General features: G+C 41.6%; 1 protein-coding gene and 1 long non-coding RNA gene across 4 annotated transcripts; one reads left to right on the top strand and one right to left on the bottom strand.

The window, feature by feature from the left end:
• The first annotated feature begins 32,424 nt into the window (after positions 1-32,424).
• On the top strand, positions 32,425-43,833 carry LOC143488884 (uncharacterized). Of its 3 annotated transcripts, XR_013124566.1 has the most exons (3): positions 32,425-33,614; positions 42,236-42,342; positions 42,628-43,833. It is a non-coding gene; the product is annotated as an uncharacterized LOC143488884 (long non-coding RNA). The 3 variants fall into 3 exon arrangements; XR_013124567.1 differs by lacking the exon at positions 42,236-42,342; XR_013124565.1 differs by lacking the exon at positions 32,425-33,614 and having other exon boundaries at positions 41,880-42,342.
• antxr1c (ANTXR cell adhesion molecule 1c) lies at positions 43,648-64,305 on the bottom strand. Its single transcript, XM_076987840.1, has 18 exons — positions 63,657-64,305; positions 58,850-58,921; positions 58,668-58,739; positions 57,553-57,634; positions 57,436-57,466; positions 57,212-57,285; positions 57,035-57,103; positions 56,682-56,762; positions 56,437-56,497; positions 55,693-55,791; positions 55,443-55,512; positions 52,878-52,956; positions 52,019-52,114; positions 51,648-51,686; positions 50,880-50,978; positions 50,458-50,625; positions 50,193-50,273; positions 43,648-45,374 (listed from the first exon to the last, which is right to left on the bottom strand). Exons 1-18 carry the CDS (start codon positions 63,809-63,811, stop codon positions 45,132-45,134), a joined length of 1,671 nt encoding a protein of 556 aa, XP_076843955.1. The 5' UTR covers positions 63,812-64,305; the 3' UTR covers positions 43,648-45,131.
• Positions 64,306-72,089: the final 7,784 nt, after the last annotated feature.

The raw sequence follows: 72,089 nt of genomic DNA, 5'->3' as shown, positions 1-72,089 counted from the left end.
GCATGACGCATGGTCTGCAGCACTGAGAGTGCCCTCCATCAGCAAGATTATGGCGCGAAACCGCTTCCAGGACATCATGCGGCACCTACGCTTCGACGACAAGGACACACGCAGTGAAAGAGCTGCAAATGACCCGTTTGCTGCAGTCTCTAATGTTTGGGGGTCTTTCGTTGCCAACTGCATCACTTCTTACAACCCAGGAAGGCATATCACCATAGATGCGCAACTTCTTCCAACTAAGACCCATTGCAGTTTTCTTCAGTACATTGCAAATAAACCTGACAAGTTGGGGATAAAGTTCTGGGTGGCATGTGACCTGAAATCTAAGTATGTATGCAACATCATCCCATCTCTTGGCAAAGACTCCAGTCGTCCCACGGGGGAAAGACTATCGGAAAATGTGGTGATGAAGCTGATGGAACCATTTATGGATGAAGGAAGAACTGTTACCACAGACAATTTTTTCACCTCATTGTCACTAGCACAACGATTGCTCGGCCGGAAGACCACCCTCCTTGGCACAGTAAACAAGATTCGTCATGAGCTTCCAGACTCTGCCAAAAAGACTTTGGATCGTGAGGAATTCAGTACACAGGTGTTTTCAACCTCTGGTGCCACACTGACCGTTTATGCGCCCAAACGGAGAAAGACCGTCTGCATACTTAGTAGCATGCACAGTATGGTGGAGACTGGGGACACCCGAAAAAAAAAGCCTAACACTCTCACCGACTACAACAGCCTAAAATGTGGTGTGGATGTCATGGACCAGATGGTGCGAAAGTACACTGTACGTTCAGGAACACGGCGTTGGCCAGTCGCTGTGTTTTATAACATGATTGACATTGCAGCACTGAATGCATATGTGCTTTTTCAGGCATGCACTGGGGTAAAAGAGAGACGGTCAGACTTCTTGGTGAAGCTTGCCAGAGAACTTGCAGAGACTCATATGGCAGCCAAGGAGGTGTGTAAGGAAAACGTTCAGCAGCAACCACCCACACCTGACACAGGGAAAAGGGCATTGTGCCAGGTTAAGTGTTGCTGCAAGAATAACCATGCCACTAAGCGTTGTGTTTCTTGTAATAGGTTCACATGTGGCAGATGCAGAAAGGAGATGTTGTGGCAGTGCCAGGTGTGTTCAGACAATTTATAAGTGTGCTGAGACTATTGGGTTTTCATACCAGTCTGACAACAAGCAATGTAGCACAATACTGCACAATGACTGTATGTACATAGGCTTATTAACATAGTTTATTTTTCTGTATAGTTTACATTTCTATTCATGAATAATTTTGTTATCATATTGTTGCATGCTTATTTTATCTTTTATTACTTGCTTTACTACTATTTCATTGTACAGAGCAACATGTTTGTTTACTGTGCATGTACCAATAAACTTAACTTGAATCTAAATTTTTGGCAATGTTGATGTAGTAGAGTGTCCTTAGAGTTACTTCTTGCAAATGTAGTGGGCTCATTTTAACTTAGCCCAAAAGTATATAAAACAGAATCAGTGGGTTGTGGTTGAAGTTTAGTTTGAAGTTATGTTGTAAATGTTTATTTATCCTTGCTATGGTTGCATGAAAAAAATTTTGTGAATTCTTTTACATGACCTCAATTTATGTATAATAATAATAATGAAATATCATAATGAAAACCCATTCTTATCAAATATCACACAATTCACAGTCCCATATCTGTATAGATATGGTTTAAACAAGATCACTGAGGAAAAACGTATGTAAACCAAGTAATTGAAGTCAGGTCATATAAAAAAAAAGAATGGAAAAGGGATTTGGCTCATGGCTGCTCCCTTTACCAAAGAACTTTGCTAATTTTTGCAATATAGTGTAAAACTGCCAACATCAACAGTGTCGTTAGAGGATCTTAAAAGGCAAAAGTGCTATAGGTTCTAAACAAAAGCACTTGTGAAGATGTTGCGTCCATCAGTCCACAGTCAAATCAGAAGAAGAGTTTGTGATGAAACTAAACACCAGCATTGCTGCTAAATTGCATTGTAGTGGACATTAGGTTGGGAAGGTCAGAGGACTCAAAAATATATCAGTCAGAGGAGAAAAACTGGGGTGTTACAGCCACTATACATCAATTTTATGTGAACAAATTATGCAGTTACTTGCAATATGATCATGGCTTATAAATCGATATTCACTTAAACACCATGTTGATGTTCCTTATCCTGTCTCTTAACGGTTCATATACTGTAGGGGTGACTGGGTATGGTTGTAACACTTTTTGCTTCTCACTGAATTTTTGAGCTAGAGTTCTCAAACTTTTATATAAAGTACACACATTTGTTCACTACAAATGGCACCAATTCAAATATCACAGCCCTCGTGAGTTGATGTCAAATACATGGTGTTCCTTTGTTACAACCTACCCCACTACCGGGGTAGGTTGTAACACATGCTGGGGTAAGTTGTAACAATTAGACAAAAGAAGCAAAAACAGAAGCCACACCATGCAATATGCTTCAAAAAGAGGTTTATTAATAAAATAACAATCCAGAACAATGTCTCTCTCTCTGTGGCTGACCATAACTCATATCCACCTTCAGTTTTACTCAGGAGTGTGCGTGTGTGTGCGTGTGTGTGTGTGTGTGTGTGTGTGTGTGTGTGTGTGTGTGTGTGTGTGTGTGTGTGTGTGTAAATTAGTGTACTAGAACAAACTTATTTGACAATATGTATGCTTAATGAACACTACTACAATGTACCTGTGTAAAGAACATGTAAGTCAAATAATAAACAATGTGTGTGTGTGTGTGTGTGTGTGTGTGTTACATGGCAGATACCATGTGCCTTCGCAACTGATCTGACTGACTCTTTGTGACCTCATCAGATGCTTTTTTAATTTGCAGGCACACCTCTGTCAGTCTTTCTTTAAAATCATTAAAAATCAAGAAAGTTTTCTTAGTTGTATGTAAGATGATGGTTGTAAGACTTTTTAAAGCTGTGTTACAACCCATCCCACCCCTGTCAGCCATTGTTTAACTAGCTGTATTAGCAAGGTGATTTGAAATTAACAGGGGAAAAATGCATCACAATTTGCCTGAGAAACGACAGTTTAATGTAATATAATTCATATGGTTTTATCTGCAATAGTCTAAGTACTAAACAAAATATAGTCTTGATTCAGAAATTTACTTTCTCACCTCAAAATCAGTTTTTTTCTCTATGGAATCTGCATGTGCCTGTTTCCAGCCTTGATATTCACCATGTGGGATCAGGGAAGAATGGGGTAAACACTGGAATGATTATATGACTCCTATCATATCTGTGATCGGTGGAATTGATGGTGTTACAACTCTCTCCATGTTACAACCATACCCAGTCTCCCCTATCTAAAAGTATTGTGGCATTTGTGATTCAAACTATCCGTTATCAGTGCCTGACTTCACTAGTACTAGTGAGTGCGACGGTGCTCATAACGATATTGTCAAGTTGTAAAGTGCTCGAAAGAGTAGAGACAGTTACTGCAGGAAAGGGGAACAAACCGTGGGGTCCACAAGAACTGAATTCGCGGACGATAGCCTGGCGCAGTAAGCATGGACATTCCAGTGTCCGAAGGTGCTGGAGACATGAATTACTGTCGGAACTGAAAGGAAGAGGTCCACAAACATGTATGTCCGTGTTTTGATGAGCTTAAAGAAGGTGAGAAAATTAGCAATATGGTTTAAGATATATTTATAATTTTGTTTTTATTTTGATTTTTTTTTTTTGCTTCGTTCCACACAGCTGTTTTGCTGTGTATAATGTCTCAGCATTGTGGCAAACATTTCATTAGGAACATAAAATCATCATTGCTCAAATGATTCCTGAATAAATGAAGGAAAAAGCAGCTTGTCTATTATTTTGAAAGTAAACTTTTTAAAGTGGTATTTTGTAGACCAGTTTATGCTGAATAGAATGGGCCCAGCCATATTTAAACAGATCTACAGAGTCTCTGAATCATCCAGCCTCAGTATGTGTGAACATGGTGACTGGTTCATAGTATGAAGAAATGTTTTGGAACAAAAGACTTGTTCCTTTTTCTAAAGACTGCCAAAATGTTATAAAACTACACAAGTGGCATCAATTAGTGATACAAATCTTTGGAATTACTATTTATAAACCAATAAAACCATTTTGCTTTTGTAAGCTAAAGTGTTTTTGAGAGAGGTTGAATTTAGCCAGTTTGCTAGCCAGTTACAAAATGATTGCAGGCACAGGACAAGCTAGTTTACTAGTAACTAAAAATATTTTTGACATATTGACTCTAAGATTAACATTAGACAAATGTATCACAGGTAATCAGAAATATCTGAAATCACTTACATTGCACTTTTCTGATTTAGAATTATTGGGTAAGCTTTGATGCTGGAGAATATTTTTTGAAGTTGTATGGAATAGTCAGTGGAACTACCAGCATTTTCACATGACTCCCTCTTCTACCAGAGAGTGCCAAATGGCAGTGCTGGGGTAATTTGCATCGCACTAGGCCATCCTTTGTTATGTACATGCAGCCACTACTAGGTAATGCTAAACGGGGCTGGATGGGTGATAGTGTGAACTATGTTGATCCATTGACTCAGATGGAGAAGAAAAAACCCTTTCAGAACAATCTGACCTTTAGCTATTTTGACCAATCAGGTAACAGGGATGGGTGTGATGGGTGGTAGTGTGAACAATGATGATAACGATTATGTATGTATCCACCTACATGTGGGTGGATAAAAATCCATGTCACCACACATATCTCACTTACTCTGTTGACTGAGAAGCAAAGATGGCAAAGGCTTACAGTACACAGCAGGCTTTGGACAAGATCCTCAACCATGTCAACCCCTGTGACTCAGATGGAGAAGAAATAATTCTTGATCAGAGTAGTGACTCTGAAATCTCTTCTGGTAAGATTTCCTAAATTTCCTATTTTTGTTTGCTGGTTATGGCTGTTGTTTTTGTAAGAGACACACTGCAAAAAGTACCATCTTTATAAGTTAAAATTGCTCAAGAATATTATTCTATTTCAAGTAGCTGGGGTTTTTTTTGTATAAATTTATGTAAAAGTATCTGTACCTATTGGCAGTTGTTTTTTCAAAAGACAAAAACTACTTAAAAATAAGGTAAAAAAAATCTGAGCTATTTTGACTAATCAAAATGCCACTTTTTGCAGTGTGAAAACAATCCTACATTAATACAGAGGAGGCATACATGAGATGTTTTGGAATTATATTTCAAATATTATGTTTGTGTCAATTGTACATTATTTCAACCTTTCACTAATCGAATCTCAAATATATGGTCCTGTAGATGAGGAGACTTCATCACCTCCAGAAAAGAGAGGTCGCATGGAGACACACGAGTGGCTGACAGAGACGGCAAATGACGGCACAGTGTGGCGTGAAGAAACGATCGGAAGACATCACGGAAGGCATCACAGCCCAATTGAATGCAATCCCACGAATGGAGAGCCAACTGCTTTTGCCAGAATAAAAGTGTCGAGTCGCTTACAGAGTTTCCTCTGTTTCATCTCTCTGGAAATGCTTCGGACCATACAGGCGTGGACTGTCCAGCATGCACGCCAGACAAAGCATGAAAACTGGTTCATGACCCTCCCTGAACTAATGGCGTTCATTGCAATCCTCATCCTGCGAGGGATTGTCCGCCTGCCAGCGGTGCATGACGCATGGTCTGCAGCACTGAGAGTGCCCTCCATCAGCAAGATTATGGCGCGAAACCGCTTCCAGGACATCATGCGGCACCTACGCTTCGACGACAAGGACACACGCAGTGAAAGAGCTGCAAATGACCCGTTTGCTGCAGTCTCTAATGTTTGGGGGTCTTTCGTTGCCAACTGCATCACTTCTTACAACCCAGGAAGGCATATCACCATAGATGCGCAACTTTTTCCAACTAAGACCCATTGCAGTTTTCTTCAGTACATTGCAAATAAACCTGACAAGTTGGGGATAAAGTTCTGGGTGGCATGTGACCTGAAATCTAAGTATGTATGCAACATCATCCCATCTCTTGGCAAAGACTCCAGTCGTCCCACGGGGGAAAGACTATCGGAAAATGTGGTGATGAAGCTGATGGAACCATTTATGGATGAAGGAAGAACTGTTACCACAGACAATTTTTTCACCTCATTGTCACTAGCACAACGATTGCTCGGCCGGAAGACCACCCTCCTTGGCACAGTAAACAAGATTCGTCATGAGCTTCCAGACTCTGCCAAAAAGACTTTGGATCGTGAGGAATTCAGTACACAGGTGTTTTCAACCTCTGGTGCCACACTGACCGTTTATGCGCCCAAACGGAGAAAGACCGTCTGCATACTTAGTAGCATGCACAGTATGGTGGAGACTGGGGACACCCGAAAAAAAAAGCCTAACACTCTCACCGACTACAACAGCCTAAAATGTGGTGTGGATGTCATGGACCAGATGGTGCGAAAGTACACTGTACGTTCAGGAACACGGCGTTGGCCAGTCGCTGTGTTTTATAACATGATTGACATTGCAGCACTGAATGCATATGTGCTTTTTCAGGCATGCACTGGGGTAAAAGAGAGACGGTCAGACTTCTTGGTGAAGCTTGCCAGAGAACTTGCAGAGACTCATATGGCAGCCAAGGAGGTGTGTAAGGAAAACGTTCAGCAGCAACCACCCACACCTGACACAGGGAAAAGGGCATTGTGCCAGGTTAAGTGTTGCTGCAAGAATAACCATGCCACTAAGCGTTGTGTTTCTTGTAATAGGTTCACATGTGGCAGATGCAGAAAGGAGATGTTGTGGCAGTGCCAGGTGTGTTCAGACAATTTATAAGTGTGCTGAGACTATTGGGTTTTCATACCAGTCTGACAACAAGCAATGTAGCACAATACTGCACAATGACTGTATGTACATAGGCTTATTAACATAGTTTATTTTTCTGTATAGTTTACATTTCTATTCATGAATAATTTTGTTATCATATTGTTGCATGCTTATTTTATCTTTTATTACTTGCTTTACTACTATTTCATTGTACAGAGCAACATGTTTGTTTACTGTGCATGTACCAATAAACTTAACTTGAATCTAAATTTTTGGCAATGTTGATGTAGTAGAGTGTCCTTAGAGTTACTTCTTGCAAATGTAGTGGGCTCATTTTAACTTAGCCTAAAAGTATATAAAACAGAATCAGTGGGTTGTAGTTGAAGTTTAGTTTGAAGTTATGTTGTAAATGTTTATTTATCCTTGCTATGGTTGCATGAAAAAATGTTTGTGAACTCTTTTACATGACCTCAATTTATGTATAATAATAATGAAATATCATAATGAAAACCCATTCTTATCAAATATCACACAATTCACAGTCCCATATCTGTATTATAGATATGGTTTAAACAAGATCACTGAGGAAAAAAGTATGCAAACCAAGTAATTGAAGTCAGGTCATATAAAAAAAAGAATGGAAAAGGGATTTGGATCATGGCTGCTCCCTTTACCAAAGAACTTTGCTAATTTTTGCAATATAGTGTAAAACTGCCAACATCAAAAGTGTCGTTAGAGGATCTTAAAAGGCAAAAGTGCTATAGGTTCTAAACAAAAGCACTTGTGAAGATGTTGCGTCCATCAGTCCACAGTGAAATCAGAAGAAGAGTTTGTGATGAAACTAAACACCAGCATTGCTGCTAAATTGCATTGTAGTGGACATTAGGTTGGGAAGGTCAGAGGACTCAAAAATATAACAGTCAGAGGAGAAAAACTGGGGTGTTACAGCCACTATACATCAATTTTATGTGAACAAATTATGCAGTTACTTGCCATATGATCATGGCTTATAAATCGATATTCACTTAAACACCATGTTGATGTTCCTTATCCTGTCTCTTAACGGTTCATATACTGTAGGGGTGACTGGGTATGGTTGTAACACTTTTTGCTTCTCACTGAATTTTTGAGCTAGAGTTCTCAAACTTTTATATAAAGTACACACATTTGTTCACTACAAATGGCACCAATTCAAATATCACAGCCCTCGTGAGTTGATGTCAAATACATGGTGTTCCTTTGTTACAACCTACCCCACTACCGGGGTAGGTTGTAACACATGCTGGGGTAAGTTGTAACAATTAGACAAAAGAAGCAAAAACAGAAGCCACACCATGCAATATGCTTCAAAAAGAGGTTTATTAATAAAATAACAATCCAGAACAATGTCTCTCTCTCTGTGGCTGACCATAACTCATATCCACCTTCAGTTTTACTCAGGAGTGTGCGTGTGTGTGCGTGTGTGTGTGTGTGTGTGTGTGTGTGTGTGTGTGTGTGTGTGTGTGTGTGTGTGTAAATTAGTGTACTAGAACAAACTTATTTGACAATATGTATGCTTAATGAACACTACTACAATGTACCTGTGTAAAGAACATGTAAGTCAAATAATAAACAATGTGTGTGTGTGTGTGTGTGTGTGTGTGTGTGTGTGTGTGTGTGTGTGTGTTACATGGCAGATACCATGTGCCTTCGCAACTGATCTGACTGACTCTTTGTGACCTCATCAGATGCTTTTTTAATTTGCAGGCACACCTCTGTCAGTCTTTCTTTAAAATCATTAAAAATCAAGAAAGTTTTCTTAGTTGTATGTAAGATGATGGTTGTAAGACTTTTTAAAGCTGTGTTACAACCCATCCCACCCCTGTCAGCCATTGTTTAACTAGCTGTATTAGCAAGGTGATTTGAAATTAACAGGGGAAAAATGCATCACAATTTGCCTGAGAAACGACAGTTTAATGTAATATAATTCATATGGTTTTATCTGCAATAGTCTAAGTACTAAACAAAATATAGTCTTGATTCAGAAATTTACTTTCTCACCTCAAAATCAGTTTTTTTCTCTATGGAATCTGCATGTGCCTGTTTCCAGCCTTGATATTCACCATGTGGGATCAGGGAAGAATGGGGTAAACACTGGAATGATTATATGACTCCTATCATATCTGTGATCGGTGGAATTGATGGTGTTACAACTCTCTCCATGTTACAACCATACCCAGTCTCCCCTATCTAAAAGTATTGTGGCATTTGTGATTCAAACTATCCGTTATCAGTGCCTGACTTCACTAGTACTAGTGAGTGCGACGGTGCTCATAACGATATTGTCAAGTTGTAAAGTGCTCGAAAGAGTAGAGACAGTTACTGCAGGAAAGGGGAACAAACCGTGGGGTCCACAAGAACTGAATTCGCGGACGATAGCCTGGCGCAGTAAGCATGGACATTCCAGTGTCCGAAGGTGCTGGAGACATGAATTACTGTCGGAACTGAAAGGAAGAGGTCCACAAACATGTATGTCCGTGTTTTGATGAGCTTAAAGAAAGTGAGAAAATTAGCAATATGGTTTAAGATATATTTATAATTTTGTTTTTATTTTGATTTTTTTTTTTTGCTTCGTTCCACACAGCTGTTTTGCTGTGTATAATGTCTCAGCATTGTGGCAAACATTTCATTAGGAACATAAAATCATCATTGCTCAAATGATTCCTGAATAAATGAAGGAAAAAGCAGCTTGTCTATTATTTTGAAAGTAAACTTTTTAAAGTGGTATTTTGTAGACCAGTTTATGCTGAATAGAATGGGCCCAGCCATATTTAAACAGATCTACAGAGTCTCTGAATCATCCAGCCTCAGTATGTGTGAACATGGTGACTGGTTCATAGTATGAAGAAATGTTTTGGAACAAAAGACTTGTTCCTTTTTCTAAAGACTGCCAAAATGTTATAAAACTACACAAGTGGCATCAATTAGTGATACAAATCTTTGGAATTACTATTTATAAACCAATAAAACCATTTTGCTTTTGTAAGCTAAAGTGTTTTTGAGAGAGGTTGAATTTAGCCAGTTTGCTAGCCAGTTACAAAATGATTGCAGGCACAGGACAAGCTAGTTTACTAGTAACTAAAAATATTTTTGACATATTGACTCTAAGATTAACATTAGACAAATGTATCACAGGTAATCAGAAATATCTGAAATCACTTACATTGCACTTTTCTGATTTAGAATTATTGGGTAAGCTTTGATGCTGGAGAATATTTTTTGAAGTTGTATGGAATAGTCAGTGGAACTACCAGCATTTTCACATGACTCCCTCTTCTACCAGAGAGTGCCAAATGGCAGTGCTGGGGTAATTTGCATCGCACTAGGCCATCCTTTGTTATGTACATGCAGCCACTACTAGGTAATGCTAAACGGGGCTGGATGGGTGATAGTGTGAACTATGTTGATCCATTGACTCAGATGGAGAAGAAAAAACCCTTTCAGAACAATCTGACCTTTAGCTATTTTGACCAATCAGGTAACAGGGATGGGTGTGATGGGTGGTAGTGTGAACAATGATGATAACGATTATGTATGTATCCACCTACATGTGGGTGGATAAAAATCCATGTCACCACACATATCTCACTTACTCTGTTGACTGAGAAGCAAAGATGGCAAAGGCTTACAGTACACAGCAGGCTTTGGACAAGATCCTCAACCATGTCAACCCCTGTGACTCAGATGGAGAAGAAATAATTCTTGATCAGAGTAGTGACTCTGAAATCTCTTCTGGTAAGATTTCCTAAATTTCCTATTTTTGTTTGCTGGTTATGGCTGTTGTTTTTGTAAGAGACACACTGCAAAAAGTACCATCTTTATAAGTTAAAATTGCTCAAGAATATTATTCTATTTCAAGTAGCTGGGGTTTTTTTTGTATAAATTTATGTAAAAGTATCTGTACCTATTGGCAGTTGTTTTTTCAAAAGACAAAAACTACTTAAAAATAAGGTAAAAAAAATCTGAGCTATTTTGACTAATCAAAATGCCACTTTTTGCAGTGTGAAAACAATCCTACATTAATACAGAGGAGGCATACATGAGATGTTTTGGAATTATATTTCAAATATTATGTTTGTGTCAATTGTACATTATTTCAACCTTTCACTAATCGAATCTCAAATATATGGTCCTGTAGATGAGGAGACTTCATCACCTCCAGAAAAGAGAGGTCGCATGGAGACACACGAGTGGCTGACAGAGACGGCAAATGACGGCACAGTGTGGCGTGAAGAAACGATCGGAAGACATCACGGAAGGCATCACAGCCCAATTGAATGCAATCCCACGAATGGAGAGCCAACTGCTTTTGCCAGAATAAAAGTGTCGAGTCGCTTACAGAGTTTCCTCTGTTTCATCTCTCTGGAAATGCTTCGGACCATACAGGCGTGGACTGTCCAGCATGCACGCCAGACAAAGCATGAAAACTGGTTCATGACCCTCCCTGAACTAATGGCGTTCATTGCAATCCTCATCCTGCGAGGGATTGTCCGCCTGCCAGCGGTGCATGACGCATGGTCTGCAGCACTGAGAGTGCCCTCCATCAGCAAGATTATGGCGCGAAACCGCTTCCAGGACATCATGCGGCACCTACGCTTCGACGACAAGGACACACGCAGTGAAAGAGCTGCAAATGACCCGTTTGCTGCAGTCTCTAATGTTTGGGGGTCTTTCGTTGCCAACTGCATCACTTCTTACAACCCAGGAAGGCATATCACCATAGATGCGCAACTTTTTCCAACTAAGACCCATTGCAGTTTTCTTCAGTACATTGCAAATAAACCTGACAAGTTGGGGATAAAGTTCTGGGTGGCATGTGACCTGAAATCTAAGTATGTATGCAACATCATCCCATCTCTTGGCAAAGACTCCAGTCGTCCCACGGGGGAAAGACTATCGGAAAATGTGGTGATGAAGCTGATGGAACCATTTATGGATGAAGGAAGAACTGTTACCACAGACAATTTTTTCACCTCATTGTCACTAGCACAACGATTGCTCGGCCGGAAGACCACCCTCCTTGGCACAGTAAACAAGATTCGTCATGAGCTTCCAGACTCTGCCAAAAAGACTTTGGATCGTGAGGAATTCAGTACACAGGTGTTTTCAACCTCTGGTGCCACACTGACCGTTTATGCGCCCAAACGGAGAAAGACCGTCTGCATACTTAGTAGCATGCACAGTATGGTGGAGACTGGGGACACCCGAAAAAAAAAGCCTAACACTCTCACCGACTACAACAGCCTAAAATGTGGTGTGGATGTCATGGACCAGATGGTGCGAAAGTACACTGTACGTTCAGGAACACGGCGTTGGCCAGTCGCTGTGTTTTATAACATGATTGACATTGCAGCACTGAATGCATATGTGCTTTTTCAGGCATGCACTGGGGTAAAAGAGAGACGGTCAGACTTCTTGGTGAAGCTTGCCAGAGAACTTGCAGAGACTCATATGGCAGCCAAGGAGGTGTGTAAGGAAAACGTTCAGCAGCAACCACCCACACCTGACACAGGGAAAAGGGCATTGTGCCAGGTTAAGTGTTGCTGCAAGAATAACCATGCCACTAAGCGTTGTGTTTCTTGTAATAGGTTCACATGTGGCAGATGCAGAAAGGAGATGTTGTGGCAGTGCCAGGTGTGTTCAGACAATTTATAAGTGTGCTGAGACTATTGGGTTTTCATACCAGTCTGACAACAAGCAATGTAGCACAATACTGCACAATGACTGTATGTACATAGGCTTATTAACATAGTTTATTTTTCTGTATAGTTTACATTTCTATTCATGAATAATTTTGTTATCATATTGTTGCATGCTTATTTTATCTTTTATTACTTGCTTTACTACTATTTCATTGTACAGAGCAACATGTTTGTTTACTGTGCATGTACCAATAAACTTAACTTGAATCTAAATTTTTGGCAATGTTGATGTAGTAGAGTGTCCTTAGAGTTACTTCTTGCAAATGTAGTGGGCTCATTTTAACTTAGCCTAAAAGTATATAAAACAGAATCAGTGGGTTGTAGTTGAAGTTTAGTTTGAAGTTATGTTGTAAATGTTTATTTATCCTTGCTATGGTTGCATGAAAAAATGTTTGTGAACTCTTTTACATGACCTCAATTTATGTATAATAATAATGAAATATCATAATGAAAACCCATTCTTATCAAATATCACACAATTCACAGTCCCATATCTGTATTATAGATATGGTTTAAACAAGATCACTGAGGAAAAAAGTATGCAAACCAAGTAATTGAAGTCAGGTCATATAAAAAAAAGAATGGAAAAGGGATTTGGATCATGGCTGCTCCCTTTACCAAAGAACTTTGCTAATTTTTGCAATATAGTGTAAAACTGCCAACATCAAAAGTGTCGTTAGAGGATCTTAAAAGGCAAAAGTGCTATAGGTTCTAAACAAAAGCACTTGTGAAGATGTTGCGGCCATCAGTCCACAGTGAAATCAGAAGAAGAGTTTGTGATGAAACTAAACACCAGCATTGCTGCTAAATTGCATTGTAGTGGACATTAGGTTGGGAAGGTCAGAGGACTCAAAAATATAACAGTCAGAGGAGAAAAACTGGGGTGTTACAGCCACTATACATCAATTTTATGTGAACAAATTATGCAGTTACTTGCCATATGATCATGGCTTATAAATCGATATTCACTTAAACACCATGTTGATGTTCCTTATCCTGTCTCTTAACGATTCATATACTGTAGGGGAGACTGGGTATGGTTGTAACACTTTTTGCTTCTCACTGAATTTTTGAGCTAGAGTTCTCAAACTTTTATATAAAGTACACACATTTGTTCACTACAAATGGCACCAATTCAAATATCACAGCCCTCGTGAGTTGATGTCAAATACATGGTGTTCCTTTGTTACAACCTACCCCACTACCGGGGTAGGTTGTAACACATGCTGGGGTAAGTTGTAACAATTAGACAAAAGAAGCAAAAACAGAAGCCACACCATGCAATATGCTTCAAAAAGAGGTTTATTAATAAAATAACAATCCAGAACAATGTCTCTCTCTCTGTGGCTGACCATAACTCATATCCACCTTCAGTTTTACTCAGGAGTGTGTGTGTGTGTGCGTGTGTGTGTGTGTGTGTGTGTGTGTGTGTGTGTGTTACATGGCAGATACCATGTGCCTTCGCAACTGATCTGACTGACTCTTTGTGACCTCATCAGATGCTTTTTTAAAAACATTTGCAGGCACACCTCTGTCAGTCTTTCTTTAAAATCATTAAAAATCAAGAAAGTTTTCTTAGTTGTATGTAAGATGATGGTTGTAAGACTTTTTAAAGCTGTGTTACAACCCATCCCACCCCTGTCAGCCATTGTTTAACTAGCTGTATTAGCAAGGTGATTTGAAATTAACAGGGGAAAAATGCATCACAATTTGCCTGAGAAACGACAGTTTAATGTAATATAATTCATATGGTTTTATCTGCAATAGTCTAAGTACTAAACAAAATATAGTCTTGATTCAGAAATTTACTTTCTCACCTCAAAATCAGTTTTTTTTCTCTATGGAATCTGCATGTGCCTGTTTTCAGCCTTGATATTCACCATGTGGGATCAGGGAAGAATGGGGTAAACACTGGAATGATTATATGACTCCTATCATATCTGTGATCGGTGGAATTGATGGTGTTACAACTCTCTCCATGTTACAACCATACCCAGTCTCCCCTATCTAAAAGTATTGTGGCATTTGTGATTCAAACTATCCGTTATCAGTGCCTGACTTCACTAGTACTAGTGAGTGCGACGGTGCTCATAACGATATTGTCAAGTTGTAAAGTGCTCGAAAGAGTAGAGACAGTTACTGCAGGAAAGGGGAACAAACCGTGGGGTCCACAAGAACTGAATTCGCGGACGATAGCCTGGCGCAGTAAGCATGGACATTCCTGTGTCCGAAGGTGCTGGAGACATGAATTACTGTCGGGACTGAAAGGAAGAGGTCCACAAACATGTATGTCCGTGTTTTGATGAGCTTAAAGAAAGTGAGAAAATTAGCAATATGGTTTAAGATATATTTATAATTTTGTTTTTATTTTGATTTTTTTTTTTGCTTCGTTCCACACAGCTGTTTTGCTGTGTATAATGTCTCAGCATTGTGGCAAACATTTCATTAGGAACATAAAACGGGTTGTTTGACTAAAATAAGCAAACTATTGCTCAAATGATTCCTGAATAAATGAAGGAAAAAGCAGCTTGTCTATTATTTTGAAAGTAAACTTTTTAAAGTGGTATTTTGTAGACCAGTTTATGCTGAATAGAATGGGCCCAGCCATATTTAAACAGATCTACAGAGTCTCTGAATCATCCAGCCTCAGTATGTGTGAACATGGTGACTGGTTCATAGTATGAAGAAATGTTTTGGAACAAAAGACTTGTTCCTTTTTCTAAAGACTGCCAAAATGTTATAAAACTACACAAGTGGCATCAATTAGTGATACAAATCTTTGGAATTACTATTTATAAACCAATAAAACCATTTTGCTTTTGTAAGCTAAAGTGTTTTTGAGAGAGGTTGAATTTAGCCAGTTTGCTAGCCAGTTACAAAATGATTGCAGGCACAGGACAAGCTAGTTTACTAGTAACTAAAAATATTTTTGACATATTGACTCTAAGATTAACATTAGACAAATGTATCACAGGTAATCAGAAATATCTGAAATCACTTACATTGCACTTTTCTGATTTAGAATTATTGGGTAAGCTTTGATGCTGGAGAATATTTTTTGAAGTTGTATGGAATAGTCAGTGGAACTACCAGCATTTTCACATGACTCCCTCTTCTACCAGAGAGTGCCAAATGGCAGTGCTGGGGTAATTTGCATCGCACTAGGCCATCCTTTGTTATGTACATGCAGCCACTACTAGGTAATGCTAAACGGGGCTGGATGGGTGATAGTGTGAACTATGTTGATCCATTGACTCAGATGGAGAAGAAAAAACCCTTTCAGAACAATCTGACCTTTAGCTATTTTGACCAATCAGGTAACAGGGATGGGTGTGATGGGTGGTAGTGTGAACAATGATGATAACGATTATGTATGTATCCACCTACATGTGGGTGGATAAAAATCCATGTCACCACACATATCTCACTTACTCTGTTGACTGAGAAGCAAAGATGGCAAAGGCTTACAGTACACAGCAGGCTTTGGACAAGATCCTCAACCATGTCAACCCCTGTGACTCAGATGGAGAAGAAATAATTCTTGATCAGAGTAGTGACTCTGAAATCTCTTCTGGTAAGATTTCCTAAATTTCCTATTTTTGTTTGCTGGTTATGGCTGTTGTTTTTGTAAGAGACACACTGCAAAAAGTACCATCTTTATAAGTTAAAATTGCTCAAGAATATTATTCTATTTCAAGTAGCTGGGGTTTTTTTTGTATAAATTTATGTAAAAGTATCTGTACCTATTGGCAGTTGTTTTTTCAAAAGACAAAAACTACTTAAAAATAAGGTAAAAAAAATCTGAGCTATTTTGACTAATCAAAATGCCACTTTTTGCAGTGTGAAAACAATCCTACATTAATACAGAGGAGGCATACATGAGATGTTTTGGAATTATATTTCAAATATTATGTTTGTGTCAATTGTACATTATTTCAACCTTTCACTAATCGAATCTCAAATATATGGTCCTGTAGATGAGGAGACTTCATCACCTCCAGAAAAGAGAGGTCGCATGGAGACACACGAGTGGCTGACAGAGACGGCAAATGACGGCACAGTGTGGCGTGAAGAAACGATCGGAAGACATCACGGAAGGCATCACAGCCCAATTGAATGCAATCCCACGAATGGAGAGCCAACTGCTTTTGCCAGAATAAAAGTGTCGAGTCGCTTACAGAGTTTCCTCTGTTTCATCTCTCTGGAAATGCTTCGGACCATACAGGCGTGGACTGTCCAGCATGCACGCCAGACAAAGCATGAAAACTGGTTCATGACCCTCCCTGAACTAATGGCGTTCATTGCAATCCTCATCCTGCGAGGGATTGTCCGCCTGCCAGCGGTGCATGACGCATGGTCTGCAGCACTGGGAGTGCCCTCCATCAGCAAGATTATGGCGCGAAACCGCTTCCAGGACATCATGCGGCACCTACGCTTCGACGACAAGGACACACGCAGTGAAAGAGCTGCAAATGACCCGTTTGCTGCAGTCTCTAATGTTTGGGGGTCTTTCGTTGCCAACTGCATCACTTCTTACAACCCAGGAAGGCATATCACCATAGATGCGCAACTTTTTCCAACTAAGACCCATTGCAGTTTTCTTCAGTACATTGCAAATAAACCTGACAAGTTAGGGATAAAGTTCTGGGTGGCATGTGACCTGAAATCTAAGTATATATGCAACATCATCCCATCTCTTGGCAAAGACTCCAGTCGTCCCACGGGGGAAAGACTATCGGAAAATGTGGTGATGAAGCTGATGGAACCATTTATGGATGAAGGAAGAACTGTTACCACAGACAATTTTTTCACCTCATTGTCACTAGCACAACGATTGCTCGGCCGGAAGACCACCCTCCTTGGCACAGTAAACAAGATTCGTCATGAGCTTCCAGACTCTGCCAAAAAGACTTTGGATCGTGAGGAATTCAGTACACAGGTGTTTTCAACCTCTGGTGCCACACTGACCGTTTATGCGCCCAAACGGAGAAAGACCGTCTGCATACTTAGTAGCATGCACAGTATGGTGGAGACTGGGGACACCCGAAAAAAAAAAGCCTAACACACTCACCGACTACAACAGCCTAAAATGTGGTGTGGATGTCATGGACCAGATGGTGCGAAAGTACACTGTACGTTCAGGAACACGGCGTTGGCCAGTCGCTGTGTTTTATAACATGATTGACATTGCAGCACTGAATGCATATGTGCTTTTTCAGGCATGCACTGGGGTAAAAGAGAGACGGTCAGACTTCTTGGTGAAGCTTGCAAGAGAACTTGCAGAGACTCATATGGCAGCCAAGGAGGTGTGTAAGGAAAACGTTCCGCAGCAACCACCCACACCTGACACAGGGAAAAGGGCATTGTGCCAGGTTAAGTGTTGCTGCAAGAATAACCATGCCACTAAGCGTTGTGTTTCTTGTAATAGGTTCACATGTGGCAGATGCAGAAAGGAGATGTTGTGGCAGTGCCAGGTGTGTTCAGACAATTTATAAGTGTGCTGAGATTATTGGGTTTTCATACCAGTCTGACAACAAGCAATGTAGCACAATACTGCACAATGACTGTATGTACATAGGCTTATTAACATAGTTTATTTTTCTGTATAGTTTACATTTCTATTCATGAATAATTTTGTTATCATATTGTTGCATGCTTATTTTATCTTTTATTACTTGCTTTACTACTATTTCATTGTACAGAGTGTAACAAACTCGGCTGGGCAGGTAGGACGCAGATGCAGATTAGGAGTATTTAATGAATTGAACTAACACAAAAACACATACAAAGACCTGAGGTGACAAGAATGGCTAAACATGGAAAGACACAAAGAGCATGTACTACAAAAACCATAACTCACAACTAGAACATATCTCTCACAACTTACTACTGACGACATGCAATAACCCACAACCACAGAGACCAAACACAGGACTTAAATGCACTGACTAAACAAGGAACACAACAAGACACACCTGAAAGTGATAACGAGGGGCAGAGAACACGGCAGGGGTGTGAAAACAGAGACAACTAGGAAATGTCAAAATAAAAGACACTCGAAACACAGAGAACAAAACAAAAGACAAGACTGACAGGGGGGAGGCAGGACCACATGACACAGAGCAACATGTTTGTTTACTGTGCATGTACCAATAAACTTAACTTGAATCTAAATTTTTGGCAATGTTGATGTAGTAGAGTGTCCTTAGAGTTACTTCTTGCAAATGTAGTGGGCTCATTTTAACTTAGCCTAAAAGTATATAAAACAGAATCAGTGGGTTGTAGTTGAAGTTTAGTTTGAAGTTATGTTGTAAATGTTTATTTATCCTTGCTATGGTTGCATGAAAAAATGTTTGTGAACTCTTTTACATGACCTCAATTTATGTATAATAATAATGAAATATCATAATGAAAACCCATTCTTATCAAATATCACACAATTCACAGTCCCATATCTGTATTATAGATATGGTTTAAACAAGATCACTGAGGAAAAAAGTATGCAAACCAAGTAATTGAAGTCAGGTCATATAAAAAAAAAGAATGGAAAAGGGATTTGGATCATGGCTGCTCCCTTTACCAAAGAACTTTGCTAATTTTTGCAATATAGTGTAAAACTGCCAACATCAAAAGTGTCGTTAGAGGATCTTAAAAGGCAAAAGTGCTATAGGTTCTAAACAAAAGCACTTGTGAAGATGTTGCGTCCATCAGTCCACAGTGAAATCAGAAGAAGAGTTTGTGATGAAACTAAACACCAGCATTGCTGCTAAATTGCATTGTAGTGGACATTAGGTTGGGAAGGTCAGAGGACTCAAAAATATAACAGTCAGAGGAGAAAAACTGGGGTGTTACAGCCACTATACATCAATTTTATGTGAACAAATTATGCAGTTACTTGCCATATGATCATGGCTTATAAATCGATATTCACTTAAACACCATGTTGATGTTCCTTATCCTGTCTCTTAACGGTTCATATACTGTAGGGGTGACTGGGTATGGTTGTAACACTTTTTGCTTCTCACTGAATTTTTGAGCTAGAGTTCTCAAACTTTTATATAAAGTACACACATTTGTTCACTACAAATGGCACCAATTCAAATATCACAGCCCTCGTGAGTTGATGTCAAATACATGGTGTTCCTTTGTTACAACCTACCCCACTACCGGGGTAGGTTGTAACACATGCTGGGGTAAGTTGTAACAATTAGACAAAATAAGCAAAAACAGAAGCCACACCATGCAATATGCTTCAAAAAGAGGTTTATTAATAAAATAACAATCCAGAACAATGTCTCTCTCTCTGTGGCTGACCATAACTCATATCCACCTTCAGTTTTACTCAGGAGTGTGCGTGTGTGTGCTGTGTGTGTGTGTGTGTGTGTGTGTGTGTGTGTGTGTGTGTGTGTGTGTGTGTGTGTGTGTGTGTGTGTGTGTGTGTAAATTAGTGTACTAGAACAAACTTATTTGACAATATGTATGCTTAATGAACACTACTACAATGTACCTATGTAAAGAACATGTAAGTCAAATAATAAACAATGTGTGTGTGTGTGTGTGTGTGTGTGTGTGTGTGTGTGTGTGTGTGTGTGTGTGTGTGTGTGTTACATGGCAGATACCATGTGCCTTCGCAACTGATCTGACTGACTCTTTGTGACCTCATCAGATGCTTTTTTAATTTGCAGGCACACCTCTGTCAGTCTTTCTTTAAAATCATTAAAAATCAAGAAAGTTTTCTTAGTTGTATGTAAGATGATGGTTGTAAGACTTTTTAAAGCTGTGTTACAACCCATCCCACCCCTGTCAGCCATTGTTTAACTAGCTGTATTAGCAAGGTGATTTGAAATTAACAGGGGAAAAATGCATCACAATTTGCCTGAGAAACGACAGTTTAATGTAATATAATTCATATGGTTTTATCTGCAATAGTCTAAGTACTAAACAAAATATAGTCTTGATTCAGAAATTTACTTTCTCACCTCAAAATCAGTTTTTTTCTCTATGGAATCTGCATGTGCCTGTTTCCAGCCTTGATATTCACCATGTGGGATCAGGGAAGAATGGGGTAAACACTGGAATGATTATATGACTCCTATCATATCTGTGATCGGTGGAATTGATGGTGTTACAACTCTCTCCATGTTACAACCATACCCAGTCTCCCCTATCTAAAAGTATTGTGGCATTTGTGATTCAAACTATCCGTTATCAGTGCCTGACTTCACTAGTACTAGTGAGTGCGACGGTGCTCATAACGATATTGTCAAGTTGTAAAGTGCTCGAAAGAGTAGAGACAGTTACTGCAGGAAAGGGGAACAAACCGTGGGGTCCACAAGAACTGAATTCGCGGACGATAGCCTGGCGCAGTAAGCATGGACATTCCAGTGTCCGAAGGTGCTGGAGACATGAATTACTGTCGGAACTGAAAGGAAGAGGTCCACAAACATGTATGTCCGTGTTTTGATGAGCTTAAAGAAAGTGAGAAAATTAGCAATATGGTTTAAGATATATTTATAATTTTGTTTTTATTTTGATTTTTTTTTTTTTGCTTCGTTCCACACAGCTGTTTTGCTGTGTATAATGTCTCAGCATTGTGGCAAACATTTCATTAGGAACATAAAATCATCATTGCTCAAATGATTCCTGAATAAATGAAGGAAAAAGCAGCTTGTCTATTATTTTGAAAGTAAACTTTTTAAAGTGGTATTTTGTAGACCAGTTTATGCTGAATAGAATGGGCCCAGCCATATTTAAACAGATCTACAGAGTCTCTGAATCATCCAGCCTCAGTATGTGTGAACATGGTGACTGGTTCATAGTATGAAGAAATGTTTTGGAACAAAAGACTTGTTCCTTTTTCTAAAGACTGCCAAAATGTTATAAAACTACACAAGTGGCATCAATTAGTGATACAAATCTTTGGAATTACTATTTATAAACCAATAAAACCATTTTGCTTTTGTAAGCTAAAGTGTTTTTGAGAGAGGTTGAATTTAGCCAGTTTGCTAGCCAGTTACAAAATGATTGCAGGCACAGGACAAGCTAGTTTACTAGTAACTAAAAATATTTTTGACATATTGACTCTAAGATTAACATTAGACAAATGTATCACAGGTAATCAGAAATATCTGAAATCACTTACATTGCACTTTTCTGATTTAGAATTATTGGGTAAGCTTTGATGCTGGAGAATATTTTTTGAAGTTGTATGGAATAGTCAGTGGAACTACCAGCATTTTCACATGACTCCCTCTTCTACCAGAGAGTGCCAAATGGCAGTGCTGGGGTAATTTGCATCGCACTAGGCCATCCTTTGTTATGTACATGCAGCCACTACTAGGTAATGCTAAACGGGGCTGGATGGGTGATAGTGTGAACTATGTTGATCCATTGACTCAGATGGAGAAGAAAAAACCCTTTCAGAACAATCTGACCTTTAGCTATTTTGACCAATCAGGTAACAGGGATGGGTGTGATGGGTGGTAGTGTGAACAATGATGATAACGATTATGTATGTATCCACCTACATGTGGGTGGATAAAAATCCATGTCACCACACATATCTCACTTACTCTGTTGACTGAGAAGCAAAGATGGCAAAGGCTTACAGTACACAGCAGGCTTTGGACAAGATCCTCAACCATGTCAACCCCTGTGACTCAGATGGAGAAGAAATAATTCTTGATCAGAGTAGTGACTCTGAAATCTCTTCTGGTAAGATTTCCTAAATTTCCTATTTTTGTTTGCTGGTTATGGCTGTTGTTTTTGTAAGAGACACACTGCAAAAAGTACCATCTTTATAAGTTAAAATTGCTCAAGAATATTATTCTATTTCAAGTAGCTGGGGTTTTTTTTGTATAAATTTATGTAAAAGTATCTGTACCTATTGGCAGTTGTTTTTTCAAAAGACAAAAACTACTTAAAAATAAGGTAAAAAAAATCTGAGCTATTTTGACTAATCAAAATGCCACTTTTTGCAGTGTGAAAACAATCCTACATTAATACAGAGGAGGCATACATGAGATGTTTTGGAATTATATTTCAAATATTATGTTTGTGTCAATTGTACATTATTTCAACCTTTCACTAATCGAATCTCAAATATATGGTCCTGTAGATGAGGAGACTTCATCACCTCCAGAAAAGAGAGGTCGCATGGAGACACACGAGTGGCTGACAGAGACGGCAAATGACGGCACAGTGTGGCGTGAAGAAACGATCGGAAGACATCACGGAAGGCATCACAGCCCAATTGAATGCAATCCCACGAATGGAGAGCCAACTGCTTTTGCCAGAATAAAAGTGTCGAGTCGCTTACAGAGTTTCCTCTGTTTCATCTCTCTGGAAATGCTTCGGACCATACAGGCGTGGACTGTCCAGCATGCACGCCAGACAAAGCATGAAAACTGGTTCATGACCCTCCCTGAACTAATGGCGTTCATTGCAATCCTCATCCTGCGAGGGATTGTCCGCCTGCCAGCGGTGCATGACGCATGGTCTGCAGCACTGGGAGTGCCCTCCATCAGCAAGATTATGGCGCGAAACCGCTTCCAGGACATCATGCGGCACCTACGCTTCGACGACAAGGACACACGCAGTGAAAGAGCTGCAAATGACCTGTTTGCTGCAGTCTCTAATGTTTGGGGGTCTTTCGTTGCCAACTGCATCACTTCTTACAACCCAGGAAGGCATATCACCATAGATGCGCAACTTTTTCCAACTAAGACCCATTGCAGTTTTCTTCAGTACATTGCAAATAAACCTGACAAGTTGGGGATAAAGTTCTGGGTGGCATGTGACCTGAAATCTAAGTATGTATGCAACATCATCCCATCTCTTGGCAAAGACTCCAGTCGTCCCACGGGGGAAAGACTATCGGAAAATGTGGTGATGAAGCTGATGGAACCATTTATGGATGAAGGAAGAACTGTTACCACAGACAATTTTTTCACCTCATTGTCACTAGCACAACGATTGCTCGGCCGGAAGACCACCCTCCTTGGCACAGTAAACAAGATTCGTCATGAGCTTCCAGACTCTGCCAAAAAGACTTTGGATCATGAGGAATTCAGTACACAGGTGTTTTCAACCTCTGGTGCCACACTGACCGTTTATGCGCCCAAACGGAGAAAGACCGTCTGCATACTTAGTAGCATGCACAGTATGGTGGAGACTGGGGACACCCGAAAAAAAAAGCCTAACACTCTCACCGACTACAACAGCCTAAAATGTGGTGTGGATGTCATGGACCAGATGGTGCGAAAGTACACTGTACGTTCAGGAACACGGCGTTGGCCAGTCGCTGTGTTTTATAACATGATTGACATTGCAGCACTGAATGCATATGTGCTTTTTCAGGCATGCACTGGGGTAAAAGAGAGACGGTCAGACTTCTTGGTGAAGCTTGCCAGAGAACTTGCAGAGACTCATATGGCAGCCAAGGAGGTGTGTAAGGAAAACGTTCAGCAGCAACCACCCACACCTGACACAGGGAAAAGGGCATTGTGCCAGGTTAAGTGTTGCTGCAAGAATAACCATGCCACTAAGCGTTGTGTTTCTTGTAATAGGTTCACATGTGGCAGATGCAGAAAGGAGATGTTGTGGCAGTGCCAGGTGTGTTCAGACAATTTATAAGTGTGCTGAGACTATTGGGTTTTCATACCAGTCTGACAACAAGCAATGTAGCACAATACTGCACAATGACTGTATGTACATAGGCTTATTAACATAGTTTATTTTTCTGTATAGTTTACATTTCTATTCATGAATAATTTTGTTATCATATTGTTGCATGCTTATTTTATCTTTTATTACTTGCTTTACTACTATTTCATTGTACAGAGCAACATGTTTGTTTACTGTGCATGTACCAATAAACCTAACTTGAATCTAAATTTCTAGCAATGTTGACATTTTTTTGGCGAGGGGGGGTGTTGGGGTGGGGGTTCACCAACTTGTTGCTGAGAAGAGTGTAGATTGTAGTCCTTAGAGTCCTTAGAGTTACTTCTTGCAAATGTAATGGCCTCATTTACATAACACTGGAGGCAAGAAGGGCTATTCACAGGGCTATTCATCTACAGACATGATAGATAGATAGATAGATAGATAGATAGATAGATAGATAGATAGATAGATAGATAGATAGATAGATAGATAGATAGATAGATAGATAGATTAAAAATCATTAAAAAAAATTCAGTCAATGCAAACACTTTTTACTGGGGTGATTCCATCCTCTCAGTCCATGTGGGCCCCTAATGGGCCTGAAGGGGGAGTCAGATAGTGCCCATGTGAGCAGGTAACCTCAGGCCCCACTACAGGCCCCAGATAACTGCCCATAAGAGCCCTACATGTTGCTCATTCTGGTTCCATCCTTAGCCTTCAAAGTTGCACAGCAAGGCTCCTCAAAGTGGATTACATTTGGGCCTGTGTGGGACCAGTGGATCACTGTTCATAGAGGCCTCTGTGGGGCCAGTGGATCACTGCTCATATGGCCACCTGAATCTCAGCTTTGGCCCCATTTTCAGCCCACATGGGCTGTGCTAGAGGGGGACAAACACCAACTGTTTCAAACCCATGTGGTGTCCACACGGACAAGTTGACTGGGCCCTAGACCATGTAGAGCAAGAGTGGCCCCCAAGGTCAAGGGTTCCATTCAGATTGTGTGCCAGGTGATAAATGGGTAAGTTGCTCTGAATAAGAGCATTTGCCAAATGTTATAAGTTCAACTTTTTTTGTAAATGCACACAACATTATACTTGGAAACACAACAAAAAACACTGTGCACCACCAAACACTACATATGACCCATGTCTCAATTAAGTAAGATGGTGACAGTAATGGTGTAGACTGTTCTGGTGCTTCACAGTAGGGTGACCAGACGTCCTCTTTTTCCCGGACATGTCCTACTTTTGAGACCTAAAAAAATGTCCGGGGGGAATTTCAAAATCGTTGTTCGACTGCCTCAAACAGAATAAATGTACAGTGCAAAAGTGTTTACAAGCGAAAGCACATGTGTCCGCCGGTTCTATGGCAATGCCGAAATGAAAGTATACATTTACGGAGGAGTTAAAGAGAAAAAAAACGTTCGACACACCCCGCTCACCGTTTGACACACACACCATCCACCTTAAATCATTCACAGATACACCAATGACCCCCACCCAGCACAAAAGGTGTCCTCCTTTTCAGAAACCCAAATCTGGTCACCCTACTTCACAGCCTGAATGGTTTGAAAGACCAATGTATTCTCCAAGAATTAATGTCAGCACATCAGTTATATATAAAACAGCTGCATGCTCATACAAAAGAAATGCTGTATTTTACAATGGCCATATGAGAAACCTTTGAAATTCTGTGACGTGATGTGAACCAGGCCATTCAAAGACTGCTCACTGCTGTGCAGGGCTGCTTGGCAAAGTTAGAGAACACTTGGTTGAAGCTGATACAAAGAAGAGATGCTATTTACTAAAATTACATACTTGTTCATGAAAAACATTGATTGTTTAAACCTTTGCTTCAAGAAAATATGGTAATATAAAACGTGGTGTTTCATTATGGCTCAAATATTACATTTTGGTTGCAATTCATGCAGAAAATCAGGTCATGCCAAACAGCTTATATACACTGCTCAAAAAAATAAAGGGAACACTTAAACAACACAATATAACTCCAAGTTAACCACACTTCTGTGAAACCAACCTGTTCAGTTAGGAAGCAACGGAGACACACAATTAAGTAAGATGGTGACAGTAATGGTGTAGACTGTTCTGGTGCTTCACAGTAGGGTGACCAGACGTCCTCTTTTTCCCGGACATGTCCTACTTTTGAGACCTAAAAAAATGTCCGGGGGGAATTTCAAAATCGTTGTTCGACTGCCTCAAACAGAATAAATGTACAGTGCAAAAGTGTTTACAAGCGAAAGCACATGTGTCCGCCGGTTCTATGGCAATGCCGAAATGAAAGTATACATTTACGGAGGAGTTAAAGAGAAAAAAAACGTTCGACACACCCCGCTCACCGTTTGACACACACACCATCCACCTTAAATCATTCACAGATACACCAATGACCCCCACCCAGCACAAAAATTATTACTGCTCAAGGAACTCAGATAGAACTTGTTCCTACGTATAAATATCTAGGCATTTTAATTGATAGTTCTCTTTCTTTTACTGCTCAGATTCAGCAACTTGTTAAAAAATTAAAACTGAAGTTAGGTTTTTTCTTTCGAATAAAATCATGTCTCTCTTTTGAATCTAGAAAGAGACTGGTTTCTGCTACATTTATATCTGTATTAGATTACGGTGATGTTTTGTATATGCACGCCTCTTCTCAAAGCTTACAGTCTCTGGATACTGTCTATCACGGAGCTCTGAGGTTCATCACCAATTTTAAATCTCTTACACATCATTGTATGCTGTATGCACGTGTTGGATGGTCTTCGTTGTATGCTCGTAGAAAATATCATTGGTCTATTTTAGTTTATAAGTCTATTTTAGGTCTACTCCCATCCTACCTTCTGACCTATATCAGTCATAGGAGTATTGATTCTTACAATCTACGCTCCCAGAATCTTTTTTTATTGTCTGTTCCTAAAGTTAGAACTGAACTGGGAAAAAAAGCATTTAGGTTTGCAGCTCCATTTACTTGGAATGAGCTACAAAAAGACTTGAAACTTAAAGATCTGGTTTCTTTGGGCTCTTTTAAGAGGATGTTGAGCAACTTGGAGGTGGATGCTTCTAGTTGCAAATGTTTTGACTGATTAATTGATCTGACTTATTGTCTTGATTCTATGTTCTGATGTATTGAAAACTTGTTATTGTTTTTAAGTATGATTGTTTTTATTGTAAATTGTGAATGTACTGCTGCCTATCTTGGCCAGGACACTCTTGAAAAAGAGATTTTTAATCTCAATGAGGTTTTTCTGGTTAAATAAAGGTTAAATAAAAATAAAAAAAAATAAAAAAAGGTGTCCTCCTTTTCAGAAACCCAAATCTGGTCACCCTACTTCACAGTCTGAATGGTTTGAAAGACCAATGTATTCTCCAAGAATTAATGTCAGCACATCAGTTATATATAAAACAGCTGCATGCTCATACAAAAGAAATGCTGTATTTTACAATGGCCATATGAGAAACCTTTGAAATTCTGTGACGTGATGTGAACCAGGCCATTCAAAGACTGCTCACTGCTGTGCAGGGCTGCTTGGCAAAGTTAGAGAACACTTGGTTGAAGCTGATACAAAGAAGAGATGCTATTTACTAAAATTACATACTTGTTCATGAAAAACATTGATTGTTTAAACCTTTGCTTCAAGAAAATATGGTAATATAAAACGTGGTGTTTCATTATGGCTCAAATATTACATTTTGGTTGCAATTCATGCAGAAAATCAGGTCATGCCAAACAGCTTATATACACTGCTCAAAAAAATAAAGGGAACACTTAAACAACACAATATAACTCCAAGTCAACCACACTTCTGTGAAACCAACCTGTTCAGTTAGGAAGCAACACGGATTGTGAATCAATTTCACCTGCTGTTGTGCAAATGGAATAGACAACAGGTAGAAATGAGAGGCAATTAGCAAGACCCCCCCCCCCCCCCCCCTATAAAGGAGTGGTTCTGCAGGTGGGGACCACAGACCACTTCTCAGTACCTATGCTTTCCGGCTGATGTTTTGGTCACTTTTGAATGTTGGTGGTCCTTTCACACTCGTGGTAGCATGAGATGGACACTACAACCCACACAAGTGGCTCAGGTAGTGCAGCTCATCCAGGATGGCACATCAATACGAGCTGTGGCAAGAAGGTTTGCTGTGTCTGTCAGCGTAGTGTCCAGAGGCTGGAGGCGCTACCAGGAGACAGGCCAGTACACCAGGAGACGTGGAGGAGGCCGTAGGAGGGCAACAACCCAGCAGCAGGACCGCTACCTCCGCCTTTGTACAAGAAGGAACAGGAGGAGCACTGCCAGAGCCCTGCAAAATGACCTCCAGCAGGCCACAAATGTGCAGGTGTCTGCACAAACGGTTAGAAACCGCCTCCATGAGGATGGTATGAGGGCCCAACGTCCACAGATGGGGGTTGTGCTCACACCCCAACACCGTGCAGGACGCTTGGAATTTGCCAGAGAACACCAGGATTGACAAATTCACCACTGGCGCCTTGTGCTCTTCACAGATGAAAGCAGGTTCACACTGAGCACATGTGACAGACGTGATAGAGTCTGGAGACGCTGTGGAGAGCGATCTGCTGCCTGCAGCATCCTTCAGCATGACCGGTTTGGCAGTGGGTCAGTAATGGTGTGGGATGGAATTTCTTTGGAGGGCCGCACAGCCCTCCATGTGCTCACCAGAGGTAGCCTGACTGCCATTAGGTACCGAGATGAGATCCTCAGACCCCTTGTGAGATCATGCTGGTGCGGTTGGCCCTGGGTTCCTCCTAATGCAGGACAATGCTAGACCTCATATGGCTGGAGTGTGTCAGCAGTTCCTGCAAGATGAAGGCATTGAAGCTATGGACTGGCCCGCCCGTTCCCCAAACCTGAATCCGATTGAGCACATCTGGGACATCATGTCTCGCTCCATCCACCAACGTCACGTTGCACCACAGACTGTCCAGAAGTTGGCGGATGCTTTAGTCAAGGTCTGGAATTAGATCCTTCAGGAGACCATCCACCACCTCATCAGGAGCATGCCCAGGCGTAGTAGGGAGGTCATACAGGCACGTGGAGGCCACACACAATACTGAGCCTCATTTTGACTTTTTGTAATGTTTTAAGGACATTACATCAAAGTTAGATCAGCCTGTAGTGTGTTTTTCCACTTAAATTTTGTGTGTGGCTCCAAATCCAGGCCTCCATTGGTTAATTTTTTTTCTCGTCACCATTAAAGACCCTAATTTGACTCCATACTTCCGCTGTTTACACAAGGCAAACGAACGCAACATTCGACCGTGTCGCAAATGACCACCAGATGGCAGTGTGTACAAATGAAACGCAATGGATGTATGATTAGGTCAATTTTTTTGCTGATAACAGTGATAACATATTTTGTGTCTGTTCATTGCTTAGTAATTTTTACCTTTTTGTTGGACATTTAAGACAGGCATCTTTATTTATATGTACATCCTGAATGGGCTTAGGTGTGCTGACTTAGGCGACCTGGAAAGAATTTCTACTTATTATTTTTCAATCCTACTTTTAAACATAAATCCTAAAATAATCCCACTCGGGTCCTATGATATTACTCTGGTAATGAAAAGCTGTGATCGTAGATGACCAGGCTATAAGACTTATTGTATTGCATATAACAGTCAGGGACATTGGAAGGAATTCAGAAATGACCGTGTGTTTTCATAGATTTACGTGGTGTTTGGGGATGAGGATGAGGCAGGACTGGTCTTTTATGGTGAGGGGACAACGGGCTGTGGTGCATGACTCTGCTGAGGGGTTCTGGGTAACTGGCTTCTGTAAATAAACGAGGAAGCATGCAGATATTAGCAGTTGCACAAAGAAAATGCTTATGGGAGTGGGAACAGAGCGCTGTGGTTCCTTCCCAAGCTCAACATTATTTAACCAGCTCCGACTCAGACAACAGCTCTGCTCCTTCCCATCGGTGCGGTTCAGGGTGAGCGAGGAGGCTTGAGGTTAGAAAATGCCGGCTAGGCAGTGTGGCCACCGAGGCCAGAAGAGGTCAAAAAGTCTCAGGCGTGAAGAAGATGATGACGAAGGCTGGGAGAAATCCCCCCCGCCCCCACTCCCAGGAGGGGTGGAAGGGGGAGGAATGGAGGGCCGCAAGGTTCAATGAGACATTCATGGGTCTCTGGGTAGACGCCATGCTGTACGCCGCCGGGAGCAAACAGGCAGGGGGCTGAATGTCTGGGGGAAAAGGCATCTATTGAGGCACTTTCACAAGGGGCCAAGTGTTTGTGGTGTGGCCTGTGTGTAGAAGTGTGTGTGTGTGTGTGTGTGTGTGAGAGAGAGAGAGAGAGAGAGAAAGAGAGATAAAGAGAGAAAGGGGACTGAGAGAGATGGAATGGATACATCACTGAATTATTTATCTGCCCTAGTATATGAGGCAACAAATTCATGAGAAACTGACAAGTTTTCTATTAAAATAGCTGTGAGTATATATTTGCGACATATTGAGTCAATTTATAGTTTCATTTGAGTCAACATGTTTGATGTTTCATTTTTATATTTTATTTCTTCTTTCCTAAAAACATGCAAGGCTGAGACAGGAAGCCTGCGTCACCGGCATACTACGGCAGTTCCCAGAAAACCCCTCTTTGCATCAGTTGACAGGATTAGTTTCCTCTCTTGAAATTGTGACCATCTTCCCTGCCCATGCTCTTGAAAAGCCCAGTGCTCTTGAAAAGCCTCTCAACTTGAGTCAGCTGTCTGTGTGGGGCCGTCTGTGTGAGGATGTCTGTGTGAGGATGTCTGTGTGGGGCCGTCTGAGTGAGGATGTCTGTGTGGGGCCGTCTGTGTTAGGATGTCTGTGTGGGGCTGTCTGTGTGAGGATGTCTATGTGAGGATGTCTGTGTGGGGCTGTCTGTGTGAGGATGTCTGTGTGAGGATATCTGTGTGGGGATGTCTGTGTGAGGAGGATGTCTATGTGGGGCTGTCTTTGTGAGGATATCTGGGAGGGGCCGTCTGTGTGAGGAGGTCTGTGTGAGGATGTCTGTGTGGGGCCATCTGAGTGGGGATGTCTGTGTGGGGCCGTCTGTGTGAGGATGTCTGTGTGGGGCTGTCTGTGTGAGGATGTCTATGTGGGGCTGTCTGTGTGAGGATGTCTATGTGAGGGTATCTGTGTGGGGATGTCTGTGTGAGGATGTCTGTGTGGGGATGTCTGTGTGAGGATGTCTGTGTGGGGCCGTCTGTGTGAGGATGTCTGTGTGAGGATATTTGTGTGGGGATGTCTGTGTGAGGATGTCTGGGAGGGGCCGTCTGTGTGAGGATGTCTGTGTGAGGATGTCTATGTGGGGCTGTCTGTGTGAGGATGTCTGTGTGGGGCCGTCTGTGTGAGGATGTCTGTGTGGGGATGTCTGTGTGAGGATGTCTATGTGGGGCTGTCGGTGTGAGGATGTCTGGGAGGGGCCGTCTGTGTGAGGATGTCTGTGTGAGGATGTCTGTGACTGGTTTGACTGGTCTATCAGGGCTGGACTGGTTTGACTGGTCTGGCGTATCAGGACTGTTGGGACAGGCTGTGGCCCCAGCTACTGCTTCCCTCAGTGGAGCAGCCTCCTTGCCGTCCAGACAGGTTCATGAGAAGAGGCCAGCTGCTTCGTTCTCTGGGACGAAAAAGGGCTTTTGAGGACACAGCTGCCGATGGGGAAGTGCTGAGAGTGTGTATGTGTGAGAGAAAGAAACGACTTTGCCAGTAATGTTGATGGTTGAAAGTGGAAGCTGTTAGGGTTGGTCAATATAACACATCATGACATATAAACATAAATAATACATACATGGAAAGAGATGTAGTGGAGACAGCTAAACGCCATTTCACTGTGACACCCAAAATGGAATCCTTTCCCACTGAACTGAGAAACTGACTCACATCTCTTTGGTTGCATGTAAATTTAAAGACTGATTCTTTACACAGTAACAGGCCCCAAAGGACCCACATCCATAGTGGTGTTTACCTCCCAAAAGCATACAATGCTGACCTTATGATCTCCTGAGCTTGGGAGAGAGGCCATCTAAGAGAGGCTGGTCAAAACCAACCTTCGTCGAAGGACACTGGGACCACAGTCAGGAAGGACCATAAAACTCTAAATTCCAACCTTATCTGATCTCCCACAGTTTAAACCCACTCTATGTCATGTGTTATAATCCAGAGCTGAAGATACAAATATTTCAGAGGTCTCTGTAACTCCAAATCTGAACTGTACACAGAATTGGGATTCAGCCTACAGGAACCAGCTCGGCGAATGCAGTCTAGAGACACCGAACTTGACTACCTTCCATACAAGGAAAGATTAATTATTCTTGAAACCAGTATTCAGCATTCCAGCCTTAAGAACAAAGGACCACAAGACCATTTAAATGTGAACACTGTGCCATGTGGTTGATATAAAGACACAACTTATGATCTTTCATGTATTCAGTATTAAGTGATCTTATTAGAATACGTGTTACTGTATAAACACACCACATTGATGCATATCTATGTATTAGTTTGTATGTTACTCATCGAATGTAATCATTCTCATGTGTACGTATGTGACCTCACATTTATGCCTGTCTGTGCATTATGTCATTTGTTGTCCAAAAGTGGAAATTGAGAATGGCTCAAGGTGTAGACTAATAGAACCAAGTTAGTTCTTGTTTAGGCAGAGTATGTAAGACAATTTATTTAGGATTAGTTCACTTTGTCTTCGAATTGTGTTAATCTGTCTTCTTTGGTTAAGTCATTAACTAGACCTGTAAAGACGGGCACTCCTCGCTCTCCCCCTCTCTCTCTCTCTCTTTCTCTCCCCTGTCTGGGCAGAGGTCATGAATATTCATTAATAAAGGCCAATGGTCAATGGCCTGATGAACATGAAAGCGCCTTACAATTACGCCCCTAAAACTTGTTTTAAAAGCCCTAGCTCGAAGCGAAACAATGAGCTTGGCAGCCTGGTAATTTGGGAAGACTTGGAGAACTTCGCCAGAGTCGCCGAGACTCAAAGACTCGAACACGCCAAACCATTGCGACTGTTCGCTGGACTCACGCCGAACACCGCAGTGTCCAGAAGAGCGATGCCAAGAAACCGCAACTAACGCTCTCACCGAGTCCAACAGAAGATTCTTCTTTATTTTCTTTTATTTTCTTTATTCTACGTTTCGTCGTCAAAAGTACTTTTATTTCGTCTAGTCGTTCAAGTCAAGCTCATCTTCTTTCTCAGTCAAGTCATCTGCACAAGTTTGTCTGCGCCCTCAAGCTTCGACTGTGACGTCACCGCTAAGCCTCCGCGACCCGAGCCGTCTCACGTGACCTGCTCCGCAGACCTTAGCCGCCTCAAGAAACGAACCGTGAACGCACACCGGTTGGTCCGCGTAACCACGTCTCTCCTTCGAAGTAAGACGCTCAGTTCATATGCTGTTTTGGGGTTGCCAGCTGCTATTTCTCCCGGAGTCCAAAATAGTAAATACTGTTACCATTAACCTGCCCAAACTTCCTCTTTCTTCTTTTCTATTCTCTCTCTAAAGACCTCGTGTCCGTCCCTGGGTCCTACGCTAGTTAGGCAAGCCTTAGGATAGTTAAATAAATAAATCTCATGATCCGACAGTTGTTTATCACTCGCTATTGTTGTTTAATTTTATATTCTTTGTTGTTCACTATTATATCCCTGGTTTAAATTAGTAGATTCACATATAGGTTTAGTTTCAATTTGAGCCAAATCATTCATATGCTTTGTATCAATTGTAATATTAACCATTTAATAAATGTGGACATTTATTCATCTGGTCACGGTGGTAAATGCATATTTTGGTCGATGGTATTAGGTCACTGCGCGGAACCAGAACTTAACCCTTTAGTAATGAGACTGATCAAACCATATTCCACCTAACTCCGTTATCACAATACTGGTTCCTGAGCAATCAGGATGGTGCCCCGTTCATAATCCATAAACTAACATATGTATCCGCTACAGAGACCTGGTCATGAGTTCTGAGTGCTCGCTGTACGGATCGGCTTTTGACCATAGACATCATGTAGGGAGGGGCTAGTCTATTTTTGGCTTTGTAAGCAAGAAATTGTGTGAACCCAACCCTATAGTATGCCTATAGTGTGAATCATAAAAAAATTGTGTCTTGGCAAAAGTGTGTAAATCACAGTTACTATAAATTGAGGAACTGATGATGTAAGTGACTACACTCACTCCCTAAACTGTCTGTCTGATCACCCATTTCGACAGAGAAAATGTCAACCACTGATGTTTATTTTTAATCCAGCTGTATTTAGTTTCAAATGTTATTTTGTATCTGTAAATGAGGTCTGGACCTTGACGACCTTATAGCTATGCTTATAGGCATGTTAATAGGTTTGAAAAATGTGTTTCCACATTATAAGGTGTTTCATTTTGATAATCTGAAATACATGCAACTTTTTACAAGGATCTAAACATGCATCTAAACACTACATCAGTATCTAATCTCTACATCAGTATCTAAACACTACATCAGTATCTAATCTCTACATCAGTATCTAAACACTAAATCAGTATTTAATCTCTACACCAGTATCTAATCTCTACATCAGTATCTAAACACTACATCAGTATCTAAACACTACATCAGTATCTAATCTCTACATCAGTATCTAAACACTACATCAGTATCTAAACACTACATCAGTATCTAATCTCTACATCAGTATCTAAACACTACATCAGTATCTAATCTCTACATCAGTATCTAAACACTACATCAGTATCTAATCTCTACATCAGTATCTAAACACTACATCAGTATCTAAACACTACATCAGTATCTAATCTCTACATCAGTATCTAAACACTACATCAGTATCTAAACACAACATCAGCATTTAATCTCTACATCAGTATCCAAACACTACATCAGTAGGCCTATCTAATTTCTACACCCACTTCTAAACACTACATTAGCAGTGATGTCAGTAACGCGTTACTTAGTAACGCGTTACTCTAATCTTACCACTTTTTTCGGTAACGAGTAATATAACGCGCTACTATTTCCAGTCCAGTAATCAGATTAAAGTTACTTACCAAATAATGTGCGTTACTATTTATATTTTCCCTAGTAAAATATATATGTTTGCTTTCTTCTTGGCTCAGTTCTACTTTTGCGTCTGACCGTAGCGCTCGACTCCGCACGCTGCGCGCGACCCTGTGAGAGCGCGAGCACGTTTTACAAGTCATTTTTTGCAGTGTCCTCCCGTAACGATATGTGGTAGTATAAAGAAACACCCCTCAAAAACAGGGGAAGGAACATTTACCTGATGAATTTTAATGTTGCTTTGTGTTCCACGTTTGAAAAGTGCTGGAATTTTGACTAACGTCGCCTACTTTGAAATGCTTGAAATTGTAATGGTATTTCGTTTCACAAGCTGTCTGACTGAACTGGGGTGGGTTTCCCGAAACGTTCGTAGCTTCATACGAGGTTACGAAGTACTTGGCGCTACGAACGTTTCGGGAAACCCACCCAGTTCGCTTGTATTACGTTTACAAATAAATTTACAAATAATACCGCGCAGCTACACAAACGTAATGTCAGGAGATACTGTAGCGACTCCTACTCCTCACGGCGAGTCTTGCCCTTTAAGTGACGCTGGGGGGGGGGGGGGGGGGGGGGTGGGGGGGGGGTTGCGCGCCAGGGTTGCGTTATCAATAAAGTTTCCCTCCTCGGGATTTTTGGATTAAGCAGTTTCTGCCTCGGTTACCGAACCTGCTTCAATACATTGTTACTGTTAAAAATGCACTTCCAATAAAGTGAGTATTGGAAAATTTTATTTTGCTGCTGAATGTAACTACTAAAGTAACTTGTAATCTAACGTAGTTACTTTTAAAATCAAGTAATATGTAACGTAACTAAGTTACTTTTAAAAGGAGTAATCAGTAATCAGTAATCGGATTACTTTCTCAAGGTAACTTAGCCATCACTGTACATTAGTATTTATTCACTTCATCAACATCTAAACACTACATCAGTATCTAGTCTCTACATCAGTATGTAAATACTACATCAGTATCTAAACACTACATCAGTATCTAATCTCTACATCAGCATCTAAACACTACATTAGTATCTATTCACTGCATCAACATCTAAACACTACATTAGTATCTAGATATTACATCAGCATCTAATCTCTACATCAGTATCTATTCACTGCATCAGCTTCTACACCTTTTCTCAGCTTCTCAAGTGTATGAGAGATACTTTTATGTCCATTTTTGTTTGTTTGTATGATATGCTAATAATTAACATGGTATAAACACATTTCTAAAGTTGCAATAAATGTGGCTGTGAAGCATCTTTAGAGTGATAGATTACTCAGTTAAGACCAGTTTACTTTCTTAATTGGCCTACAGTTCTAGTAATAGTAGTTAATATGTTCATTTACATTTACATTTACATTTAGCAGATGCTCTTATCCAGAGTGACTTATAAAGTGCTTTGCATCTGACCACAGAATTCATCCTAGGCAATAGTACGGATAGGCCAGAATTCAAGATACCCTTGAGTCAGACTACTACTAATCTACAAGAAGCACAAATAACCACGGACAGACATACAATTTAGGAACAATGGCAAGTGCTATCTGCTGAGGTAGTGCTCTGTTAAGAACTCAACAAACAGGTCTTCAGTCTACGTTTGAAGACAGCAATAGACTCTGCAGTCCGAGCAGCTAATGAAAGATCGTTCCTCCATCTTGGAGCCAGGACGGAGAATAATCTAGAGCTTTGTCTTCCATGAGACTTTAAGGAGTCGAGCCAAGCTTGAGGTTCTGAGTGCTCGCTGTACGGATTGGCTTTTGACTATGGACATCATGTTGGTAGGGGCTAGTCTGTTTTTGGCTTTGTAAGCAAGCATGAAGGTTTTATGTCTGATGCATGCTGCTACTGGAAGCCAGTGAAGAGAGCGTAGCAGAGGAGTCACATGTGAGAACTTGGGGAGATTGAAGACCAGTCGTGCTGCAGCATTCTGAATTAATTGTAGAGGTCTGATGACCTCTTAATGATTATTATTGTTATATTGTTCATTACCCCCCCCCCCCCCTCTCTGTATCTCACCACTCTGTTTTCCTTTCCACAAGACACTTCTCTCTCTAAGCTGATTGCCAGGTCTGGTTGTTTACTTGGGAAGCTTAAAAAAAGTCCTACTGGTAATGATATGTGCCTAACTGCCTAATCCAGTAATGACTGTTCTCAGTAGTGTTAAATTATTGCATTCCTGTCCTCACCAATCATCAAGTCTTGACATCAACATCTTCACGAAACTCAAATGGAGGTGGTACTGATGTCTGTTACCATATAATAACTGGTTTAATTAGACACCAACCAGGTGTAATATATACTGTAATATGTCCTATTATACTGCCAACACCAGGATGGAAAAACTCCCAATCTTAATGTGTTTAGGGCTCCACTGCAGCACATCCAACTGCTGCCTCTGCTTTGAAGATCTGGGATTTGCCTTATTTTTTGTGTTAAATGCAGCATTCTTTGGCCACGCCTCTTTTTCTGCTCATTGTGGGGTGGGCAGCAGTACTTGACTGACACTTCCTTTGTGGTTTTAATGCAATGGCCATCATCTGTTCTGCATTAGGAGGTTCTTCATGTTCTTTCTCTGCATTCTCTTTCCACCCATTTCAGGCTGTATTTGCTTATTAGGTGCAATACACTGAAATCCTTACATAATACCTACAATTACATAAATATCAGCAATGCTTGCTCCGTATTTAACCAGATGAAGTTGATGCATAATTCCACAAGGGAGCATGGCACAAGCAAAGATGTGTCTGCTATACTCACAAAAGAAATCCCAATTGTAATGGCTAGTATGTCAAAGGAAGGAAAACCCCAGTAGACAGATATCCTTGCTGTGGACTGTTCAAGGATTGCCCCTCAAAGGATATTTCCCCCTAGACCCTTGATGGAGTATGCTTGTGTGTGTGTGTGTGTGTGTGTGTGTGTGTGTGTGTGTGTGTGTGTGTGTGTGTGTGTCTGTGTGTCTGTGTGTCTGTGTGTGTTGGTGTGTTTTCCTTGTGATCAGACTAAGCCCACATTCTTTCAACAGTCTGTGGTTGCTTTCTCACATACAGCAGAAAGAAAGAGAAAAATCGTAACCACATTTTGACCAGCACGGCACCATTTCCTAAAATGCCTGTTGAAGGCTTGAATCTCCAGTGACTGTGAATTCCAGTAGTGTAGCTACCTCTACAAATCACCTTTCGCACTCTGTCCTTTCACCTTTACCCTCCCTACCCCTTGTTTGTCTCTTCTGTGCTAAGACTCCACAAACTGTGAGCCCTATACTGATCTGCAATCAGATTCCATGCATAATTTTCCATTCCTCAAACCTTTACAGGCAGAAAGATTCAGTTCTCGCAGTGCTGAGAGCAGGACTGGTTGCCCCACATATGGAACACGCAGTGCAGTTTGGCTCCTTGCTCAAAAAAAAGCATCAGCATAATCGCAGCTTAGCGGCACGGGAACCGGGGGCTTTGCCATACGTGCCGCCCACAGGACTCTGGAGGTCTGGCTGTGGGGGGAGAAGAAGGGGGAGGAGAGGCAGCAAGGCACGGAGAGGGTCGGGGGTGTGGGGGGGAGGTGACAGAGGAGGTTGCCACGTTAGCAGCCCCAGCACACATGCCATGCGTTATATAACTACCTTACTGTAACTTCTTTGCTTTGAGTTGCCTATTGCACCCTTTACTGCTCTGTAGGGTGATGTTTCAACAGTGTGACAATGTAGTGGGCCAAGCATTAATGATTTCCCGACACGCCGTTCACACACGGCTGGGTTGGCTGTGTGAGACTGAGGGCACTCCTGTGAGAACTTTGGGCTGCTTCATAGAAAACTACACTGCTAGCTTGCATCACTCCTGTTTTTTCCTTCTAGCATGAAACAGAATTGGATCTTTTCAGTCTGTTCCTTGGAACGTGTGTTTAGGCTTCACTTACAGAGAGATTTCATTCCAAGTTAAATGAATTTCTCAGATAACAACTCCATGCTAGTGAAGGGACACAACACAACACTAATGATTCAACCACAAATGTTGATTCAAAACACAAAAAGAAAGTATTTATAGGCAGGACTATCAACCAGAAATGTTCTTTTTTGTGAGGACAATGTTTCCATTTTTCAGACAGTGAAAAAGAAAAAAAAATGTGTGCAATTACCAAGACTGGATTCATGACAAAGCCTTCATCCTCACAACCTTCATCCTCACAACCTTCATCCTCAAAGCCTTCATCCTCACAACCTTCATCCTCAAAGCCTTCATCCTCACAACCTTCATCCTCACAACCTTCATCCACAAAGCCTTCATCCTCACAACCTTCATCCTCACAACCTTCATCCTCAAAGCCTTCATCCACAAAGCCTTCATCCTCACAACCTTCATCCTCACAACCTTCATCCTCAAAGCCTTCATCCTCACAACCTTCATCCACAAAGCCTTCATCCTCACAACCTTCATCCTCACAACCTTCATCCTCAAAGCCTTCATCCTCACAACCTTCATCCACAAAGCCTTCATCCTCACAACCTTCATCCTCACAACCTTCATCCTCAAAGCCTTCATCCTCACAACCTTCATCCTCAAAGCCTTCATCCTCACAACCTTGATCCACATAGCCTTCATCCTCTGCATTCAGAAGCCTAGTAATATGCCTCTCTCTCTCTCTCTCTCTCTCTCTCTCTCTCTCTCTCTCTCTCTCTCTCTCTGGTTGTGTAAACGCCTTGCGCTGTGTCCTCGGAAGGCTTTGGCAAGCTGTACCCAGAGAAACATCTGTGTTTTTGAATATTACCTTGGAGACAAGGGCACGCAAACAGTTCGAGTCAGAACAGAGCGGCAACGGCAGAGATGACTCGGTCAGGAAGGTTCCGGCAGGGGCAACGACGCAAGAGTGGCGGGGAAACTGGAGCTGTCAGCACATTTCGACAACTTGGGGTTTTGGAGGCTAAAAAAATCTCCCCGACTCCTCATGGACATGGTGGCAGACTGCGTATAAACAAAAGAGAGGGGAATTTACAGCTCTGGCTGTGGTGTCACCACAGAGGCTGGAGACAGGACTGAGAGATTGAAATCTGAAACCAGAGAGAGTTTCTCAAGTTTCATTGCTGTTTTCAACAAAGCACACCTCATTCAAGTAGTCATGTGGTCTTCCATATCTGTCATTATGTCTCAAGTACAAACACATTGTAGTAGTACGCGTGGCTGGATGCTGCTACGTACCACAGCTCCCAGTGTACACGACGAGGGCTCTGCGGTTGCAGTGTAGACGATTGGCCAGTTGTTCTGAGATCTTTATGTGTGAAGCTGCATGGCAGGTAGATAGTGCCACTGGAGTGAGTGTGTTTGCATGCTGTGAGTTATGCTTAGAAAGCATGTGGTGGAGTTGATGGAATTTGGTGTTGAGAAGCAAGGCCAAACCACACTTCATCTCTCTCTGTCTGTCTTTCTCTCTGTGTCTCTCTATCCCTCTCTCTCCTTCTGTCTTCCTCTATGCTCCCAGATACATCAATTTCTGTAGTTACAGAAGGAAAAAATGAGATGCCATAGCTAATATGTAGCTCATATTCTCATTGTGCTATTTTGGCTCTATCACAGTGGCTTAAAATATGCAGAGAAGCTAACATGCCGTTCTACTGTCAGTGGGTTGTGGGTTGGGCTCCACCAGGAGGTCTGAAGAACAGCACTTTGACATAGAAGCTGCTGGTAGATGTTCTAAAATGTGTTAAAACACCTATGTGACTTTCAATGTGACTTTCCGTACTTGAATATACTAATAGTTTAAACAAAAATAAACAATCATCATTCCTGAATGCAGCTTGTTTACAAGGCATTGGGGAGATGCCCATTTTCAGATGCCCATATTGTCCATGCTGAAATCATTTCAGTATAAACACAACCTGGTAGCTGAGAAAGAGTCATGCTTCCTTCTTGCTGTGATCTTCTTTTCGAAGTGCACTGGAAACCACCTTGTGGTTTCCTGTTTAAAAAAATGACCCTTTCCCACTCATATTCATGTGGGCACGAAGAGTCCAGTAACTTTATAACTTGTAACCTCACAGTCCAGATTTAGTACGTTTAATTTGATTACTGCACTGTCCATGAGTCAATAAGGAGAGAAGCGGGAGGGTTTATGCAAAGCAGCGCTACGTATATTTGCCTGAATATGTAAAGATGCATGACATTGCATGAAAAGGGAAAGTCTTCACTGGAGTGACCATAGGCAGATCAGGCTTGCAGCTGCTGTGAAGGGTCAGAGAGGACATTCTTCTGATCGGCTGCTCGGACCTGTGGACAGTAAGTCTATTGTTTCAGGCAGGGGTGTGTGCATGTGAGACTGGGCTGTCTGTGTGTTCAAGTCTTTAGAGGTGTGATCCCCAAAAAAGGTTGAGGACAGAGTGCATACTGTACATAGAGAAATCAAATGTAGTGGAAAAATACAGGCACAAACTCACATAGAGTTTGATCATTTTTTGAGCATTCAGGAAGGAATTGAATCTAGTATTAAAGGCTTCTTTTGATCAACTTCCACTACTCTACACACACACACACACACACACACACACACACACACACACACACACACACACACACATATATATATATATATATATATATATATATATATGAGGCTACAACAAGCAGGATCTCAGACACAGGCTGTGAAAAAATGCCCCTGAGACAATGCAGCATATAACAGCGGGATGCAAGATGCTAGTGAGCATAGTGCACATGGAACAGCATAGCCAAGTGGCGCCACAGTATACAGAAACATCTGTGCTGAGAACAGGCTGGAAGTTCCAAGGTCAAAGCTGGACACTCCAGTCCAGGTACTAACTGACAAAACTGGCTAACGAACTGGACATAGTAGTGATGAACAAACAGAAGAGGGCCGTAGTGATGGGAACGTCATGAACATGGAATGTGAAAAGCTTGAGAAATACCAAAGGGCTAAGAGAAGGTCTCTCCTCAAGGCCCTGGGTTATCAGTGGAGAAATACCAAAGGGCTGAGAGAAGACCCTCAACTTCAGACCCTGGGTTCTCACGTGACAACTCTTGGATCACTCCAATTGACTTTGGGGTAATCATGCTGCTCATGTTGCTACCTTCACTTGCTCATGCATGTTCCTCTAGGAAGATTCTGTCCTGCAGTTCCCCTGCCCTTCTTTCACAATGTAGCTGCATGGCTTGGTTTGAACTTCCCAAAGTTCTCCTCTTACTTGTCCCATTTCCCTGTGTTCCCATCCCCAGCTCTCTGTAGCAGCTCATGTCAAATTTAGCACACCAAAGCTTGTCTGCATAGCCAAAACACATCCAGCTGTCATGTTCACTAATTACTTCCTGTTCTGTACCACACTGCCTTCAGGTCTCTATCGGGTTCGACTTGAACCACCGTCATTCAAGACGCTAAGAAGAAATGCATCAATACTCTTCTGTCCTGGCACCCAGGTGGTGGAACAAACATCCACTGGTTATCCGTCCAGCTAAGACAATGCCTATCTTTAAATGAAAACTAAACACTTCTGCTTACATTCCCATTTTAGCCAGGGCGGGCACCAGCATGTTTATGCTATCATGAGGATGTCTATTTGTTAAAGACTACAAAACACATCTGACAAATCTGGACAACATCTGGACAACAACATCTGACAAATATTGTATTTGTAAAAAGCTGTAAATGTAAATATAAACCCTCTTACCTGTTACGAGTGAATATCTGCTTTACCACAGGGGTCTTTTGAACTTCTGGTCTGGTTATCATTGAATACTTTGCTGTTATTACCTATGCTGTCTGACTACCAATGTAACTAATGAGATATGACATTTAGACATACATAAGGATTAAATGCATAAATGCTCGTCATGGATCTTGCTTGTTAGGATCATTGTTTTACATTGCTGGGCTTTTCTGTGAAAGCCGAGTCTGAGTTCCCTTCACTGAGACACCACTGTACAAACCAATAAGAACACAGGTGGTAAGTAGATCCAGTTTGTACCAGCTGGAGAAGCACTCAGGTAGACTATATGTCTTCTGTAAAGGGATGTGTCCTAATCTTGAACCTAGAAAGACTGCTTTAGTTTTTTGTTCTTAAAACAATATTATAGGTTTTGTTCTAAAAAACAAACAGAATATATATTCCTTCAGTGTGACAGTGTTATGTGGTTAGCACTGGAGACAAATTCTTGAGCAAAGAATATACAGCACTTTTGACAACAGCCGTCATCACAAAACAGCCCAGACATGTCCGACATGTCACCATTGGCTTGGAGTTGGACTCGGACATGGTTAAGCTGCTTTATGACAACAGCTATACAAAAGTGCTATATATACAATTTAACAGCTTAACAACTTAATGATGTCAATGAAGACCATCAAACCAAAATGAAAGCTTGGAAGGTGACCTTTATTAATAGTGTATAAACAGGAAACAATTTATGCGCCTTTCACTAGATGCAATAATACTGTTGGTAATAGGCAATACTAAGACGAAAGACAGTATTACACTCTGTTATTTATTACTCCTGTATCATGTAGTACAGCTTACACTGTTTCAAATGACTACAATAAACATGGGGTGCACTAATGAATTTCAGATTACTTCATTATAAGGTTCATAATGAATTATACCATTTTATCCATCATTTCATTGCCAATGACATTGTGTATTCAGTTAACTGATTTCATTAAAAATTATGCATGGAACTGCTTCCTTCCAAACAATACAAGGAAAATGAACATGTTTTACAAGGAAAGCACATGTAGTGACACTGCAAAATAACGTACAAAAACCATAATAAAAGGGGAAAAAAGGTCAAGAGTTTGTCTGTAGATCATTACATGCACAGTATCCTTCCTTTTACAGAGGACACCTTGTCATATTCAAGTAACTTACTCTAGCTGGGGGATAATAAATTAGATACTGTGAACTGCCCTGCAGTTGTGATGTGTCTGATGATGCAACAGAGAAGGAAGCCAAGGCTGAGTATCAGAATACAGTACAGTTGGGGAAATACAGAACATTTATGATTCAAAATATTGCCCTGACTGAATACATAAAGAGGATTTTACAATCAAATGAAAAAAGCAAAGACTCTGAATTGAACAAAGCTATAACGGGACCTTTCTGGAACTTTCCATACCTACAATTACTCATCACAGACAGCAAATCTGTACACATTCTGCCAAAACAAAACAAAAAAGTATTTGCGATGTACCAAAAGCGTCAGACTAGCAAATGTTTTGATAAATACATATATCAAAGTTTTGCAAAAACACCACCTTTGGACAACTGCAACTTGCATTATTCTTGCGTCTTCCTAACGCGCAACACCTGTTGATCATTGGTCAACAGGCTTCGGTGATGTTGCAGGATAAGAGGCTATAACCTGAGAGCACTCAATCAACCCATTTCTGAAAACATGGCGTGTTAAATTGAAGTCCAAAATGGTTGAATGTGTTAATTTCATGTCCCATCCAAATAAACCCCACAATGAAGTACTTTCATGGTTGACAGCGGTTTAAATCAATCAGAGAGGACTGTTATATAGCTGACAGATGATTAAAAAAAACTGGGATCTTTCACCTACTCTAAGGCAAAAAACATTCTCTATACTGTATTTGCTGCTTGTGGTGTGTTCAGTAGTTGATATTAGCATCTTTCCCTTATTGCATGCTTTTTATTTTGATATTGTTACAATATTTTTTGCTGTCCAGCAACAAACCACATAGAAGAGGCTACCATCTAACTCTGACACTGATAAATACAACTTTTGTTTTATTTTATGTGTCTTCTTCTTTAGAGAGAGGAGCATCTTTTGGCTGGATAAGTGAACTGCACCGAGTCGTGCTGGTGGTCTTCAGGTTGGATCTCAGGGTCTGGGAGGGGGCCGTGCGGGTGGGGGGCACGGGGGCCCAGGAGGTGCCCGGGCAGGAGGCGGACCCGGGACCGCTTGTGCCTGGGGTGGTCCTTTTGGGGGTGGAGACTGCGGAGGTGGTACCACTGGGGCGTTTGGGGTGGGGCGATAGTCCGGCGGAGGAGGCGGAGGGCTGTGGGTGCTCGCTGAGGTCTTCGCCGCTTCCTCTTTCACGCGAGTGAAGTTAATGCAGCGACCCTGAGGGGGCGGGGCAACACAGAACGAACGCCACAATGTTAGTGAGGTATTGCCCTCTGCTTTAAGTGGCTGTATTCCAGCACGCACTTATCGACCTGATATATATTTTCCAGTGCTGTGGTAGAGCAACATAGCGATCATACTCCTTCTCTTTTTTGTCTCAACCCCTCTGTCTGGTGCACACTGGCTGTGTCCCTGTGAAAACCACTGAGGAATTTACCCTAACTTGTAAATTATGGGTAAGAGAAAAAAAGAGCCCCATTACCAAATGCTGAAAACCAATTCCAGAGCAGTTCCACAGCACCTCTTCTGTTCAAACCAAACCTAAGTGTTCACCTAAACTGTCCCTTCACTATGTCACATCGAAAGGAACAAAAATCCCATTTTATTTTAAAGATGCTTTCTTTTGCATTCAAGAAATCTCAAATGCTTACACGTATAGAAGGGGACAATCTAAAAGCATTAGGAGCTTTTTTTGTGTCTGGCACAGTTACAAATATGACCGCACAAAATGGCCACACGACATGCCTGCAATTATACATGTGCCTATAAAGCGGTCTGTTCTTGGTCTCATGATGGTGTGTTAGACGTTTGTTATGTCATTTTGGAGAAGACAGCACTGTAGAATGACCTCATCTCATGCCCTCAACCAGTCTTCAGGAGTCTGTGCCATTGAGTTTCCTTGTGTGTGTGTGTGTGTGAAACTTAAAACCTCTAATTAAAGCTCTGAAGCCCAACCCACTGCATATCACATCATAGCTGCTGAAGGCTTGTGAAGTTGAGACCCCACGTTCCTGCATGAGAGTGCTGTGCCAGCATGGTGATGAGTAAAGCAGACGGTGGAAAGCTAACGTCTTGCTGCGGCGCTAACGAGCACAGACGCATGAGTGTCGAATAAAGCACCTCACTACAAACACAAGAGGAGAGAATTGAACAGATCAAAAATAAACAACAAATACCCCCCCCCCCCCCCCCCCCAAAAAAAAAAACTGAGAATGAATAAAACTGACTCAACATATTAACAAGTATTAAAAAGTGTCAAAAAGTACGAGTTAAAAAATGCTCTTTATGATACGGAAAAAGGAATCCTAGAATCTCTTCATGTGAAAATGTCCTTACCAAAGGAGACTATGAATGGTGCCATTACAGCTGTTGCTATGGTTCCCCATGTGGTGACAAAACACACTCAAATATGTCTGTCAGTGACTTTTACCAGTCTGGCTCCCAAATCAGATGCAATGTTAGCACTCAAAAGGCACAAGCAAAAAAACCTGCAAAGCAACCTTGTAAATCCTGTAAAGCTGCTTTGAGACAACATGTGTTGTGAAAAGCGCTATACAAATAAATTTGATTTGATTTGATTAAATATTAATTTCAAGGGGCCCAGATACCATTTTTGGGCAGAAAGGCAGTATAAGGATTTTTGTATAAGGAGTTTTGTATGCTTTCTGGAGGTAACAGCAAAAAATGAGGCATTCTTCTGACCTCTTTCAACAGCCTTCAGAGCAGTGAAAGCCATGCCGACGGACAGACAGCAACAGCCATTCTTTCAGAAGAGTCAAAGTCAAATGTACCTCTGTGGCAGTTTACAGCACACATTGTGGCAAAGGAGCTTCATAAATGCTTGAATTTAGAGCCCTAGTGAGCAAGGTATAGTTAACTGTGGCACGGACAAACTCCCTGGGCGAGATTAAGAAAGAAACCTTGGAGGGCTCAAGACTCAAGATCAGGGGTAGGCAATTAATGTTCCCAAGGGTCCACATGAGAAACTGGAATGGTTTTAGAAGGCCAGTCTAATATGCTGAACTCTGTTCTGTACATACAACACATGTACATATACTATATTACAGCAAATGAAACATTCCAATGAAACAATGAAAATGTGGAGGACAGAATTGTGATTGTTCAGTTTAGAAAGTTGTAAAATTTTGCAGTGTTTAAAAAACTCTAGCATCACCCTGACCGCACAGCTGACTGCAGCTCCTCCTCCATCTCAGCATTTATCTTCACACCTCCACAGATATAGATCAATAACTGGGCTGTATCATCACAGCTCTCGTCCAGGGCCAAGACAAAAATGTTAAAATTATGCACTTTGTTTTGCAGCTGAATGTCCAAATTCCCCTTGATCCGTCTCAATACAGTTCACCCGGACAGGGACACATTTGCAAATGTTTCCTGTTACTTAGGACAAATTAGTGCTGCAAAGTCCACCAAATATTCTTTGTCAAACTCCCCATCAGGGAATGGTTTACTGTTTCTTGCAATTTTGTGGGATATCACAAGGCTGGTCCTGATGGCTACATACCTGGATGAGTGGAGCTCTGTAAAAAAATCTTTGCTGCCTTTGCAGTTTCACAAATTTTCATATGCCCGTGCCCACTCTGCATGGGTGTAGCTCTTGTATTTCTCTGCATGTTTACTCTCATAATGGTGATTCTAATTAGAGGGCTGGATGGGGTCCGCAGGCCGTACAATGTCCAGGTCTGCTCAAGAGGGAACGCAACCTCCACTGGGTGGCCCAGCTGGTAGCCAGTGCATGCTTTATTCCTCTATTTTTAGAGTAAACTTCAGATCAAGCGTCTCTTTGCTTCTGTGGATAATTAATTCAACAACTTTAAAAATTCACCTGACCTTTGAACCATTTTCTTGGCTGTAACTGACTAATCTGTCACTTTTCCTAATAAACAGTTGGTGGGAAAGGTGAGGCCACTTCCATAAAAAAACACCAATCAGAGCCCAGGAGATACAGGACCAGTGTGCAGAGGATACACGTGTACAGCAGTCTGCACTTCAACATGAAAGTGAGCAGTACGGAGCCGAAGCATGCAGAAGTGCAGACTGTATGTCTGCAACTCCTCCACATGCCTGACTTTTTCTACTTTTATGACCCCTGATTTGAAGCAGGTGGCAAAATGTTGCCCATGATGTGTATTGGTACGTGATGAGTTTATGGGTGTAGCTGTTTGGAGCCTATGGATGAGGGGCGGGACAATGTCTGCTTAATAAATGTAAATGTACCATATTTGTCAATTGTGATTTTCACCCCAATCAAAATTTGTCCTCCGCATTTACCCATCTGTGCAGTGATAACACACACACACACACACACACACACACACACACACACACACACACACACACACACACACACACACACACACACACACACACATTAGTGCCCAGAATGGTGGCCTGGTGAGCAGTTGGGGTTAAGTGCCTTGCTCAAGGGCACTTCAGTCATGGCCTCAGGTCTGAGAAGTTTGATTGGCACTTGTAAAGCTGCTTTGTGACAACTGTTGTAAAAAGTGCTATATAAATAAAATTTGATTTGATTTTATTTGATTTGATTGGGTAAGCTATGAGGAAGTATTATTTCTGTTCACTAACTGTGTCTCAATGTAAAAGAGAAATATGTACCATGTTGTAACTGAAGACTCACCTGTTTGTTGAGTTCTTACCAGAGCACTAACTCAGTTGATACCACTTGCCGTGTTCTTAAATTGTATGTCTGTCTATGGTTATTTGTGCTTCTTGGCAAATGCCTAACTCGCAAAACACTAGGTAATGATATTGACTCCTGTAGTTTAGTAGTAGTCTGACTCAATGGTGTCTTGAATTCTGGCCTATCTGTACTATTTCCTAGGATGTATTCTGTGATCAGAAGCAAAGCACTTTGTAAGTCGCTCTGGATAAGAGCGTCTGCTAAATGCCGTAAATGTAAATGTAAATGGTGTAACGTCTGACTCGGCCCTCCCCCTGTGGCGTGCTGTCATTTACTTTGTTTTGTTAAATCATCTATTGTCACGCCCTGTTTTATTCCCCTCCCAGTATTAGTCTCATCAGCTGTTTTGGGTTTGTTCGTGTAATGAGTTGGGGTTTTATTCCCTGTGTTTTCATTCCTTCGTTGGAGGTCGTTGTTTTGTGTACCGTCAGGCTCCTGTTCCACGCCACATAACCCTGTTAGGTTGGAGTTCTCTGCTCCTAATCAAGTATCTGTCTTTTCATAGTCATGTTATCTGAGTGTCTACATGGTCGAGGTTCAGTCATTTAAGTCTAGATGTTAGCGGTATCATTTGTTTATGTCCCGGTTTCTGATTGATTTAAACTCCTCGGTATTTGTGTCTGAACAGTTAGTTGTTCCTTGGTTAGTGTGATTGGTGTCCTTCCAGTCCTGTGTGTTTCATAGTCAAGTGTGGTATAGTTTCTCGTTTGTTGGTTCTTTTCAACTTTTGGTATTTCCTTAGTCGAGTGTTCTCTGGTATTGGTTGCCCGTGTTTCTTACATTTAGTTAATATTCCTTGTCCGGGTGTTTGAAATTTCTAATTTGTGTGTCTCATGTTTGTTTAGTTTTCATTATATTATCATTGTATGTAGTTAGCCTTCATGGCTTCCATTCTGCGTGTGGTTGCTGTATAATTTATGTTATCGTTGTGTGTTAAGTCTGTGCAAACGATGTGAGTTGTTACGCCTGTGCAAACGATGTGAGTTGTTACGCATGTGCAAACAATGTGAGTCGTCATGCCTCGCCGGTCTCGCACCGTCCGCATTGGCGCAGTTAGGCTGCGAGCTGTTTCTAACAATAAATCAGTCTCTCCAGCAATTGTGTCTGTCTCCTGATTCAAAAGCGTTACACATGTGAACATGGTGATGTTTCAACCCTCTAGCCATCAACAGTTCAAAATAAAATTTTTTGAAAAATGTATGGAAATGTATGGAGATTATGGATAGACTATGGGAAAGTGATGTAATAAATGGAGATAATTTTTTTTTTTTTACTTTTTGCATATTTCCCTGTGCATAGGTTTGAGTACTCACATGATCTCCTGGTTGTGGTCTCATAAGAGAAACTTGGTCATAACCACGACGAAACAGAGCCCAGATTGCATCCAGTTTGCCCTGGTCATATAACCAAAAACATTTGGAGGCAACAAATAAACAATGGGTAATAATAAAAGCACACAAGAAGAACTTAAACTATCTATATGACTAAAAAAAGACAAGATATATTGTTATTCTGAAGTCTTAAAAAAGTAAAGGACAACATTATAAATGGCATGCTAAGAAAACAATATCCCCTTACCCGTATGGGACTGTACCATTTCCTGTCCTGGGTGGGCTTCTTACTTCCATGTTTTTTGGGCTTGGGTTCAAAGGGCTCGTACTCCTGCTCGGGCATTTTCACCACTGCGTTCTTTGGTTTCTCCAGCTTGGCGCCCTCTTCAGTGGAGCCCTTGCCACCCCATCGGACCTGAGAGAGAGGACAGAGTTCTTAAAACTCTATAGATTTCCAGGAATATACCAAATCCAACTTCACTAGTGTTAAATTTGCTATTGGAGGCATTGCAAAGTTGCTAAAGGGTTACAGGCTTTCTTTTCAAGGATAGCATCTGGTATTTTTTTATGCTTTCTCTGATGGTAATATCATCTGATACAGACATAGTGTTGAAATATATTCATTCTCAGTGAATCTAGGTCTCTGATATATCAACATTGAACATCCACCTCCATTCGTTTTATGCCACCAACTCCTCTTCCTCCGTAGTAGGATGCATCCACAGTTGGCCATTTTTTTTTAGGCATTCCATCCTCGTCATCTGACTCCTGACAGGAGAAAGTGCATTACACAGGCGTCATGTCATGATTAATAATGTTTGATGCAAGGCACTGAGTCTAAACTTTTTGGAGACGTTTATGTTAAAGTTCAGACCACTTGCAAGTTGTTAATTCTGAGCAGTTTTGCACATTGTGTCAGCAACATCCGTTGTGGCAGCTGTTTTCATTAGACATCTTGACAGCATGGAGTGAAAACTGCATGTGGTCATAGGAATGGTTTGTGGAGAACGACTGGGAGAGATCCAGTCATTTACTCTGAATGTATTAAGAACTCAATGTGCCATGAGCCTAATCTCTAACCGGGGACAGCGGCATCAAATTTTGATCTCTGAGCCTTTTTTCTGAGTGAATGCTTATGCAACCATTAGTCAAAACACAGTGTCTCAGAGCCAGGTTCTAACTTTCAGTGGAAGAGTGTGCCTTGCAATGTAAGATAAGCACCTATTTTCTACTCACTGTCTGTGTGGACTCATGATCAACAGTATGAGAAATACTTTGTAGTGATATAGTTGGGAAGAACTGCACCATCGTGTCAGAGATTATCCACTGGAGGGTACAATGGACAACTGCACTATCATGCCAGAGATTATTCAATGCGATGAAAGAATGTACATCGCAAAAAAAAATCCCTGTGTTGCCAAGAGTTGAAGAACTCACCGGCTGTGGTGGGGGTGGTGGAGGGGGCTCTTTGATAACCTGTAGAGAGAGAATTAGAGAAAAATAAATGATCATCAGACGTTAATTTAAAAGTTTCATGATAGAAGCAGATGAATAACTTGACCCAAAATCACTGTAAATGTATGTTACATGCAACATAAAGCTTCCCATTCAGCCACAAGAGTTCAGACCTCTGGGTGTACTTGGTTCTTTCGTTTCAATGTGAATGATTAGATTTTCCACCTCAAGTTTGCCAATGCGAGTTCTTTTGGTCAAACTCTTTCAGGTCACAAGGAGAACGCTGACAGCATAATGATGGGAACGTATCAGCCGTCTCCAATGCAAAGAAATCAGTGAGGTTTTAGACTTACTACTGTGCAGCACAGGGGCCAGAACCACCACATGAACAACAGGGCCAACAGCAAGAGGAGAACCAGCAGCGTGATCAGGAGAATAGTGCCGTCAAACTACCATGGAGCATGGGAGAGAAAGAAAAACATATCTTACCGTGCATTCCCATTACAGACAGCACCTAATTCTCATGGTGCTATGCTGTATTTCAATCTATAATAAAGACTAACAAAGTAACTATGCAGGTTTTTACCAGCACAGACTTCAGTTATAGAAATTGGAGAAATATATAACAAATGCATTGGGGACCTAATGGAAATGTCTTAAAACTGTTAAGACTACCAAAACTTAAAACTAAGACTGTGAACGAGATATTTCTCTTCAGCCATGTTGTGGCTAAGAGGCCCTACTGTCATTCAGGGCAGGATCTGTGGGGGCTTTAGGCTGGTGAAGCTCAAAAGCCCCTGTGGTTTGGCTGTAGATAGAGCAAAGAGGAGAAACAAGAACTCACTGTGAGGGAAAGAGACCCCTCGGGCAAAACCCAGAGGGAAGAGGAAAGTCTGAAAGCACAGAGAGCAAATAAGGCCAAAAGAGCAATAAAGAAAAAAAATGAAAATACAAGTAGAATCTGAAAGCCAGTCTTAAGAGTCTGAAGAGGGATCGGTAGATATTGTTTAATGATTTAAACGAGCGTGAGGTATACTGTTAATTGTTTTATTGGGCCAGAACTGGTATCTGAATCTGTGAGCTGGTTCAACACTAGCACCTCTTTTTCACAGCAATCTTTCCAGAGATTTTAACAACCAGCAGTGCTGACATAGTGAATTTACTCTGTAGTGGCTGTGGTGAATGTAATGTTTTGTTTGTACATCTACTTACACACTCAGTTGTGGTGATGTGTACTGAGCTGGTGATGAATGATAAACCTTCATTCATGCTGACTTGTAGGTACACCACCCTAAAACAGACAGGGGGCAATTTTTACTTGCAGGTACACGTAGGAGTGGTAGGATGTGTTCCTGTGGGGGATGCAGGACCTGGTGTTCCTGCATAAATCCACGGGGGGCAACAAATGGTGCTTAGCCTCAAGGCATTCCCACAGAAATGGGATAAACCTGACCATTTGTATTTTAGTGTGCTTGTATTTTGGTTATATGAGTGTTTGTGTGGTATGTCTGGTCTTATTTTGCAGCATGTTGTAGGAAAGGGTAAAAGTTACATCACTCACTCATAATGTTTGTAAACCTCACCCCAAAGGTGGCAGTCCTGTGTGAAAATGTACTTTGTATGCAAATGTACTCTGTTGTCTATACCATCAACCTGATTCCCATATTTTAACCTGTTTTTTGTAACTGCTGTCCCGTTGATAAGCTGGGGGGTGGTATAAAGGGAGAGGATTGTGGGTACAGGGTATAAAGGGAGAGGGTTGTGGGTGTAGGGCTTAAAAGGAGAGGATTGTGGGTGTAGGGTGTAAAGAGAGAGGATTGTAGGTACAGGGTATAAAGGGACAGGGTTGTGGGTGTAGGGTATAAAAGGAGAGGATTGTGGGTGTAGGGTGTAAAGAGAGAGGATTGTAGGTACAGGGTATAAAGGGAGAGGGTTGTGGGTGTAGGGTATAAAAGGAGAGGATTGTGGGTGTAGGGTGTAAAGAGAGAGGTTTGTGGGTATAGGGTATAAAGGGAGAGTATTGTGGGTGTAGGGTATAGAGGGAGAGTATTGTGGGTGTAGGGTATAAAGGGAGAGGGTTGTGGGTGCAGGATATAAAGGGAGAGGATTGTGGGTGTAGGGTCTCTTCTTCCTCGGCTCCTTCTTCGTCCTTGCACCTTGTGGCAACTTGCACTGGTCGGTATTTCTGTTTCCATTGGGTATTATGCTGTGTTAGGATTTAGAAGAGTTGTTCTATTGTTTTATATTTTGTTGGTTGTTGAATAAATCGGGTTAATTGTGCAACCACGGTCTGCCTTGGTTATAGCTATAGTGGGCCAGATAAGCTCGTAATTCGTATCAGATCAAGGTAAATGTATGATTGATGAAGCAGTGCCTTTCTGGACCATAAAGATTCATTTATGCCTCAGATCTAGTGTATAAGAAGCAATACTGAGCAGAGCTGAGATGTCAGCTAAGTCCATATGTGAACTGTAACCATAAGGATCTTCAGCTGAGAGGCCCGGGGGGTGGGGTGGGTCATGAGCAATTTGGTGCATGTTAAAGAAGAGAAATGCAGCAGAGGAAGTGTTGGTGAGTTAATGTCTGTACAGGCACGGAGATAAAAGAAAAAGCCCAAGTGAAGGCAAACTTTGATCACCGAGGGAGAGGGGGAGGGAGAGAGAGAGAGAGGAGGGAGAGGGGGTAGAGAGAGAGAGAAAGAGAGAGAGGAGGGAGAGAGAGGGGGTAGAGACAGAGGAGGGAGAGGGGGTAGAGAGAAAGAGAGAAAGAGAGAGAGAGGGGGTAGAGAGAGAGGAGGGAGAGAGAGGGTAGAGAGGGGGGGGGGTTAAAGAAAGAGAGGTAGAGAGAGAGAGATAGAGAGAGAGAGAGAGAGGGTAGAGCAAGGGAAAGATTCTAGATGAAAGTATGATAGCATGAGACAATGAAGCAGAAGGCAACCATGGGATGAGTTATTTATGTTCAATGTCAACTCTGTATGCATGAGTGTAGAATAAAACAGGCATGCTGATAGAGGATGAGGGTCTAAGGTCTCCGGATTGAGGGTCTAAGGCTTATCAAAGACAAGCCAGGATGAGGAGAGGTTAAGAGATACCGAGGTAGAGGGAAGAATATGAGGAATGAGATTGTTTAGAGAATTTGTGAGAACCCAACAGTCAGCAGTCTGCAGCTGGTTAGATGCAAAGCTGTACCTCGTTAGGTGTAAAACTATACCTCGTTAGGTGTAAAACTGTACCTTGTTAGATGCAAAACTGTATCTAATTAGATGTAAAACTGTACCTCGTTGGATGTAAAACTGTACCTCGTTAGATGCAAAACTGTACCTCGTTAGATGTAAAACCATACCTCGTTAGATGTAAAACTACCTCATTAGATTCAGGTTGATTACAAGGACATTCAGACAGACAAGCAAGGGGAGTGACATATGATGTTTAAGGGTGTGGACCATAGAATGCAGAAGCACAAAGCTGTTGAAAACAGGATGTTTTGATAGCATGGGTTTGGACCTGTAGGCTTTAACGCTATAGCTAAAATGCTCCTAGCACTAAACTAAAATATTGCTTATCATACATCTCTACAATCAAGATCTCATTATGATCTAAGATAAATTCAAAGCAGCAAGGAGAACTCAGGGCAACAAACAAGTCAGAAATGTCTCTTTCTCAAAGATCAAGACCTTAACTTTTCAGATTTATGGTGAAAGGTGACCCCTGACATATGTTGTGCACAAATGTGGCCTGGGAAAAATCCATCTTCATTCCTCCAAATTAAATCACTTACTTTCCAACTTCGTCTATAACTGGCGCTGGACACAGGAGGTACGTATCTTCTATATCTGCAGGCCTTTCATCTAGTAAAGCAGAACAAGAATCATTGTTTTTACAAAACATATGTAACAAACTAAAGTTAAGTTCAAAGTATCTTTATAGTTAGTATGGGAACTGTGTGGCAAGCATTTTAAAAATACACATTTAGAGTGACACATCAGTGGGTTTTTAAGGGATTCATTGCTTTTGAAAAAATAACTTACTTAAAGTGACTGTGTCATTGATCTTGAAGCTGCATAACACCTGGTCTATTTTCCTGGCGTGCAAAAAGCCATTTCCTCGAACCACCACCTGGAATGACTCTACAGCAGGAATTCAGTCCTTTGTTATGATAATACTTTTGCTTTCAAGTCATAGTGTATTATGTTTTTTCTTAACCAAATATCACACACATTTGTACAGTTTCATTATTTTACCAATGCACTTTGGGTTCAATGTTATAATAATCATTGCTCACTTGAATAAGGCAAGGATCAAACCACAGTGAGCTAATGTTCCTCTAGAGGAAATGTATCTTCCAGGCTTTTTTCTCATACAAGCTACATTCCCACAAAATGATTCACTGATGAAGCATATAAATATGAATGATTGTGTACTGCCATGACAAGTAACCTAAGATACTCTGGACTATGATGCTTACAAGGCCGGTATAATGCAATACTGTATGTGCATGTAATTATTCTGTGGTGTGTCATCACTTTAATAGGTCAGTTATAATTCAGTGTCATTACTTTGACTACCTCCTACTGCAAAACAAAACAGGAGGCTATATATACACATATATACATTGACAATTTACAATTACTTTTACCACAAAAAAGATCCCCTGAGAGAAAGGTCTATGAAATGAGAGAGGCTCTTCTCTCCTCTCATGACATCAGCACAGCTATTAGCAAATGAGAAAGGAGCATTTATTGATGGGGGAGGTTTGTCCTTTTGCCCTTTACCTCCGGCACACACACTGGATGGCTCAGCTGCCAAGATCTCAATACAGGACTTCTTGATGATCTGAAAGAAGAATACACAGGGTTGAATTATGAAGTTAGGTAGTTTTATGCCAAACTACAAACCTGAACTAGAAAATTATTCACATGTAATGATTTAAATGCCATATTGGCAAAGCCTGTGGCTACAGTAGATTCCTCCAGTGTTTATTTAATCTGTCTTATATTAAACGGGATTCTTTGTTTACCGAATCAATCACTCCTCTAAGGGCTTGGAATCCTCCCGTCACAGGAAACACATGCTCGATGGTGTCAGCTATGGTAGCCAGCTACAACAAGACAAACTCAGCTATTTATTTGCACAGTGAGAGTTTAAGCTTCTAATACCACTGAACCACTCCAGACCTAAAACGTAACAATTCTTCTTAATCATTAATTTTATTTTATTGATTCCCATACTCAGTACTGTGTGATGCTGGGAGTCAACATTCCATGCAGTTTACACGTTTAAAGAACTTGCTGATTGGTCACTACATATGAACATAGTTCAGTCAGAAGATCACGATCATGGCCATGGCAGCAGTCAGTAGTCAGTAGTCACCTGAGTCTCATTGAAGTCTTTGACTCCAACACAATACACAATGGCTCCCAGAGTTCTTGCCCGTCTAGCCTGTTGAGAAATAAACAAATAGAACTGTAATGTCTACTACTACACCGTCCCAGTGAGTGGGAATGACATGTGGAATGGTGAGGAGTGCACATGAGTCAGGGTCGTGACCTCCTGCTGTGCTGCCACCAGCTGGTGTTCGTTCAGCTCTCCATCGGTCAAGGCAATGATGACACTCGCTTTGCCTAAGAAGGAAAAGGAAAAGGATGTAATGATTTATGAGATGTTGTTTAGAATGGAACGTTCAGTCTGAGTGATCTGTTCAGCCACAAAAACCAAAAGAAATCCAAATAAAACACTAACTGAAATTCTTGGGGGTATTTAGCACAACTCACCAAAGTTTTCCTGATGGATTTGCTCATTGGCCTGTGAATGATGACAACATGGTTGTTGGAAAGAGCTAAAACGTAAAAGTTGTTCAGTGTATTATACAACCAGATTAGCAAAGGAACCTTTTGCAGGCCAAGGTGCATAAATGTATCGCCTCCTGGTATCTCCCTCCTCAGGACATTCAGGCCTTTTGTTATGTGGTCCCTTGGAAAAGACAGAAAGTCCTATCAAGGAAATGTCAATCCCTCAATATTCTGTATAATTAAACACAATTGTGATGTTTTATTTATCTTTTATTAGATCTATGTAAAAGGCTGCAATTGACAAACTCTATTTAGTAAAGTAGAAACAGTTTTTGTAATGTGTTTAATCATTGCCAGGTGCCATCACCAGATTGGTTTTCTTTATCACATGATAGTCACAGGATCGCTACCAATGTAAGAAAACAAGCAAATGCCTCCTCTAAGATGAAGCCAAGGTCTATTTGAATGGCTACACACAATGTTGTAGGTCAGCTGAACACAGTAGCAGAGGACTAATACTAATACTAATTTTCTGCATAGTTCTGCATAGACAAATTCCTAAAATAGGCTGAATAACATCGCCATGAATCTCTGATGGAGGGAAGCAAGGGTTCTTTAACACAGACAGCAGGGACAATTACACTTTTTAACATTCCTGGACACAGATGTCTACAGCAGTGCTGGGATGTAAACTAGCTGGGATTTAAACCTATCTGAAGAGCACTCAATTTTCACATTATTGAGAATTTTAACAGGTTGGAGACTGTGACCTGACAAACCAGACCTGACTGAATGTGAATGGTACTGAAAAGACTGAATGTTCTAAAAACATTTGACATGGAATTTACCATTACTGAAACCCCAGCATTATAAATATTAACTACTTTTATTGACATGCCTTACTCAACATAAAGCAAAACAAAGACTAAACTGTTTATCTCAATAATAGATATCTCAATAATAGATATGTTTACCTGTGTTCTCAGGACACCCTGAGACACATTTTTATGTAATGTTCTCACTATGACATGATACACAGAAAGATCCTCAGTGTTGAATTAACCGTGTAAACAGTGTGCTTGTTTTTTTCAGTCTTGTTTATATTAATTAAACACTGATGGCATAGCTTTTTACTTCAGCCTATCACATTCTCTTTTTGCAGAATATGTTGTACTAAATGCTTTAATAAATCAGACCCCATGTACCCACCATACCTATCTTCAGTCAGTTTCATTATTGTGTTTCCTCTGGTTGAAAATACGATGAAGGACATTCGTAGCAGGGGACTGTGAGACACAGCAAAAGTGCATTACTGTCAATAACTAATGACACACATTATTTTCTTGTGTAATAACCATCACCAATGAAAACATTTAAAAGGTATAAACATTTCTACCTGATAAATTTCTCGGCTAAATGCTCAACAAAAGAGTAGATCTCGTGCCAGTGGTGCTTGACGCTTCCTGACCTGAGGATAAAAGAACATCAACAGCGAACATTAATATCTTCACATAGATGCTTCCATCTTTGATTCCAGCAGAAAGAAAGAACTTTAAATCTCCGAAAAAGGACAGTTCGGTTCAAATCTGCGTTAGTGAATAAAGGGGAAGAAAATGGAGGTCTTTCTATGGACAGGCTAACTCTTGTTTTGTCCCTCTGTGGGCTGTGGCCCACGGCAGTGCAGTAGTAACCCTGTGAAGGGTGCTTGGTTTCCTGTCTTTGAACACTGAGGGAGCCAGCACTGATTCATTAGTGTACGATGACAAACGGGAAATGAGCTCATTTACTGCTCAGATCCAGGCCAGAGTCAGGATATTTCTGCTGAGTATGGATAAGCGGCTTCAGAAACTGACACAGAGTGCTAAAACGGGCCTGGGTTCAGCAACTGTGACTCGGTATAGTCAGGGCACCAGCCACAGTTCCCAGTCTCTCCAAACAACATACTGGAAAACATTTTGCCTCTAAGGAGAGAGATTTTGATCGTCAAGGTTGTTTGTATTCTAAAGGTCATGTGAAAGCCAGCTTGTATTATCCAACCTCCCTTCACAACCCCCCACCAACACACACACGCACACGCACACACACGCACACACACGCAAAATAAAGCCGTCTGAATGTACGTTTCATGGCAGTCATACGAATGACTCACTGAAGGATAATCAGGAGTCTGGTTTTTCCAACAAAGTCAACATATGGCAGGCAAGTGCAGAGCATAACACGCACAACTGCACAAGAGGCTGGGGAAGGTTGAGTGCTAACACGCCAGTGAGGGCCACATACCTGTTATGGCCACACGCCTGTGAGGGTCACATGCCAGTGAGGGCCACACACCTGTTTGGGCCACACTCCTGTGAGGGCCAAACACATGTGAGGGCCACACGCCTGTGAGGGCCACATACCTGTGAGGGCCACACGCCTGTGAGGGCCACATACCTGTGAGGGCCACATGCCTGTGAGGGCCACACTCCTGTGAGGGCCACACACTTGTGAGGGCCACACACTTGTGAGGGCCACACCTGTTTGGGCCACACACCTGTGAGAGCCACAAGCCCGTGTAGGCCACACATCTGTGAAGGCCACGCCTGTGAGGACCACACCAAGGACCTGCCACGCTTTCAACTCCTACTGCCCTCACATCACAATGGAGACTGTTTGTGTTGGAAGAGCCGGCTGCTCTGAGGTAGGGGCCATGGCAAAGCTGCTGCCTGGCTTGCAATTTCCTCACCTGCACAAACAGCACTTAAGCAGGAAGTGGCTCTTCTCATGCGAGGTCCTTGATGGAGCACACCTGCTTTGATCTCATTTTAATGGACTGTGCAAGTTGTTCTAAGATCCAAAGATTTGGATTTTTAAGGGCATGTGTCGTTTTGGAAGGGGCTCACGAGTGACAGCAGCAGGATTTACAGGCAGTTAACGAGTGATGTCATTTTGAATGGGCAGATCAGTGCTTTCTGCATGATTAAATGGGCATTGTGGATCCAAGATTGTCACTTTTTGGACAGATGGGACTGTATCCAAAACTCATTTGACTGCTTTGTGATGAACTGAAAAAGCGTGCTAAGCTTAGCTTTGCTGCCTCCACAACTGTCATGTCTCATTTAGAGTTTCAGATTTTAAGTTATCGTCTTAAACTGTCAGCCCAGAGTTCGTTGGCAGTTTTAAAGGCTTATAAAAAAGCACTTATAAACACTCCAAGCATTCTACAGGAGAAAACATATTTTTTGTGAAAAGAACTTTAATTTAAAATGCCATGGCCACAAATTATGATGGTCTTGATCTGGGAAAACACCTTTCATCTTTACAGTGGCTGTGCTTCACTATCCTATGCCTCCACAAACACAACAGAGAATGTAAACATGTCCAACTAGTTTCTGTGCTGAGTCAGCAGTAATCCAGACCTCCGCTTCTCCAGGCCCCAGGATGGCTGGATCACGACTATTATGATGACACCTTCCAGAGGACGACTAAAAACAGCACCATGATGAATTTGAAAAGAACCTTTATGACCAGGCTGGATTCAGAGAATATTTCACAGCTCTCTTTGAATCTTTGTCCACTAGACATTCATTTATTTTGCTTTCAGAAGAAAGTAAGATAAAATAAGGTAAGAAAATTTACTTCAGAGTTCGAGCACAATGCCTTTGAATCTCACGATTTTGAAGCTCCTGCAGCCTGGAGACACGTGTCCTATTCCAGCTGCACTGGGACCAATGAAAACACTCAGACTGAACTGACTAGGCCATGGGATTTGGGGCCGAGTAAACCACTAACCTACTTTCAGTCTGAGGTATCTGCTGGGCTTTTCAGTCTCCACCCCCTGAGCACTATTTTCCACAGCGTGCTTTCATCCACTCCTCGTTCTGCCCCACTCCAAACATATGGGTGTTCAGCAGGCCAGCAGCACTGAACCCTCTGAGCAAACTTCCTCACTGTCTCTTGTCTGTTTACGTCCTGTACAACTGCAGCGTTTAACAAGGCATTAACGCCCCTGGCTCTTGAAGTTGAATGCAGGTCCAACCAAATGTCTCTTACAAAAAAGAAACAAGCTCTGGCATTTGAATTATTACATTCTGCAGTTGGTTGTTTGTGCTATCTTAACCTGAATGACGCAAGGTCTGGAAAGTTTATTCACAAAAAGGAAAACATTTCGAAATTCTAACAGAACTACAGAACTCCTGAGGAGACTTTCTTTCCTGCAACATGAATTCCTATGACAAACTTAAGGTTTTGCTACCTGGACAAGCAATATAGGCACCATGGGATAATGTATCCAAATTTCTGACCTCATAAACAAATCACACTGCACACTATAGTTAACTGTACACAAGCATGCAAGAGGTGGACAATATCTAAAAACAATTAACAAACAATGTAGCATCTTTTCAACACTGCCACATTTTTCAATGATTATAGGTGAAAATGAATCTTTTTCACTCTCAATCAATTTTCCAAACATCACTATAAACATCTACATCCAAATTAACCTGGAATTAAGGTTAATCCATCAAGCTCACATTAGTGAGAGTTGAGTTGAGAGTTGAGAAGAGGTGAACTTACTGCTCATACAACACTATTAAGGCAGGTCAAGCCTTTGGCAGTGTGAGAAGTGTGAGTAGCGTCTTGTGAAACAGCCGGCAGCTGGCAGACAGGAAGACGCTGATTTATCAGGAATTTCATCATCCCTCATATAAATAGAAGTTCATCCAGATTTTCCAGGTGTGACATGTTTACATGTTGTGAATGTCATTTTCAGTTCAAATTAAAAGTTTATTTGTGTAGAGATTTTACAATAGATTACAAAACAGCTTTTCTGATCAATGAAAGCCTGGAACCTAATGAACATGTCAGTGGCAACAGGAAACACTCCATGAGTTGGCATGCAGAGCAATCAGACATGTAAGGTTAACACATCCTGTCCTGGGTGAGACTGCTTGATGGATTTCATTTGAGAATGTCAGGATTAATGAGAAGCATAAACATAATCAGTTATTTCTGTTGTCTTTAAGATGAAAGCTATGCAGAATACAGACTTGTCTGACTTGAGAGGCAATTTTGCAAACTTAAATTAAACTCTTTGCAATCATAACATGAAAATTATTTATAATATTAACACATTGATAGGTTACATTTTCAATTATTCGCAAAATGACTGAGAATGTATCCTGTCAAGAACTAATGCTCAGTAATCACAGTAATGCTCAGTAAGGTTCTTGTACTCAGTAAGTAATTGATGTAATGACATTTAAGAAGCAATACCTTCACAAAATCCAAGGAACCTCTCAACTGTGTAATTTCTACAAGCAAATATTTCTACTTTTGGTTAAGGGATGGGTAATGGGTCTCATTAGGTTTCAAGTGATAATGGAACCCCAGTGAATGCATGAATAAGAACACAAAACCTGGAGATGCAGTTGTGTGTGTGTGTGTGTGTGTGTGTGTGTGTGTGTGTGTGTGTGTGTGTGTGTGTGTGTGTGTGTGTGTGTGTGTGTGTGTGTGTGTGTGTGTGTGTGTGTGTGTGTGTGTGTGTGTTTCCCACCAAGGATGTATGTTGGGTTTGGCCACCACCGATATTTCCCATGTGGCTTTTGGGTCTTGGCCAAAAGCAGGTCATGTATGCTTCTACATCTCACTGTATTGTGAGAAAGGAAGTTGTTTGGCTGGACCTACACATTACACATGTCGCTGGTTTAGGAAAAAATGTAACCACATAGGAATGAGGTTGTGATCACCTTTACTGCTTATTCAGACGATTCTGTTCAATACGTAGCACCCCTCGCTACGTCATTACGCAAACACACTGACTGGGAAGAATATCTAAATCAGTTTGTTGAAAACACATTTGTTTGAAATAAAAGAAAATAATGGAAAAATGCATGTAGAAGCACTTTATGTTAGCACTCCTTGTCATCAAAAAGTTAATACTGAGGATCTAGGTTCCTGTGGGGCACATTCTTAAGTGACAAAGATGGAAATGGTAACACATAAATGGCTAACAGGCCAACATACTACAAAAACAGATGTAAAGAGACTAACAGAGAAGGTTGCCTGTTGCTCCTTCAAGATGGACTCGGAAAGAGAGAGAGAGAGAGAGAGAGAGAGAGAGAGAGAGAGAGAGAGAGAGAGAGAGAGAGAGAGGGGCATATTACAATGCGAGAGTAAACACAATATTACAACTTATAAAACGACAGAAAACTTTTACTTACTTGTCGAGGACAAAATACAAGTCGAAGGCACCTTGGCAAGATCTCTCCTCTTCATCTTCTCGCGCCTCCGGTTCTCCGCTGACAGATGGCACAGCGAATAACAGAAATCCAAAAAGAGCAAGGACAAGAAACGCACTCATCAAAGAGCTCGACATCCTTTTATATTTGCGAAAAACACTCCTCAGTAAATCAAAACCCTTTTCACATTATCTCCGGTATGTCTCGAAGTAGCCGCGCTGCGGACGCTGCGGACGTCCAGAAGAAAGGATGAACACAAAGAACAGTAGCGGATGTTGACCCTGTCTCATTAGTGGATTTCACATCTACAGCCCCTCCTTTTGCAAAACAATCGTTGGTTGTGGCAGAAAAATATTAGTCCATTATATGCAACGCACAGAAGAACTGTCAGCGGTGACCAGTAAGAAAAATTAAACACATCGACAGGCAACAGTTATTTGCACTTAAAATTGTAATACACTTGTACACTTGTAATACACTTAAAGTGTAATGCTGCTCTTACATTCGTCTCACTAGATACATTAAATGTGAAGCTAATGATGCTAATGCAAGGCAAAAAGACGTGTAAGCTTTCGACAAAAGAGCGCAGAAGCAAGGATCTAGCAAAAAGAGAGCTGGTGTCATATTTCTACGCTGGCAGAAAAAATGGAACATTTTCCCTGTGTCTTTTAAAGGGTGGTTTCGAGAGACCGGTGTTCATCTGCTTTCATTCTCATTTTTTCAGCATATCGTCGGTCAACCCTAACACTTATTTCGACTTTACTGAGTAATCTTTTACAACCATGCGTCTGGCCAGAACGCATACGGAGGAATCTGATAGATAAAGCACGAAAAACATTAAAACGTTCAAAATATGCCAACGTTTTCAATATGACAACATTTAATTTGGAAAAAACTGGGGTTTCAGCTTGGGAGAAGTGATAAGGAAATCTTGTAGGCCTATTGTTTAAAAACACATACAAACGAGAAGAAATAGCAGCATCAAAAATAACAACAACATAATCTGAAGTCCTAAGTTTTAGGTTATGTATTTTCTTCCCACCTCACACACCTCTAGAGAAACACTAGTTGGTATAATATGAGTTTTATATAAACTAGTTACACTTAGAATAAAAGTGAAGAGGTTTCACCTAAAAAGATGCAACACCAAATTGTACATTGCGGTACAGAGAGGAAACAAAGCATATGAATGCTTTGTGTTTAAAAGGTATATCTCTGAGGATGGACATCTGTGTGCATGTTGTGCTTCCAATTATGTAAAAAAAAACAAACAAAACGACTTATTAGGACTAAATTTGGTGGCAAAATATCATGTTATTGGATCTCTCATTGAGCTGTTCCTATGAATGCATTGTGGTCCCAGTATGCGCAGGTAAAACAGTGGTGTGCACCTGGCTTTCCTTCATTCATAGAATTCATATTCTAAGGTCAGAATGTACTTAGTGTGTAGGTCTGTATATGTTTACAGTATGTATAGTTCTGTATATATTTACAGTATGTATAGGTCTGTATATATTTACAGTGTGTATATACTTTGAAGCTGCAGACCATTCATACTTTTGTGTAACTGTGAGTCTTTTTGCTTTGTTCTGTTTTGTAAATTGTGTTTATGGTATACAGAATAATGGAAGTGAACTGAACTCCCTCATAGCTTGGTGCTGGTGGGAGATGCTGGTTCAGTTTGACCAAAGCCAGGAGACATTGCCAAAATGTAATAGGCCACTCAGCTACGTTCCAGGACAGTCTGGAAGCCATATAATAATGTGGGCCATAATATCTGTGAATGGTAGTAGGCATATCCCCAGCACTGGTTCATACAGCACCCAGTATTTCCTGATGTTCAGTGACACCCCCTACAGAAGGATGTATGGTAAGACATTACTGGTGAAAGCATCCACCATGTTATCAGGGATTGGTTTGCTGACCATCAAACGATGCTAACAGAGTTCCTTCCAGTATATTCTCTGTTGCAGAACTTAGCTGAGGGATTCTGTTTAGCACGGAGGTGGAAAGAATATGATTGTCAGCCTCAAGACTAAATGTTTCTGCTTTCAGCAATACTTGCAGCTGTGATGACATCACAACATAACTGTGCAGGGCATGGTTGCAGCATGCAAGAATTCCCTCCCTTGCAAGGGAAAATATGGGGTGTGATGTTCAGTAGAAATTAATGGCACTTCTAGAGTCTCTTGGGTCTCTAGGCAAAAAAATCACAACCCCCCCCCCCCCCCCCAAGGAATTCAGGTCTCATACTGTCATTGCAAATTTTGCACACATGGCCACTGCTGTAGTTTAAAGTTTGAGTGCTCAGGGGGCCCCCCACAGGCCTGAGGTCCCAAGCACAGTTACTGCAGACACATGAAAATGGCCTTTTGCTATTAGAGGAAAATGACATGCTGGTTTCAGTTCTTAAAAAAAGTAAAAATAAAAGTTCCAATATTGTAAAGCAAGACTGTGGTTTACACTTTATAGAACAGGAACAGAGACACAAAATTGTCTTTTTGACAATGCTGACATGTGAAGATTCATGATTACTCACTAAATAAGAACAGACAGACACACAGACGGAACACACAAAAACCGTACGGTATGAAACATTTCCAATTTTGGTGATCAAATTCCCAGTTCACAACGTAATACTATTTTACAGAGGCACAAACCCATTCATCCTGCCTCCAGCTTCCTGTTGTTTCTACTTACCTTAAAACTCCGTCTTCTACTTTTTGTGGAAGTTCAGTGTACGCAGTAGGAGGTTCCTGTGTGTACATTACTGCATACACAATGTACTCTGCACCTTACTGCATGCACAATGTACTCTGTGCACATTACTGCATGCACAATGTACTCTGTGTACATTACTGCATGCACAATGTACTGTATGTACTAAGTACACTTTTTTGCTCACTTGCTAACATAAAACAAATATGGGAATTAAACTAATTATGGGAGGTGTTTCCAAAAATTACTAGTTCCACTAGTTTTACATAGTTCCAACATTTGTACAGTGTTGCTGACTTTATTTTTATATTTAACGTTAATATTAAACTATTCTTCATTCTTGTCTTACACATAACAGTGACCAGGACAACAATGATGTGCTTGAATACTGAATATATATCACAGGATATATTTAAATTCCTTCACATAAAAAAAAATTATATTACCTCAATACTAATTACTCCCTTATACTTGACACAATATTTGAATGATCTTCACTCACAATAAAACGTCCTTTCAACAAATAGCCAGGACATGATGTAGATCATTTAGACATGATGATCTTTTACAGTTGGTCCTGAATGGATATACACTGCTGTTAATGTTGTTCTATCAGCATATCTTCTCTCAGTCTTTGCTGAAAAGCACAGGGACTGTGACGGGCAGGTGTGAGCAACAAAAAGGAAGCGATCACGCCAAGTCTCAGGGAAAAAGGGTGGTTTAATATAAAGTGTGCAAACCTAAAACCCGTGCAATAGATCCGAATTAAGGATATAATGACCAGCGGTCAACTGGTACAAAGACAAGGCATATATAGACAGACAAACGACCATCAGGTGGGAACGGATCACGGGCTCCGCCCACCTGAGGGGCGTACACGACGTCACAAAACAACAACAACACAGCCGCTGTGGACAGAGGCGGCCGGTAGGGGGTCGCCTCACCGTGACAGACCCCCCCACCAAGCCGCACTCCCCTCCACTGGGTGTGTGGCACACAGCGGCTGCACAACAACACGAAGGGGCAGGAAGGCAAGGACAGGCAGGGACACACCTCCTGCAGTCCACGAGCTGAAACACAAAACACATAACATTAGTCAGCTCACCTCCCTGGGCGGGACCCTGGACCGACCGGGCCGTTAACAACACAAAACCACGCCCCAGTCGGTCACAGGGCCCTCACGCCCTAACCGGCATTCAGCTGGTAAGCCCCATGGGTGTGAGGACGAGGGGCTACGGCTCCTCTCTCGTCCCTTGTGTGTGTGTGGGTGTGCAGGCTACCTCTCCAAGGCGTGGCTACTTCACCTCCTGGACCTACCTCCTCCCAGAGCTGACCCCTGCCTTCTGCTAGGGGTCACCCCAGCCTCCTGGGGAGCCAACCCCTCCCGGGGCCTCTCATCTCAAGGTGGACTCCTCCACCCAACCCAGGAGCGCCAGAGACCGAGGCCCAGAGCACCCCTGACGCGGGCTAGGGAGCAGCCCCAAGGGCCTCCTGGTCACCCCGGGCAGGAGGGAGGATCTCCATCCCCAGCAGGAGCTTTTCAGACCGGAGCCCCATGGTCCCCAAACATCCGGGGGCCCCAGCCCTCTAGGGAGGGGCTCTTCACGACCGGGCTCCGGTCACCCCACAACACAAGGGGGCTCCTGCCAGGTGGAGACCCCCACAAGGTCCAGGAACACTGCCAAGGAGAAGCACCTGCACAAAGAACACAACCTCACACACACACACACACACCACACACATACAAACACAAAACACAAACGCGCCTTACCCTATTCAGGGCCTCCCTTGGGAGAGACGCCCTCCGTGCCACACCCCATGGCACGGGACCACAGCCGGTCCCCCCCCAAACACACATTCACGGGGAGGAGCATGCGTGGAATTACACGCAAACATTAGACAACACGTTAGGACACAACACACACGCAAAGACTAGACAAGCAAACAAAAAACGGCGTACACACAAACAGACGGGACCCACAAACGCGCGCTCTACATAAACAGACACAGTGACGCGCCGCTCACGTTCGCAGTCGCTCCCCACATGAAACACAAGACAACAGGGGAGCGAGGCGACGGTGAGGAGCGGCACCAGCGTCACACACCACATGTAACATATAACACAACGAGCGCGCATATCGATCGACACGTCCGTTCACGCATACACACATACAAAACACACACGAGAGTCCACCAGGCAGACACCCTGGTGTTCGCCGTGCCACATACACACAAGCGCACGGCGAAACTCCCGCAACATACAACGGACACGAAGAGCTGTCTCAGGGCAGACTGCCCTGGTCCTCGCCGTGCTACACACACACACACACACAAAACACAAAAGCACGGCGGAGCTCTTCAAACAAAACACCACGCAGACAAACACTTACCACGAGACATGACCACGAACGAAGGAGAAAGAAAAAGAGACTCGGCGGCTTCCGAAGGGTGGCTGGTCATTCTGTGACGGGCAGGTGTGAGCAACAAAAAGGAAGCGATCACGCCAAGTCTCAGGGAAAAAGGGTGGTTTAATATAAAGTGTGCAAACCTAAAACCCGTGCAATAGATCCGAATTAAGGATATAATGACCAGCGGTCAACTGGTACAAAGACAAGGCATATATAGACAGACAAACGACCATCAGGTGGGAACGGATCACGGGCTCCGCCCACCTGAGGGGCGTACACGACGTCACAAAACAACAACAACACAGCCACTGTGGACAGAGGCGGCCGGTAGGGGGCCGCCTCACCGTGACAGGGACACCCTATTTTTTTTTACTTTATTTGTAAATAAAAATACATACAAATCTGATAATCAAATAAAAACTTTTTACTTCTTATTTTAAATATTGTATATTTATGTTGAGTGAAAAAATGTCATACAGAATAAGGAAGTTACCTTCAGAAATGTTTTAATCTCTTCCCCATTATAAATAAAAATACATGCATATGGTATTTTCTGCACATGGTATTTGTGCTTATTAGTGTTTATTTGGTTATTGGTGCTTAACTGTCAATTAGATGGTCAACATGAGGGAACATGGCGAGATAGTTGGCTTTGGGCACACTGGTGCCAGCACCTTCTTAATGGTTGTCAAAGTCAATTTTTTTTATATAGCATGTTTTACAACACATGTTCTCACAAAGCAGCTTTACAAGCGCATGGCTCCAGATCCCTAATAAGCCAGGGGCAACTGTGGCAAGGAAAACCTCCTTAGGTGGAGATTAGGACGAAATCTTGGGGGGACCAAGACTCAAAAGGAAACCTATTCTCTATTGGGTGGGCCAGCTAGTAGAAGTACACATTTATAGTTCTATTTCTAGGCCGAGCAGTCACAGTCCCTCCAATGTGGATGTTGGGCCTCAGGTAGGAGTCGGCATCGGCACGTCCGCTGGTGGCATTGGCATGTACCGCTATATACCACTAACTGAAAACAATGTCACATTAAGAAGGGAAAACAGACATAGAAACTAAACCGGAGGGTAATTCTGAACTAGCAAACACATGAGATACAGACATAGTACTTACAATAACCAACAAACAGGGTTTAAACCAGGCATAATGTGTACGCATAAATGAATGTACGCATAAATGAAAACTCAAGACAAATATTCAGTCAAGATTAAAAACAAATTATAACAACAGGGCATCTCTCAGTTGGTTCCATCTAAGACTGATGATAATTCTTCAGTGCTTTTTGTATAATTTAGGCATAAATAAAAAATGTCCTTCTAGTGATCTGCTAATGATTTCCACTGGATTGGTGCAACTGCTAATGACAAAATCTTGAACAGTTCCACAGTTTTCCATAGCAAAAAAAAAAAAAGGTTCTTGGCTGGAAAAATTGGTTCCATTCTGGCCCAATAATCTTCCTGGTTTGGAACAAATGAACCTATGACACACGTTACTGAAGGGCAGAGCTTTGGAACTACCACATAAACTTTTTTTCTGCAATTTACAACTAAATGCACAAGAACTGCAGCAAAAACAACAGCAATTAATTCTTAGTGGTTCTAAAAATGCTGAAAAAGTTTATTCTGGACAGTTAGATAGAAAGACACACGTAACATACTGCAATTATATATTATATACCTAAGCATAATGTAATATCTTATTGAATCCCTCAAGGCTCAATTCTTGCACTATAGGCCTACTGAGTAATTTCTTTCATTGGCATCTGATGCTTAGGAGTATTGGCATTTGTATCTGACTACTACTATATTAATTAAATATCTAAGTTTTCTGCAATTAAAGAATTATTATTCACAAAGACCTTTCAGGAAGCTTACAGTGATGTCTACAAATAGGCTGCTAAATTATCATTTACATAATCACATTAAAGCAGTGAAGCAATGCTCTCTTAGCTGGCCCACCCAAGAGTTGTATTAAAAATGTAAAGTGCATGCAGAATATAATTTGTAGAATATTTACATGCACAAGAGTGGGGGATCACATTATGCCTGAAATAATTTAACCATTTTCTTCATATTTATCAAATTAATATAGGCTATTATATATCTATAATAGATTTTTATATGATTTATGATTTTGTTCAGTACTGTAGGAATCTTCTTCCATGACAGAGCTGATGTGTAATTTGCTGTTTTTAACTGCTTTGAGAACAAATGTACTGCCACCTACTGGATGGGTTGGTATTTCACAAGTTTTTAACTCATTTTCTCAGTTGGTTGAGAAATTATTCTAATATTCTAAAACTTTTTTTTCAGTAAGTACATCACAGGCTTAAGAAGAGGCTTAACATTAGTGTGTAACATTAACATTAGTCCATTTGGCAGTTATGTGGTTTCCAAAAATGAAATAAGAAAAATAATTTTTGTGATGAAATCAAGGCTGCTTGCTATGCAGGGCCGGTGTTACACCAGATTCTGTGACCGTCGAGTTTTGTGACCACAGGGGTCTCACAGTTTTTGTTCACAGACACGAGCGCTTTACGAACGCTACGTAAACTACGCTGATGCACTTTCTTTTCTCGTTTTGTTGGTGTCCGCGAGCCAAAAGACGACAGATATTTTTTTGTATTTAGGGCGTACTCACACTAGGCTCTGCGATCCGGGCCCGGGCACGGTTGCCTGCCGAAGCACGGTTCATTTGGCTAGTGTGAGCGCTCCAACCGTGCCCGGGCCCGGATCAGTTAACCGTGCACGGGCCCGCTTTGAAGAGGTGGGCCAGGGCACGATTCATGTGGACTCGGGCACGGTTCGCTTCTAGTGTGAGCGCTATCCGTGCCCGGGCCCGCTTGGTGCCTCGTCTGATTGGTTCATTTCGCTGGAACTCAAACATGACATCAGTGATGCGACGCTCACGTTAAACAGTCATAGCGGCAAAGCGATTAGCAGACAATCGTTGTGTTAAATGATCGATAAATCTGTGCTTGCACCGTGTTTCTGCACTCCCAAAACGACTCCAAAAATACAATAAAAAGAGAATCGTGAACTCCATAGTGTTGTGCGAGCGCGCTTTTTTTCCAAATAAAGCGGCGTTGTGATGACGTAAGCGTGCTCGGGCCGGGTTGCTGAAGCGAGTGTGAGTGCAGGCCAGAGGGGGAGTGGGGAGGGGGGATAACCGGGCCCCAGCACGGATCCAGCAAACCGTGCCTAGTGTGAGTACGCCCTTAGGCTCTGTGATCCGGGCCCGGGCACGGTTGCCTGCCGAAGCACGGTTCGTTTGGCTAGT

The sequence above is a fragment of the Brachyhypopomus gauderio genome, unplaced genomic scaffold (assembly GCF_052324685.1).
Source record: "Brachyhypopomus gauderio isolate BG-103 unplaced genomic scaffold, BGAUD_0.2 sc57, whole genome shotgun sequence".
Lineage (NCBI taxonomy): Eukaryota > Metazoa > Chordata > Actinopteri > Gymnotiformes > Hypopomidae > Brachyhypopomus > Brachyhypopomus gauderio.
Note: the sequence above shows the minus strand (reverse complement) of the source record. Positions and strands in the feature narration are given on the sequence as shown.

Coding starts and splice junctions, on each gene's coding strand:
- antxr1c (XM_076987840.1), bottom strand. CDS start 63,811: ATGTCGAGCTCTTTGATGAGTGCGTTTCTTGTCCTTGCTCTTTTTGGA. Junction 55,513..55,692: donor CAATGACACAGTCACTTTAA/GTAAGTTATTTT, acceptor CTGCTTTACTAG/ATGAAAGGCCTGCAGATATA. Junction 51,687..52,018: donor GGCCCCTGTGCTGCACAGTA/GTAAGTCTAAAA, acceptor CTCTCTCTACAG/GTTATCAAAGAGCCCCCTCC.